The sequence below is a fragment of the Sander lucioperca genome, chromosome 2 (genome assembly GCF_008315115.2).
Source record: "Sander lucioperca isolate FBNREF2018 chromosome 2, SLUC_FBN_1.2, whole genome shotgun sequence".
Lineage (NCBI taxonomy): Eukaryota > Metazoa > Chordata > Actinopteri > Perciformes > Percidae > Sander > Sander lucioperca.
Genome location: NC_050174.1, coordinates 44234893 through 44306981, shown reverse-complemented (window position 1 = coordinate 44306981; position 72089 = coordinate 44234893). Strand labels below are relative to the sequence as shown.

At 41.0% G+C, this 72089-nt stretch overlaps 1 protein-coding gene and 1 long non-coding RNA gene across 2 annotated transcripts in view; both read left to right on the top strand.

Moving 5' to 3' along the window:
- The window catches only part of LOC116050402, a 12302-nt gene extending 8508 nt beyond the window's left edge, over positions 1-3794 (top strand). Inside the window, exon 3 of the long non-coding RNA XR_004105088.2 lies at positions 3688-3794. This is a non-coding gene — a long non-coding RNA (uncharacterized LOC116050402). The remainder of the gene's footprint in view (positions 1-3687) is intronic.
- Positions 3795-24577: 20783 nt separating this feature from the next.
- LOC116050636 (protein crumbs homolog 1-like) lies at positions 24578-68042 on the top strand. Its single transcript, XM_031300857.2, has 13 exons — positions 24578-24842; positions 38829-39524; positions 40428-40623; positions 43548-43687; positions 45001-45186; positions 45299-45412; positions 51485-52438; positions 53374-53915; positions 56900-57065; positions 59254-60115; positions 61526-61642; positions 61859-61985; positions 65776-68042. Exons 1-13 carry the CDS (start codon positions 24773-24775, stop codon positions 65995-65997), a joined length of 4392 nt encoding a protein of 1463 aa, XP_031156717.1. The 5' UTR covers positions 24578-24772; the 3' UTR covers positions 65998-68042.
- The last annotated feature ends 4047 nt before the right edge of the window (positions 68043-72089 follow it).

The following is a 72089-nucleotide window of genomic DNA, read 5'->3' as shown; positions in this document are numbered from 1 at the left end:
AATGTCCTCACCATGTTGATACACTGGCAAAATCCTGATAATTGTAAAGACCTGAGCACACAGCCAGGGATCTCAAAGGTGACAAATTTAAAGTATAACCATCAGATGGCTCTACAAAATATATAGGAGAGAAATGGAGAAGGAAAAAAAACAAGAAAACCACAACACAATTAAATATGACTAAATGTTAATTTACAGGATTCTTTAGTATAAAGCTATAATAGATGCAAGTAACACATCCATGTGTTAATAGCAAAGTTCTTGTGGTTTATTTTCAGGCTGGAGGCAATTCCATGTTGACATAATCACAATGAGTGACAAGTTTTCCAATAAGACACCGAGAAGGAAGTAATTCCAAAAACACTTTTGATTGTAAAGTTGAAGCTCAAATTGGACATGTTAGAGGCCATTTCCCCTGCAGGGAGATCAAGTGTTGCTCCTCCAAGAGGCCTCAGGCAAAACTGTAACTACAAGTCTGCACACACTGTAAAATGCCAACACACTGCTGGCAAAACTGTTAACCACACAGAATGGATTTCAGTCTGGTGCATATCAAACACTGCTTGTTATTGCAATTTTAGCTGAAAGCCTAAGCAAGTTTCTTGTTTTAGACTTGTTAGTGAACGCATACTCAGTCAGAAAGCCTTTTTTGTTTTAGTAAATAAAGAAAACCCAGAATATGTAAATATGTTTGTTCGAACAAAACAGTGTAGAGGTAAAGGAGCTACGATGCCAATGTGTCCAGGTACAATGTCTGAGGTTACATACACAGCTATAGAATAAATGTGAAAACACTGTGAAACTGCACACTTACTGTTTTCAGAAAGTAATGGAGATGAAAGCAATGGAAACGCAACATTCATTTGTATTTAGAGATGATGCAGACATCCAATGTGGTGAAGAAAACCTGTTGCATGATGCTGTAGAGAGGCAGGATTAGTCACACTATTTCTTTGCTTCTGTTATGTACCTTTAGTTTTTCCAGTGATGCTATAAATGACTAGATACCAAATAAAAACCTATATTGAAGCAAACTGCTGATTGTCATCCCTTCTTGTTTACCTAAAACACTATTATAATGATAATAACTATTATAAATATTATTATAAAATCCATATCCTTCTTTTCAGCGAGAATTGATTAATGTGAAGTCATTCAAAATGTCCGTATTGGTGTTTCATGCTAGTGTTTTTTTTTTTTTTTTTTTACTCTCAGTGTGTTCTGAGTGACAGTGTGTGTTGTCTCAGTGAGGATTGTTCATAGTGTTTTGCTGCACTGAGCCTGTTTCGGGATGCGTGTGAAGAGTTGGTGGTTAGAGTTTTGCACATGTAGCTTCGCTGTCATTTAGCAATCGAAAACAACTGTAACTCCCTCACTTCCCTTGTGTATTACCATGCTCTAACTGCCTTTAACATCAGAGACTCAAGCTCAGGGCAGACACCATGCTTTCCTAATGTTTCAGTGGATCTTTATGGTGTGTGCATGCTGTCATCCAAGCGAAGAGACTACGGTCTCACACATTCCGGGCAGTAGGCCCGTGTACAGCTCCCGCAGATGTATCTCTTGCAGCCACAGCACACGGTGTGTTTGCAGTCATTAATCTTTGGACAGAGCTGACACCTCTTCCTCTTGCCGGGCACTCTCGGCGCGGCCGGTTCCACATCCTCGTCGTCCTCTTTAGCAGTGGTACCGCTACTAGTGCTAGCAGTAGCAGCGGCGGACCTCATCATAGTGGAAGTGGATGCTTCCGTGCAAGGGAGACGCTCCCTTCTTTCGATGAGCGGAGTCACGAGCACCCTTCCCACCTGCTTGAGGAAAGCCCTCCTCCTGTTCAGCTTGCTGCGCATCCACTCGGGTCTGAGCTCTCTCCAAATCACAAAGGCGTTGTAGGCGGACATATCAAGGATATTGTGGAAGACGGCGAGGGGCCAGCACGCGGTTTTCCTCCTGCAGCTGTACGTGCCAATGACTTTGTCTAGGTTGTCCACGCCTCCCTTGGTGTGGTTGTAGGGGAGGATGATTTCTGGTTTTGCATCCCTGCTATCGCTGACTCGCGTGTCCTTGGTGTGCAGCGTGCTCAGCAGCAGCAGGTTCTTGTTTCTCTTCGGGATGTAGGACACCAGAGCGGTGATGGGCGTGAAGGCGAACTTGGACGAGAAGACCTCCCTCCACTTGGTCCCGAGCAACGCGGTCGGCAGCTCAGGCTTGTTTTTTTGCATCGTGCTGACCACGGTGAGGTCCCTCTCGAGGAGAAACCGCTGGGCCAGTTCGTAGGAGGTGAAGAAGTTGTCGCACATCACGTTGCGGCCCCTCAGCCCCTTGGTCAGGTCTAGCACCACCCAGGCGCCCTGATTTCTCTTGGGGGCCCCTATGACGGGCTTCCTCGTGTAGACCTGTATCCTCCACGCATAGCTGGACTCGGCGTTGCAGGCCACCCACGACTTGATGTCATACTTCGCAGGCTTGCTGGGCATGTACTGCCGGAAGGGGCATCGACCTTGTTTTTTTTTTTTAATAGGAATAATAAGGATAAGAATAAGAATAAACCCAAATGCATTGGGGGGAATTTAGTAAAAATAGAAGAAAAAAAAACAATAACATAATAAAACAATAAAAGACAGCAAGTCCATCGCTTTCCACTCGTCGCCGTATTTCTTTCGGGCTTCGAGGTTTGTCATGGCCAGTATGATGTCTTCTATTTGCCATGTGACAAACAGGCAGAATGCGGAGACTACACAGACGCGGCAGGATACTCTGTGGGTCCCGGACTCTGTGGAGTAGCACGTTGGTCTTCTTTTTAGGGGTCCAAGCCCGAGGCTGGAAGAACGGGCGGTAGCGAAGCTATGCCGTTCGCACAGCAGGGCTGTGGAACCCTATTGCTTTTCTAAGGTTTCTTATTATTCTTCCGCCGATAAAACAGATGCTACAGCCTGAACCGTACATGGTGGGGGGGTGCCGTTTTCAGGACTGGTCCAGATCCCTGCAGGGACCACGGACAAAAAAATTCTGCCATTTAGACCACTAGGTGGTGCTATAGCAGAAAAAACACGTTTGGCCTTATAACTCCCACACCGTACACCCGACATTCAAAAACCATACATCTACGCATTCCCTGGATCTTTTGGCAAATAAGTCAATGCATTTAAATGGGATACTATGCAGTTTCCGTTTTTGTCAAACAGCTACCCCTAGAGTCGCTGTGGAGTACTTGTATTTAACGTTACTGTTGTAAATACCACTCACGCAGAGCCGTCTCTGCACTCACAGCCTGATCCCCTCCCCCCCTGTAGGACTGGTCTTATTATCAACAATGGATGAATCAACAACTTCGTAAAAACTGACATACAACAAGCAAGCGCAACAACATAGAACGCAAGCAAGTTTACTTGACATGTTGATAAAATGTTGGGAGTACAGTCTTCAAGTTGGCCTTATTAAAGTCTCCTGCGATTATGTGAACACTGTTGGGGTGGGCCCGCTGCTGTTCGTTTATGGTGTTCAGCAGGAGAGAGAGCGCCGTGTTTACATTGGCGTCGGGTGGAATATACACAGCCATGACAATCACTACTGTTAGCTCTCTCGGTAGAAAAAAAGGCCGGCATCTTACAGACATGTACTCGAAGTCAGGGGAACAGTGTTTATCTATAATTGTCCCATTATTACACCAGTTCTCATGCACGTACAGAGAGTTGTAATTCCAAGTCCTTTTATGCACCAGGGATCTGGCATTGGAGAGATACAGGCTCGGTAGAGGTGGCTTGTGTGCTATGCTAGCCTTAGCATAACACAGGACCTGCGGCTTCCTCTCCCTCTTCCGTCTGCGCCACCTCCTAGACCCGACAACAATCCACGGAGAGCCTGGTGGTATCGCTATGTCGTCTGGGATTGTTTGTATAATGAAAGACACTCAAAATAGATATCTGGTGCTGGTCACCAATGTCCAAAAGGTTCTGGCAGGTGTAGCGGATGTTCTCAGAACCGATAGTAGTAAAGCAATTTGTGATTCTCGCTAGGTTTAGCGGGGCGCCACCTCCCAAACTTGCATTGCTGGTTTTGCCAGCGGCGTCCGTCCCCTGCTTTGCTACTGGGATGATTCGCCTTACTACGAGTTCGTTTACCATCTAAATGACTTTGAAGCTGTTATATTAAGGTACAAATCTTGCATAGTGTGCCTTTAAACTCCGGGTGGATTTGTGAGGACTATGGTTAAAGGGTAACTACCGTTTTTTTTCAACCTGGACCCTATTTTCTTATGTTTTTGTGTCTAAGTGACTTATGGGAACAACAATCTTTGACATTGGTCCAGTATTAAGCAAAGTATTACGCAAACAGGCTACAATGTAAGTTATAGGGCAATTGTCCAGCTTGTATTTACCTTCACAAAAGGCTCAGATTAATATGCTATGTGTCTGACAACATTATGGAAAGGATCCCTTCAGAGATAGACCTTTAAAACCTCTTTGAGACTGTTAAAGAAAGCGTTGGGAATCTGAACAAAAAAGTTGATAACACGATGGCTTGAGTTGCAAAACGTGAAGGTGCTTTCTTTACAAAAATGTGGTTAAATAACACAGGATGTTCACAGCAAAAACATAAGAACCAAAAAAAAAAACATCTTTTTACACACTTTTTCACTAGCAAAGTTTCTCAAAGTTTCATCACCTGTCTGGATTGTAGCCACCCTCAGACTGAACCCCATGCTGTTTCTTCGTCTTCTTCTCTTCTTTAATGGCGGATTGCAAACAACTTTTAGGTGTATACCGCCATCTACTGTACAGGAGTGAGTAACATCATGTCATTTTATAATTATCTTAAATTCTACTCATCAACCCTGTGTCTTTTAAAGGGGCGATAGAATGATTATATAGGGTATTTCACACTGTTCCTTAAGGTCTCCTAATAGGGTATGTAACATTGGTTGGGCTGAAAATTGCCCGAATGCTATTTTATTAGGCCCTTAACTACCCTGTGAATATGGCTCTATTTGGAACAAGAGCTTTTCTTCCAAATATGGTATGCTCATGAATATTTAGATGAGCTGCGTGCTGATTGGTTTGAGCGAACCCCATAGAAACACATTGGAGACGAGACAGCAGGTCTCATATTTCAGACACTGCAAAGTTATATGCTGTTTGTCGGGCTATTTCGTTATTAAATTCACTTCTGATACATTTTTATGTGAGAAATCAACAAAAATCTATGTCACCCCGATGTAATCTTAGCAAACTGTGATAAAGTTCTATAAGTAGGTCTTCCCTGACAGATGCCATTGACTGTATGCTTTTTATGACAGCAAGAGTCTGTGCATAATACCACCCTATCAGGTCTGACCTCTTCAACCCACTGTAGTGCAATGATGGCTGCCACTATTTCTGCTGTATATACTGATAACTGGTCAGATAATCTTTTGGAGAGATTTACTTTAAATTCTGGGATATGTATACCAACTCCCACACATTCCTGTTTGTTCTTGGATCCGTCTGTGTAAATCTTTAGGTAATTATTAATAACTGTTTTTCAGGTAAATGCTTGTTTTAACTCCCACTTCCTCCATCCTCCATTCTCTTTTCTTTTCCAGGATATTAATATCTGCCTTTACTTCTGGAAAAAGCCATGGTGGAATGTTACTAACTGGGTTGGCCGTGGTGAAATCCAAGGCTTCCATTTCATATTCCCCCACATCCAAACCCAAGCCCATGAAACTTGGAATACTCCCAACATTCCTGTATTGTCTCTTTAGTAGGGTTTTCTTTCCCACTTCCTTTTAATCGGATCCAATATGCCAGCGAAAGTTTCTCTCTTCTTAACTCCAGTGGTGTCTCTCCCGCTTCTATGAGTATTGCGTTAATTGGGGTTGACTTAATAGCTCCAATGCATACACATAATTCTCTATACTGTAATCTATACATTTTTTCCAATGTTGTTTTTGCCGCTGCTCCATAAACTACACAACCATAATCTATTGATGACCTCATGCATGCCCTATAGATGTCAATTAATGACTATTTATCTGCACCCCAGTCACATCCAGCAACAGCAGTCAGAAGGTTTATAACTTTTTTGCATTAGGGTTTCCAAGTGTGTTTTCCATGTATTTAGACACCATAGTACACCATAGACCCAGGTACTTAAATTCATTTACTTTCTCCATTGGCTGCTCATGTTAACTTTTTAGCATGGCACTTGCGCTTCAACCCCATGCTTAGGTGGCCAGAAGCTTATGTTAAGACCCTCCCACTAGACCAAACAACTCTTAATTGCTTCAAATATCTCTCAATTATGTTACCATTTAGACATTTATAATTCCACTGCTAGTTTCTACCATAAACAAATAACAGACTCTTGAACAAACCATTTTCCACTCATCTAACTTTAGAAAACACAAAAACTTACAAACATTTTCAACTAGAAAATCTACCGTCACCTATGACCCAGATATATGGTATCTCCCACCATCAGCACACCTGAGTGTGACTGCTGTAGGCCCTATATGAAGCAGCATTTTGCCTCAGCTCTGGTTCAGACCCAGGGACTGGAGAGGAGAGAGAGTTCAAAATAATGGTTAAGTAACATAGTTTGTTGTAAAATAGAAATTACTTAAATGAATAACTGAATTGACAAAACTAATGTAATGTGGTGTTTTCTTCAACAGTGTTTTACTGTGTGGAAAAATGACCCAAAACGGCTTTTCATGAAGTGTATTTTATGATGCTGACGGATGTTGTTATGTTTAACCGAAATGTCGACCTCCTTAAGGTAGTTACACACCAACCAGACGGCTAACCGTCGGCAGAAAAGGCAGTCGGACTGATCAGTCGGGTCCCCAAGGTCCAAAAACTGCCTCAGAACACACCCAAGAGACGCCGACTTGAGCATGCGCTCTGCGTGTGCGCAAAACGTAATACGTCTCCATAGCAGCAGGCGGCGCTGCTCTGTATTGTTTCCATTAACAGTCTGATTATTTCCCAGAAAATGAAAACCGGCAGCTGATTGGACGAACGCGTCACGTGGTTCTTTTTTCTCCGGAAATTCACAGCCAGACTGTCATGACAACAACCCCGTCATTGTAACCAAAATATGTCTGAGTTTATTTGCAAAGCTTATGTCAGTGAACTAGCATGTTGCTACTCCCCACAGTAGGCTGCTTGAAACACCGACTATCAACACACAGGACGAGTTGACCAATCACAGTCCTTGCAGTTTGTGTTGCCTCAACGCAAAGTTCCAAATTTTTGGAGGTGAACGTCGAGCTACGGCAGAGGGCTCGGAGGGGGTTTTGTGGCGACGCAGAGGGGTCTGCAGAGGTACGCCGTCGATCCGATGCAGAAACATCTGTCCAATCTGAGTTTTCTGTTGCATGACTAAAACAACTTTTCAACGTACACGTTCCACCAAAACAAGTTCCTTCCCGAGGTTATTTTGCAGCGCCGCCGTGGCTCTGTTGGGTTCACCCACGAATTCAACTACTTACATGTCCCTGTTCTGCAGGTATTCCACGAAAAGTTGGAGGTGCACCCTCATTTAGAAGAAGTCTCCTGGCTAAACCTGCCTTGTACAGGCCGAAGTTGGAGAAACAGCTAGCTAGCAATTGTGAGCTTACCTAGCTGCTGCGCATGTGCAACTGCCAATAAAGATGTAACAGAAGTTAAGAGGTCTCACTCTGTAGCTAAAACAGAGACCTGACACAGGGTGAAAAGAGGATCTGCAGTAATGGGCAATACAACAAAATATGGTGTTTTTTGAAAATTAAACCATGTAAACCTATTCTGATACAATCTCAAATTACAATTATGAACCTGAAAATCATCATAATATGGTCACTTTAACTAGAAGTATGTAGATGCTTCACTTAAGTAAAATGCAAAAAGCAATACTGCAATGTAAAAATACTTCATTGCAAGTAAAAGTCCTGTTCCTAATAGGGAAATGTCAGCAAAATGTAATTAAAATATCAAAAGTAAAAGTACTCATTATGCAACAGACTCATTAGGCTCCTGTCAGTGTTTTACAATTTTACTCTGAAATGTAATTAGTTACAATAGCTGTCAGATAAATGTAAATGATAATAAAGTACTATTTCCTTTTGAGATGTGGTGAAGTAGAAGTATAAAGTCAGGGGTGTCGGACTGGGGGTGGAAAGGGGACTGAGTACCTAGGGCCGTCATGTGAGGAGGTCCCAAAAAGATGCTAGAAACAATAGCTGTGGATGCCTGGAGGGGCCCATAGAGGAAACTTTTCTACAGGGCCCAGAATGTTGTGCTACACCCCTCTATAAAGTAACATAAAATGGAAATTCTAGGACGGTTAAGTACCAGGGAAGACAACATTAAAAGGAATGTTAGGCTTTGCTGACGGCTTCCTAACTCATTTTAAAAAAGACAGAGGAAAAAGAGAAAGAGATGCGATCGAGCTGAGAGCACGGCAGAGGCCGAAAACACTGATAACAATGGGCTGAACGAACCTTTTAGTTTCTTAAAAAGTTGTTCCAGGGACTTAAAAAAAGGAACTACAATGTGCAAAGATGAGCTGTGATGGTGTGGCATCAGCATGTCTGATGAATGAGTGTTGAAAATAGTATTTAAACAGAAAGTTCCACATTAGCTGCAACCACATTTTGAGCATTTACCCTTTTTATTAGGGGATTTTATCAGAATACTGCATAGAAAATCTGCTTAGAAATAAAGGAAATATTGGATAGGATAGAACAACACAATGTAATTTTGCTAAATAAAACACATCACTTCACTTGTTTTGATTTTCAACAAACTGTGTATTCAAATACAATACACATTTTCTATGGGCTCTTAAGGCAAAAATGTGGATATTCATCATGGAAACATTAATTGGTCATGTGACAAGGGCTAGGAAGATTATTTCACAGAACCGTGTAAGAAAAAACTGCAATACACTTATAATTAACTTGCCTCAAACTTCAAAAAAGAAAACCTTGCTGTATACAGTTTCAGATAATAGGAAACAGAACAGGGGGGGCTCTAGACCTGCCCCTGCTGCAATTGGGGAAAACTTACGATCTGAAATGTTGTACAATACCTTAACATGTCCCACTTATGTTAAATCACATTTAAAGCAGATCACTGCAGGAATTTAGAAAACACTTGACTAAAAGCTCATGGAAATGTGTCCATAGATTTTTTCTCTTAACCTAATTTGAAATTGTATACAGTCTCACTAAAATGAAAGCCTTTCTGCAGTTCTCCGCAGCTCACCGCAGCATCAGTTTGCATGTGCATGTTGGCTCGCTGCAGAGAAAAACAGAGCAGCCGGCAGAGCCTGAATGTAACAGAAACAATAATTCACCACCATTGCCATCTGGTGAGCAGCTCTGAGAGTCACAGCCTGGCGTTCTCCTGCATCATTAGTGCCCTCTAGTGGATCAGCCAGAGAAAGGAGCAGGAGTCGGCCTCTACTGGATCCTTCAGCTCCACCAGGATCCCTCCTCCCTCCCCCTTACCTCTGTGATAGGCTGACAGAGGCAAGTCTCTGTGCTGGTGATTGGTAGCCTGTACCTGGTGGGAGGAGTGCTGAAACATCTAAAACAGAGATCTTAGGGGGTCCTCATAGTCACTGCAGGGGGGCTGCTAAACTGTTGTTTTATACTTTTTTGAAAAAAAAATTCCACTCTAAAATTAAAAGAGGTCTAAATAATATCAGTCCCTCCAGAAAAACGTAATTATGCAATCGAATAATTCAATGCATAATCCGCCAAAGTCCGCATATTTATGCGGGGGCCGCATTTTTTCAAATACGCCGCACTTTCGCCGCATAAATTGCTGATTTCCGCGCAAAATATGCGGGGCTTGCATGATTTCATAATCCCCGCATTTTCGTTGCAAAAAAGTCACATATATCTTAGCAGAAAGTTGAAAAATGTTGCGTTTACTTCACACAAGGGCAGCCATTTTCCCCTGTTGCCAAGGAGTGTCTGTGTTGCAAGGAGTGGGACCTGTTGCGTCGCGACACACAAGAGACGCAGTGTTTTGTACAATCTGAAGATTTCACCTCTCTGATAAACAGGGCTGTACTTGAAACCTTTTTCCATGTCCCGAAAATAAATTGGAGACGGTGACCCAGACCGGAGGGACCAGATGGACAGTTATCCACTGAGTAAGTACACTAGACAAGTTATGTTTTACATCGGTGTGATTATTTCAGATATATTGAGCAAATTGCTTTTGATTTTAGTTTGCATCGCCAGCTGTAAGTCATGACTGGTTTTCAAGACGGCGGTCGCATGTAAACATGAACGTGAGTGTCTTTATAATGTATCTTTTCAATAAACTGTACACTTACAAAGTTCTCAATGCTTTGGTTAACATTTAGGGACGCTCATTATGCTACCGTTTAAGTTTGGTGATATTTTGATCCTTTTTATTTGTACAAAATAGCAATTTGTTTTTACTTTCCCTGTGCCCCAAATACTAGCGTTGTAAGCTAATCAGCTGTCCGCGCTAGCTTGTTTCAAGCTACAAACACATTCGATTAGCATGAAAACATGTCCCAGAGAGCGATCGAGTGGGTACACATCTGTTATTAACCCCTAGGTTCATTTTGCGCCGGAATTGTCCTTTAAGCTTAGGGATTCACTGTGTTTGACAATAAAACATGAGGATATATGAATATGTAAAGAATATGTTATTTTAATACCTCAGTATTGTCGGGCAACATAAAAAAGTATGTATAAAGGGTTTTAGGCCCCCCGATATGTTAAAGCAACACTATGTAACTTTTCCCACTTCGATCCCCCTACAGGTTGGAAGCAGAATTATCCATTACATTACATTGTCCAGCTCATTCGAACTACAGAGCCGAGGCGACCCGATCTGGCAAACTTGCACAATGTAATGTAATGGACAATTCTGCTTCCAACCTTTAGGGGGACCGAAGCGGGAAAAGTTACATAGTGTTGCTTTAATGTAGGCCCAGTTTATCATGCATCTTATTTTTATCTTTATTTTTTTCCAACCTAAGATGGCGGAGTATACACAAGCAGCGGCTCCTCTCTCTCCTGGCAGATCTGTGTTTTTATGTTTTTTGTGTTGTGTTTTTTGTGTCTGTTCGTCATCGTCGCGCCCATTAAACCCAAGGCGCAAATACTCCCGTGAGTTTCTGCTCGCCATCAGCAGAACCACATTCATGGACATAAATCCAGCGGACGCGGAAGAGCTTACGCGAATGCGGTCTGCTCCAGAGGCCTGCTCAACCACCGACCCCCACTACTGCAACCAGCCCACAGTGGAAGCGCCACAGGTGGTGTATGAGGAAGCAGAAGAGGGGAAAGCGCGGAGGTATGCAGGCTAGGCTAGCGGCTAGCCCTCACCGGCTGGCTATCCCTACCATCACACTGGCCAACGTACACTTGCTGGAAAATAAACTGGACTATATCCGCCTACTTCGTACAACTTCTAAGACTGTGAGTAAGTGTTGTGTCCTTGTGTTCATGGAAACATGGCTTAATGACAGCGTCCCGGACTGTGCCATTCAGCTAGCCCGGCTAACATGCTATCGGGCGGACAGAGCGCTCGTCAAGGGGGGTAAGACTCACGGCGAGGGACTCTGTGTCTACATCAGTGATGCAACGCTGTTGTGGTCTGCAAACACTGCTCATTACTGGTGGAGTTTATGGTAATTAAATACCGGCCATTCTACCTGCCGAGGAAATTTAGTGCCATATTGCTGGTTGCAATATACGTACATCCCCCCTGGCTCCAACAACAACAGGAGCGAGGCACTGTATGAACTCCATCAGCACATCAGTGACCAGCAGACAGCCCACCCAGATGCCTTCCTCATCCTGGCTGGGGATTTCAACCACGCAAACCCCAAGAGCGTGTTTCCACAACTCCACGGACACATCAACTTTCCAACACGAGGAAACAATATCCTGATTGTTTATTTTTATATCATGTTAAATTATTGATTGTTCATTTTTATGTCATGTTAAATTGCTGATTGTTTATTCTATGTCTTTTCTATTTATAGAAAACTTACTTTTTTATTGCATTTTGCACCGTGGGTCCGGACTGAAATTTCATTTATGCCGTATGTCATGCATGTATTGCACATCTGACAATAAAGCTGATTTGACTTGACTTATACAATATATGTAGTAGGGGGTCCCTGCTAGTCTCTCTTTCAGGTTAGGGGTCCTTGGCCTAAAAAACTTTGAAGACCCCTGATTTCGGGGGACTGTGGCTCCGTCTGGCGCGTAGCGCCGCCCAAGACGATTGTGATTGGTTTAAAGAATTGCCAATAAACCAGTGCATGTTTTTTCTTCCATCCCGAAATGTTGTGTGGACTAGCCAGACCTGCGAGACTATTCCAGGATTAGCAACAGTGCACAAGGAGTAACGTGCACGAGGAGTAACATGCACTCACCACGCCGCCGCCATAATAATAATAATAATAATTATTAATAATTTTAATAATTGTATTATTTATTTAAGTAAACTGATCTTTACTGTATCTGTAAAATCATCTGAGTGCTCCTAAGTTAAGTTTTAGAAACCTTATTGATCATTTATGTTCTGTTGCATGTTAAACATAGCATTTTCTTATGACAGGAATAGCCTACAACAACTGCCACAAGCCTATAATACAGTAAAACTGCTGCACCTGAACAACAAAAACATGTCTGTCTGGTCTGTCCTTAGTCCCCTGCTGTGTATTAATGTCAGAGTTAAGCTGACAGGCAGACACAATTTAAAAGCCAAATGGAATGCAATGTTTTACTATTATATTTGCCTTTGAAATATTACTGGAGGATGTTTGCTTTGATCCTACCTAGCTTTGTTCAGATCCCTTTCATTACTTGAGCATTTGAGCGTGCATACTTCAGACCAGGTTTGGGTGATGAAGGGTTAACGGCGGATGTTTTCCAAGGTCGAGGGACCCACTGGGGGGCCATAGCTGGGATCTGCTGTCTTTCTGGCTTATTAGCCCCTCATCAAGATTACTGCCGACAGGAGGCCAGGGGACAGGACAACAGATTGAGGTCTGACAATCTCTTTATACCATACAGAGAAAATATCATTAGAGAAGAGGTCAGCTGTTTTTTCTGAGCCGCAAACATTCTCATATTGAACTTGGAGATTTAACAATACATCCACCTAGTTTATTGAAAACAAAGTAGATAGTAGGCTACCGTATGTTGCAGACTCCAGTCGAGCATGGATGACATCTTATTAAGGGCCAGAAGAAAACATAGACCCTCACAGAGACAGGCAGTGAGAACGGCCCCAGTTGGCGTGTAAATCATGTTATCGTGCTAATCAGGTATTAGAGACAGCCGGAGCAATTAGTGAAGTCACAACAGAGATTTGTTTTGGCGAGCAACAACATTTCTCCCTCAACGAGAAACCTCAGGGATTTGGTCATGTATCTGTTCCGTTGCTCTTTAAGATGCTTGAACAGGCCAGAATCCTCTTACTGGGACTCCCACTATCCACGCTAATTCCTAGCGGACAAGGTGGACTGCTGTGCTGGAGTTATCACAGTCTCTTATCATGGCTTCAGCTGTCACACTGCTTTAGTGAAACTCGTTTTCATTTTTAACCTGTACTTGCAAAGAGAGGCCTTTGGTGAAGTCACGGCTACTTACAGTCACAGCTGTGGACTACCCAGTACATTTAGAAGGAAAAAAGTAAAAAAGAAACCCCATGTATTCAGTTCACTCACCTTTGTATTTGAAGAAACAAATTAGGAAACTTTAATATACTTAAAGGTCCCATATTATGCTCATTTTCAGGTTCATAGTGTACTTTTACAAACACTTTTGTACAGTTTCTGAAGACGGGCTGTGGGCATTTTGTTTTGACATTGTGTGGATTTACGGTGGGGACACAGTGGATATTCAAACCCCCCATCCCCCCAGACTACTTTCTTTGCACCACAGAATCTTCTGGGGTCAGAAAAACCTTTTCATTGAAAAAATAAAAACACGTTCATGAAAGGAGGGCACTGGGATTTATCATGCTTGCATTTACTAGAACATCTCTGGTGTTTCACTTTTCCCACTTCAATTTATTTTTGGGCTTGGACATTCTACAAGGCAACGTTTTTTAAAACATCAAAATAAGATCACATTTAGTTTAATACAGAGCTGAGCTGTTGTTGACATGTGAACGTGGATGTGAGTAATGGTGGATTGGTTGTTAAATGGAATTTGAATGCCTCCCCATCTGAGCTCCAACAGCATTCTTTGTTGGCAGAGTTTAGAAGAGGGGGAGTGCGGGGGTGAAGTTAAGGGTCACAAGGCAATTGGAGCTCTTTTGAGATGCCATTGTTGTGGAGGGGTCAGACAGGAATGGATTTTAAGATGTGCAGGGGAGGGAAATATTTGTGTGTGTGTGTGTGTGTGTGTGTGTGTGTTTGTGTGCACTGGGGAAAGAGAGAGAGAAAGAGAGAGAGAGAGAGAGAGAGAGAGAGAGAGGATGAGCTAGAGTACCCACAACAAATTTTTGTCTGGAACTTTATAAGGAACCCCATGAATTATAAACACCCTTGTCATTCCACTCTCAAGGGAAGTTGGGAAATGTTAGCTGGGATTTTTCCTAGAGACAACACAGAATGAGAGGCATCACACTGTCGCACACTCTCTTTAGAAAAAACTACCTTTTGAACTATTAACCTTTCATTCCAGGTGATGTCTGACATTGCTTAAAGGGTAACTTCCTGTTTTTGTGTCTAAGTGACTGGTGCGAACAACAATCTTTGACATTGGTCCAGTATTAAGCAAGACCGCTGCTGTCAGCAGTCAGGGAAACCAGCTACAATGTAAGTTAATAGGGAAAGTGTCCAGCTTGTATTTACCTTCACAAAAGTGCTTGTTTTGCCCATGACAGGCTCAGATTAATATTCTAAGTGTCTGACAACATTATGGAAAGGATTTCTAAGGAGGTCGCCCTTTTTGTTAAAGAGTAAGATCATTTTTTTAAACATAAAAACATCTGCGAAATTGCGTTCACTCAAGCTACCAGACTCCATGTAAATAAACAGTAATTTTAGCATCGTAAAATACACTTCATTCACAGTCGACAGAAACAAAATAAAACTATGAAAATCCGTTTTGGGTCGTCTTCCCACATTTCCAACTATCGCAACTCTAGGTTTGGTTGAAATAAACACATAGTTTACCGATGTACATGTGAAAGTATGTTAGCTCTATACACGCAAGTGCACACAGGTATTGTTTTTTAAATGGAGTCTGGTGGGTGTAGTGCTAGTGACCTCAGAGCTGTTTCTGGTTAAACAGAAAGGACTTAAAGAGGTTTTAAAGGTCTATCTCTGTAGGGATTCTTTCTATAATGTTATCAGACACCTAGAATATTAATCTGAGCCTGTCAGTGGCAAAACAACACTTTTAGTGGACCAAATCTATGATGCACATTTTCCCCATAGGGTTACATTGCAGCCCAGTTTGTGGCAGCCGTTACAGGGTTCACGCTTAATACTGGACCAATTTCAAAGATTGTTGTTCCTATCAGTCACTTCCACACAACAAATAGGGAAATAGGGTCCAGGTTGAAAACCCCCCCCAAAATTACCCTTTAAAAAGTTTGTTAGATTGTTATTTGGAATTTAGCATACCGTTGTGGTTACTAAATTTAATGAGCAGTGGGCAATGATTGACTGTTATAAACCTCTATAACCATTCAATAGAATAATTAGCATTGGCTGCCCATTAGCAGACAGCTGCTGCTCTTCCCACTGCTTGTAAAATACCACCAACAGTGTTTCCTCTTTATCTGCTTTGTACCAGTGGGAACTTGAACAGACAGAGATAAAGACACAAGAGCATGTGCATTGTTTATCCCAGAGATTATACGCACTTTAACAGATTGTGAAAATGTTCATTGTAATTCAACACACACACGTGGTCCGTTCTTTATTTAGACTTAATTGTGTTGAATTATGATTGTATATGTCTTACAAAAAACACACATTCAAGCACTATGCCTTATTTGAGGTTATAGATTCCAAAAAATAAAAATAAAAGATGAGGCTGGTATTCTATATTTTTTCTTATTTTAACAGTCAATCTCTCACTACTTTCTGACTTCGCTACCCTGTCTGTAGCACTGTTTTTTTTGTTTGTTTTTTTACTGAAAATTTATAGTAAATCTTGAAAAAGGCTCAGTAATTTCCTACAACAGCTGGTCACTTTGTTTGTTTTCATCAAACACTACACAGACAGAAGGAAATAGTGTTCGGGACTATTTTAAACAAGCAGATTCATCCACATGTAAGGACGGTGTATGTGGGATTGAGTCAAGAAAGTGGTTTACTGTGTCAGTCCCCCGACTTTGTTGACCCCAGCTACAGTACCACTCACTCCCGACCTCCTCCCTCAGGTGTTTTGTGATGGTGTGTTGCCCGAGTGCTTGTGCTCATACATTTGGATATCTGGTGTGCCTACTAACCCACAAACTGTGAAATAGCACAATCCAGTCCAACCCCTTTTTTTGTGGTCTGCCTAGATCAGAAAACATGGGATTTAACAAGACATTCAGATTTGGCTCCCTATGCAGGCTTATTTGAACATACTGCCCCCATAATCTGAGACAACAGGTTGGAGCTGGGAAGATGATGCGACCAAGCCAGTGTTGTTGCTGCGCTAAGCTAGACGCTAAAGAGGGAATGATGCCAAACTTCTGAAGCCAGTCATCCAGTGGAGATTTACCTGTAGGTAAATATCTTACTATTTATCTATTTGTACATGTACGGTAGAAAAGAAACTCGGGAAACTTTCATTTAGTTACCAGATAGTGATAGATAGCTAGCTTGGTTGGCAGAACGCTGAATAAGGCATTTAAAAGGTGACCCAAATGTTCCAATTAACTTTAATGAAGTGTATGCCCAAACACAGAGTGAGAGGGTCAAAGTTTAAGATGAAATCATGGACAATACCCCAAAACAAGATTACACTATTTTAATGTGCACAGTGCCATGGTTGGAATTGCTGAGCCTCTGTCCTGATTGACAGGTCGGAGTGTAGCCACGCCTCTAAAGCATCCCCTGCTTAATCGTCTGTTTAAAAAAAAAGGGACCATAATTACAAAAATGAACATAATGCTTTGTTGAAGATGATTAAAACTATTGATTGAGGCCATGAACTCATTATGAAAATGTTTGTTGAGGTAATAAATCAAGTGAAATGTAGGACTTGTTTTTGTAACCAGTAGAGTCTACCCCTGCTGGAAATTATATAGAATGCAGGTTTAAGGCTCTCAGGTTTAAGGTTTAAAGCATTGGCTTCACTTTTCAGGCCCGGAAGCTTCGTCCATTATTTTTTTACAGGCTATGGAACTACCTGCATAGGTGCGCCTTATTTTTCTCAAAAGCCAAACAGAGCAGACTGAGCTTTTCGTGAGGCGGGGCTTAAAGAGACAGACACTTAAATGGTTTCAGACAGAGGGTGAATACAGGTAGATACAGACAGACAGTATGAACATTAAACCATGTAAATGTTCTAGTAATCAAATGAACCTGAAAAAGAGCATATGCCTCCTTGTAGTAAAGGATCTGAATGCTTCCTCCACCACTGCCGCCATGTGGTGACAGTTGAAAGTTTAATATCAAGCAAATTACATCAAAGATTGTGATTAGTTACCTTTGAACAAAACAACAGATTGTGCAGTAAATAAGAACAAACTATTATTATTAGTTTTTTTGTCAAGGCAACAGTTCATATTCCCATTCTTGAACACAGTTTTAGATAGTTGTGATGTTGTTAATCTGTGAACTAAACTCTCGGTGTCTCTCTGTATTACCATACAGTGCAGGTGTAAAGGAGGAGGGAGTGTTGGCATCCTGTTAGTAGCTGTAATTTTCCTGGTGTGAAGTCTATAATTGCTGTGACTGTATTGTGTATTGTAAGCATGTTTGTTTATCCACAGACCACTGCTCCGTATGGCACCATGGGTAAGATGCAAACACTGACTGTTACCACCTTTGACTCTTTTCCTGCTTCCAACGTTAGCTAGATGATTGCTGGATATAAGCCAGACACTATATAGTATTAAGTTGCTGTGAGCTGTAGCCTACATTCACCACTTCTAAACAGAGGCAGAACATAACGTAATCTCGGAGATTATTCCTTCACAGCGCTGTGCAATGCGAAAAACTCTTAGAGCTGAACCGGGCAGACACAGCACTTTTCATCAGACTCACCCTGGGTCGGGTTAATTAAGTCTACTGCTAACTTACAACACTAATAACATTACCGTCGCCAAAATACTTTAATGTTACTGTTACACACACACACACACACACACACACACACACACACACACACACAAACAAATAGTCTGGTTCTGGTGGTTGATGAACGCAGATACGTGCTGATTAGCTCTCATAAAGAGCCAATTGGGTAGCGCACTGCCATGAGTCCATGAGGCTAATGTCTGATTACTCCACATTTTCATTGTGATATTTTGTGATTATATTATGAATCTGCAGTGTTCTCTGTCAGGTAAATATAGTAGTATAATGTCTTCCTCTGCTGTTGAAGTAGCCTACACTGTAAGTCAGTAGTAGGCTATACAGTGCAGTTGCATATTAAGTGGTTTGGGGTCCTTCTGTAAGTAATTTTGGGGTACAATTTGGTTTTGAAGAATTCTACAAGCAGCAATACCACAGGCCACGCAAAACCACAGAACAAGCAATCGGCCCTTTCCAAACAGGCACATTTTCAATGGGCACTGTACTAGTTTAGATAATTACAGGTGATACTTTAATACAGTATCACTTGTAGACACTTGTGTTTATTTATTTGCCTATCCTTGCTTTTTCTATTTTCATTGTGAAATACTTTTGTGTCTTGTATTTTTAGTTGTTTGTTTATTCTTTAGTATATTGTTCGAAATAAACTATTCATAATCATAATCTAGTCTAGACACAATAAATCAGTGTGCTGGTACATTTGGTTACACAAAAGTGTTGAAAATAAAATGAATTTCAATATGAAGTGAAGTCACCCTGGAAGATTTTATTACTTTTATCACACAAAAAAACAACTAATATGACTCAGTATTGGATTCACTGACATCAGAAAGAGAAACCATGCCAGATTGACCCATTTGATACCATAATTTAGAATTATACGTTAAATACAGAATACTCAATTCTCATAACTATGAGAGAGAGAGAGAGAGTCTCAAAACGATGTTCTCATAGAACATTATCATTATGTTGTTGTATCTTATAATTGTCATTCATCTTACAATTATAATAAACATTGTAATTATGAGATATGTTAATATGAGTAATCATAGTGTCTCATCATTATGAATGAATTATAATATATATAACTTTAATCATAATAATTATTAAGTGTTTATCATAGTGTCTCATAACTATCAAGCAGTATCATGCCATTCTGTCTCATAAGTATGATATAGCATTATGATACTTATAATTAAGTACAATTATGAGATAGCATTGTATGCAGCCCTGTCTACTAAAAATTATTACGTTCCCATACAAAAAAACTGCATACTGAATTGCCATTGCCAGGCCCTCGTCCACAGTGCCACAGCGGAAGGTCTGGCTAGTCCACCCAGCATTCCGGGATGGGAGAAAAACGTGCTATGGTTTATTGGCATTTCTTTAAACCAATCACAATCGTCTTGGGCGGTGCTGAGGACCGTGCGCAGAAACAGTGCCTCTGCAAAAGTTTCAGGAAGGAACTTGTTTTGGTGGAACGTGTACGTTCAAAGGTTGTTTTAGTTGTGCAACATCAAACTCAGATTGGACAGATAGTCTAGCTAGCTGTCTGGATTTACCCTGGAGAGATCTGAGGATCAGTTGACCATAGTCCTCATAAATCCAGAGTTTAGAACGCCAACACAAAGAAAGAGGAAGGTAACGGACATCCGGCCGAAATGAGGGACACCCGGCGGCACCTGAACAATCCCGGAAGTGAAACGTCTTCGATATAGACTAGTCTTTGACATATCACAAATATGCTTCTAATTAAAATCTGCAGATGTCCATTTTCAATAAAACATGATTCATATATATTATTTTGCCTATATACTTTTACCTAAATTATTTCAATTATAAAAAGTCCTTAAAGCAGCAATATTATGCTCATTTTCAGGTTCATAATTGTATTTTAAGGTTGTACCAGAATAGGTTTACATGGTTTAATTTTCAAAAAACACCATATTTTTGTTGTATTGCACCGCTCTCTCTCACTGCTGCAGATCCTCTTTTCAGCTGGTCTCTGTTTTAGCTACAGAGTGAGACCTCTTTTCTTCTTCTTCTTCTATACTATCTTTGATTGCACTTGCACATGTGCAGTAGCTCAGATGTAGATCATGTCAGCTAGCTAGCTCCATAGACAGTAAAAGAAAGGCTGTTTCTACAACTTCGGTCAGTTACAAGGCAGGATTAGCTGGGAGACTTCTAAATGAGGGCGCACATGTAAGTAGCTCTTTTGTAGATTATGGTGAACTTGTGTGTGTTGTAGCAGTGCTTTGCTATTGAGAACGAGGTAGCATGCTAGCGTTAGCATTACCATTAGCTACGAGCTAATGGTTGCGGTTAGCCTGCTCGTTTCGGCTTGTGACGTCACAAGCCGTGCCGATTTTGAACAGCTCACCCAGAGACTGAAGGCAGGACACATTCAGAAACCGTATCTCACTCTAAACAGCATGGATGGATTTTTTTCAAAGTTTGTATGTGTGTGGAAGCACCAGAGACACAACATAACACCACAAATCCCAGAAAAAGTGATTTTTTCATAATATGGGCACTTTAAACAGTGAGACCAGTAAGGTCAGAGTGTCTAGAAACACTGGAAATTGTATTGTTAAATTGTATACAGAGTCTGTAACTTTTTCATTTTATTGTGAATTTTATGGCATTTTGGTCATAGGTCTATTGTGATATGTATGTTAAATATTATTCTTGTATTTAATTTCCCTACTTTTTGTTTAATCTGTTATGTAAGTGGTGCATATGTTATGTTAATAAAGAGGTTAGTAAAGCATTTTCAAATCATTGGAAACCATTTTAATCAATGATTCAATGAAATGCCTCCTGTGTTCCACTTAGGGAACCCTAATTTACCATATCATTTTCCTGACTGAAATAACTGTTAATTTAGCTTTAACAGTATCAGTAGCATCAATAGTGTTCCATGAAAACTTAAAGTATTATCCTCTTGTGAGAGATATTTAAGTTCTAGGCTACATGTGATTTCAAATGCTGAAATATGTGGCAGGGACTAGCATTTTCACATGGGCATTTTCTAGGTAAATGCCCATGTTTCTGTACAGTGCTGTGTTGTCTGTGTGTGGTTCCCCAGAATAAATCACCTCTGCCCACACAGAAAGCTTGGCTAGTTTTCACCTCCATTAACTGTGCGATAATGTTGGTCTGTTGGGCCAGGCAAGGAGCAGGGCTGTAGTCAAGTCCACCTTTGTCGATTCCAAGACAAGTCCAAGACCAAGACTAGTCGAGACCATGTCACGACCGAGTCCAAAGTGGTTCGAGTCCAAATCAAGACTGAGTCCAAATGAGAGACAGTCAATACGAGACAGAAAAAAATAATCCTCTTCAAGACCACTCACTTACCTGTTCATGATTTGTGTGATGAGAGGGACAGTATATCTATCTACTTAAGATGATAATTTTGCTTCAATATTTGTAATAATCCAAAAACAAGTGCAGAGTAACACACTATAGGATCAAATTAAGCCATATTATTTAATTAAAATTAGGGCTGTCAAACGATTAATTTTTTCTTAGTCGCAATTAATTGCTGAATTTTTATAGTTAATTGCGATTAATCGCATGTTTTATCACATGATTAAAATTCTATTATTTTGCATTTCAGAACTGTTTAAGTACATATTAACAATGGGAAGCAATTCTTACCAGTGTATCATGATTGGGAATCACATGAATGCAAAGAAAGTTACTTTATGAAGTTGACTTTAACATTTGTATTTGTTTATTATTTATTTATTTATTTACTGTAAACTACAGTACGAGTACTACTGTAGCTAAAAACACGTGTGCACGCAATTCGCTTTTGGCTCAAAACTCGTAGTGATGTAAATGTAGCCTGAGTTTGAGTTTGAGTTGTGTTACAGTCCACTTTAACCCCTGGTTGTACATAACCAAGATATATTGCTCTTTAGAGGCACAACAATAATAATAAACTGTGCTGAATTCAAATCTAGAGATCTCAAGCTGCGAGCCCAGCTACAAGACAGGTACCCATGCAGAAACTCTCTCAAAGGGACATAAATGTGTTTCTAGTGACGGTCATTGCTCCACCAGACTCCCTGTCCATTCAGCGGAGAAAGAGAGTTTTCACATGGCTGGTAAGCTCTGACTCCCAAGCAGTGTGTTGATGTCCACGCTACACTGAGTGGTGGTCCCCTGACCGCCTGCGTCACACACTACCTAGCCACAGTTGTTGCTCCCTCTCTCCACTGTTGCATTTTTTAAACATAGTACCCTTTGATCTGACGCCTAGAAAAACACTTCCGAAAACTCTATTCAGATTGTCTGCCGGGAGAAATATCAGCTCATGAACAGGATAAAGATCAATGGCGGTAGAAAAAAAAAAACTTAATTGTCAAATATCAATTTGTGCTATAACATATCTATTGTCACATAAAGAATTGCAGTAAACAACATTGTCAAACTCACAGCCAGTAGTTAACATGCTAGTAGATTAGCTTGCTTGCAGCAGTGTTACCCTTATTTTCCACCGGGTGCGTCTACGCTGCTTTCTGGAATCTCGGCTCCACTCCGCTAAAGATACGCGCCATGTCTATTTTCACGCGAGCCGTGGGCTGTTCAGACATCGGGGCAGCAAGTTAAACAGTGAGAGCATCCAGTCAATTTACCAAAATTTACCCCCCACAATATCGTATGCGTCTCCTCTCCAACATCCCGGAGATTCATCTTGGATGTGAAAAAACATTATGGACACCACAAATCATTTTTAGAAAGACAACGCCAGAAAAGAGAAGGCATGGAGTTCGCCTGCAGATGTGCTAATGTGGAAGGTAGATACTAGCTTAATAAACACGCAATTGTTCTTGCAGGTACTTGTAGAGACAATAAAATATGTGAGTCGGGCAGGCAAGACGCTCCGCTTCTGAGACGCTCCCGGTGTGGTACTGCGCGTGTCGGAGCACGGAACCAAACCGTGGCGCAGCCAGAACGCAGCACAGATGCGGCCAGTGGAAAATCAGGGTTAGCTCGGCTACTCCCATTATTCATCCCCCAAGAGTCTCCCCAAAAAATCGGAGATGTGGGTGTAAATTAAGAGGTCTGGAACCTGGCCACTAGTCCACTGTTTACAATGGAGATGTTATCTATATGTTGTATCATGTAAGTATGATGTATAGTGGGATCATCAGATAAAGTAATTAGACTTTAAAATTCAGGGAAAATATTACATCACAGTAAGAAATGTGTACCTCACTTTTCCTTGACAGAAAGACAGACCTACAGACAGACAGAGAGACTGTCAGCATCCTCAGCCTGGCTGAGACTCCATGTCAGCCTGCTGTCTATTTCTCTATTGTGTTTCTGCTTTAATGAAAGCGGCAGCCAGTCACTGAGGAATGTGAAGCTGTGGAGCTGCTGTGACTCACTACTTTACACATTTGCATGTTGCTTGTTGAAGGCCACCCGCACCCCCTCCCCCTCCCCCACCCCCTCGCAGTGCGAGTGTTTAATTAAACTTTTTTGGTTGTTGTGAACGCAGCAGGTCTAAGCCTGACGCTGGGATCAGCGCCTGGGGATGGGGTTGGGGGTGGGAGTGTATGTGGGAGTGGGAGTGGGGGTGAGTCATTCGTTATACCAAAGAGGTCTCCACCAACCGGATAGATATAAACTCCCTCTATACCCCTGCTCCCAAAGGTGGGGTGGAAGTTGAGGGGACTGGGGAGCAACAATCCACTGATCCACAACCTACACTTGTGCAAATACTTTATTAGAAAGTTGTCTTGGTTAAACACTGAAAAAGTCAACGGTTGACACAATGTTGACTCAATATCAAGAACGTAACACTTCCTCAACTGAAAAAAACAAAACACAACATTGCCAGTGAACATAATTACATAGCTCCATAAATGATTCCAGGCAAACGATAGTAATATACAAACGTTTTGAATATTTCTGACATTTTACAGACCAAGCAATTAACCTATTGATCACGAAAATGGTCAGCCGCTTAAGCGATCATGAAAAGTTGTTAGTTGGAGTTAACTGCAGCCATAAAAATGTCCATGTGTGGGATGTTGAATCCCAGCATCACTATAATTGATTGGAGTGCATGTTCGATTTGTAATGAAGAAATTCCTTAAAACAACATGTAAATGTAAAAAACATAACCGTAAACATGGAAATAATGACAGTGAACAGCGAGTCCAGTTCTTAACTGGTTTAGAGAGAGACGGAGAGAGACCAATCCAGTACTCCATCTCATGTTTTCCTCCCCTCACCCTCTGCTGGGGTGATTACTCTGCTTTACTCCAGCCCAGATTGGTCTCCAGAGAGACGCACACACACTCCAAAACCCACATTCACACACACACACACACACACACACACATACACTCAGACCCAGAGTCCCAGTGGTCGGGCATGCATGTGTTAGAGCTCACTCTCAGCAGCTAACTTGGAGCAGCCTGGATGGAGCACTGCCGTGTGCTGGATGGAGAACCTGTGGATTGACAGCATCGTTCTGCACTGACTGGAAACCTCAGCAGCCTGTTTTACCATGGAGTTTGGAAGAGTTTGGTCCAGATATCAGAGGACAGTGGTGATTACCATGATGATGTTCAAACTGGGTAAGGCTTCAACATGTGCAGTTTACCACAACTGCAGAAATGTAAACACATCACCTTAATATATGTGTTCGTTCCATACATCAGAGTGGAACACTTTAGGCAGTTTTTAAGTTTTTAAAAACAAACAATTCCATCCAGAATTATAGCTTTATCCGTTGCTTGTGTGTGAAGTGTACAGTATGTGTACAACCCTGCTTGTTTTCAGTACGTGCACATGCATGGCCATGTATTGCTATGTGTGTTTAGAGCCACTACAGGACCATCCTGTAGAAGTATGATAGTTTGGTAACCCTTTATTTTATGGGTCTGTACTTTTATCATTTCAACATTAAGATAATGTTCAATCAATAAGTACACTTTCAAATAATATTTTCTAAATATTTGCCAGCATTAGCTGGTCGGTCTCTTAGTCAGTCTTTTAGTGCACAGCAGGTCAGCTGAACATACACACATGGAAATCTGTCAACCATACAGTTAGTACACATATGGTGATGAATACATGAAAATAAATAAGGTGCCCAATCATAAATGAACAGAAAAATACATATCGTACCTGTACTTAGTGCCAAATAACGTTATTTCAAGGAAACTTCCTAGGAAATCATTGGGAAATGATGTAGCTATAAGATAAAGTTTCCTTATTTATTAAATACCAGCATCAAATGTTACTGTTAATTGCAAAGAGAGAAATGCATCTTTTTAGCATTTTTTTTTTAACATCATTTGTTTTGTATACAAAATAAAACATTTATTTATGTAGTGATTTCTAAAGGTATCTGTGTGTGTATGTGTGGGTTAGTTCTCGAGACAGTCCTCTACATTACAACTCCCTGATTCATAACATATCAACTCATTTAACAAGATCTAAGTAGTTTCCTCATGACTCCCTAATATTGGATGAATCTGCAGCTGGTCCTGGGGTGTGTGTGTGTGTGTGTGTGTGTGTGGGTGGGGGGGGGGGCCTACCACCTAATGAAGCCCTGTTGACCTATTTTTCCCGCGACCTTCATTTGTGTGAGGAGTCTGAAGCTCGTTTAAACGGTGGCGCACCAGCAGCAGGGATTGGCTGAGGGTGGCATTGTTGCAGAGGTCACCATGGTAACGAGCTGAGCGTCCGGCTGCACTGCTACGCAGCTTTTTTGTCTTAGCTTTGAATGGAAGGAGTTATGGCTCTTAAGGACCATGGCAAGAGACCTGGCACTCTGAGCTCTTTAGGATTTAAAGAAAAAAAGACAGCCGCCGAAAACACAAACGCAAAGCAGAGAACATACATGTTATGATAAAGATGAGGGTAACAGCTATTGTAAGATACAGGGTTTGCCTAGTAAGACTGCCATATTCAAGACTTTCTTTTAAAAAAAAGTCCACAAAAGAACATTCATAGTGTTTACCAACTAATCTACTGTGGAAACAGCTTCAAAAGTTAACCTAAGAAAAGTTTTTCCTCAGGTCAAATTTGACCCATTTTCAAAAAGTTTCTATATCAGAAATTTGGGTTTCTTTCAAACTAATTGTCAAAAAAAATAACGTGGATGGTTCTGTACAACGTTCTTCTTTTATTCAATTGTATGGCATTTGAAGAAAAAAATTGATAAAAGAAGGTTGAAAAAAGTGACAAAAATGTCAGAAAAAACAACAACAAAAAAACTAAAAGTTGCGTGGTCGACGGGAAGACAACACAAGGGTTAAAAAGGATAGGGATTTGATTGGAAAAGGTCCCAAAACATGCAGGACTGTTAGCTTTAATGAAACTAAGCCTGAACAACAGCAGTTTTAGGAAAGACAAAAAATACACCAAAAGAACCGTCCTCTATGGGCCTCTTAAGCCATCTCTGGATGATACACAGAGGAGGCAACTGCATTCTTGGCTGTTCATTTAGAACTGTGACTAAGTCGAGGAGGATTTGCTCTGATAGAGAGGAACTGCTGACTCCAAAAAAATGGAAAATATGGGTGTACAAGCATCTACAGTATATTTATTTTAAAGGAGAAGCCAGCTGATAATGTACTAACTCCTTAGTAATTCCTCATTCCTCTTAATACTAGAAAAAACGCATTGATTTTTTATTTATTGTGACTGTAATGACTCGTCCGATGACTCTAATTTGTCAAATTGAAGTTGAAAGCACATATTTTGCCCCCCAAACTAGACAATAACATTGAATCAGAAATGAAGCAGTCTTTGCAGCAGCTCACACAGGAGACGATGTGCGTCTCTGACTCAGTGTGTAACTGTGATTTGTGCATTTCTTTGTACAAAGCAAAGCAGCCACCTGCTGGGAAGCCTTTGGAGCACAAAGATGAACTCCGGCAGAGCTGCTAGTCACTTGTTGGTATTCAATAAAATTCCTTTGAGCCCAACTTGTGCATTAGGCAGGGGCTTCCCTGTTCTCTGTGATTCATAGCGTTGCTGCTTCCTCTGCCCTGCAGCGTTGCTGTTTTTTAGTGACTCAGGGCAAACACTTTCTCTCATTTTACCCCTGCCTTTTGCACCTGCCAAGAACACAAGTCCTATCTCATTTAAGGGTGTCTTTATCTCATTAGACTTGGTATTTTGAGACATACAGAGGCCCTTAAAACAATAAAAAGTATAAATTGTTTTAGCAACATATATACTTTCAGCATAACATATTCTCACTGCCCTTAACTTTTATTTCCTACACAAAGAATCTTGCAAAAAACACAAATCTCTGTACATGGGCTTTGGGAAGTCATTTTAGATTAAGGTTTTGCTCTGGGTGTTCCTAATTTTAAAAAGTTGGTTCCCCCAAATTCTAAAAAGACCTTTCAATATGTTTCAAACGTAAGTCTGGAGTTGTTCTATATTTTTCTTATTGTGAACAAATCTCACTGAAAGACAAAAAACAACCAGTGCGTTTACATGCAGTTTAAAAAAAACACGATTATATTTGGGTAAAGGCCATACCCCGATGTCTCAAACGTCATGTAAACATCTTACCCCGGTTATAATCGGAGTTCTCCTAACCCGGTTAACAGAGGTAGAGAACTCATTTAGTAACCGGAGTATCCCTGCATGTATACACCTTAACCGGGCTATGATCGGTTTAAGCATCTGCGCATGCTTCAACTGCCCTCCCAACTCCGAGGGAGTTGATTTTTAACCGGACATACTCCGTCAGCGCGCTGTGAGCAGCATGGATGTATTAAGAGAACGTAGTCGTTGCTATGACACCACACAACAAAACTGGCAGTTTATTTCATAAGATTATAGTGTAAAACAGATGCTGACAGCGTAGACGTCAAGTGTGAACATAGCCTTAGGGCCCTGACACACCAACCAGACGGGCCGAATGTCGGCAGAAAAGCCAGTCGGACTGATCAGTCGGGTCCCGAGGTCCAAAAAATGCCTCAGAACACACTGAGGCGACGCCGACTTGAGCATACGCTCTGCGCGTGCGCGAAACGTAATACGTCTCCATAGCAGCAGGCGGCGCAGCTCTGTATTGTTTCCATTAACAGTCTGATTATTTCCCAGAAAATGAAAACCGGCAGCTGATTGGACGAACGCGTCACGTGGTTCTTTTTTCTCCGGAAATTCACAGCCAGACTGTCATGGCGGCTTGTTCAGAATACGATCTCATATTGTACTAAAATAGTTCACCGAAACGTGTTTCTGAAAACATTTTAAGCGAGAAATAGACCATGCAGTTGCTGAATCTGTCTTCATTTCAGATTGACAAAGGTCAGTTTAATCCTTAATATACATCCGCTCCCCATTTCCGGGTGAGTCCCGACTGCCCTGTCTCCAGACTGAACATGCCGGGTCGGCCCAAATGAAGGCCGACAGTTCGGGACACACCGAACAGACTCGAGTCACGGACCGCGCCAGACGGTCCGACGCCCGATTATCGGGCTGGTGTGTCTTCTCTCTTACATGTGAATCTACTCCCGGCTTCGCATCAGAGGGAGTAGTGATCTTTGTTAAACCAAACCCCCTCTGAACAGACTCTGGAAGAGCAGTTTAATCCTGACATCATTCTACCTGCTAACAGACAGTGTCTCTGCTCAGTGTTATTGTTGAACTGAGATGCTGGTACCAGTCAGTGCCAGGGATCAACCCTGTCTGGCCATAACCATGATCTATGAAGTGCTCCGTAACGGGGGAGGGGCTGGGAGGAGCTGTTATCAGCTCCCTGGAATGTGTGAAGGGTTGATTGGGTTTGGATGGAGGGGTGAAGAGTGAAGAGACTATCAGCCCTTCTCCTACAGTTTTCATGAGATTACAGGTGGCACAGGTTAAAGTGCATGGTTCTGACTGAGATCAGCTTTACATTCTGTAGTCCAGGTAAAAGATCTTGGCTCTCTTTGACAAGTGAGGCGAAAGAGAACATTAATGAGAAAGAGTCAACAATGATCTCAGTACAAGTGAGAGCCAACACAGGGAGGTAAAATAGGGAGGTGATACAGAGGACATGGCGTATTCTGTAGCATTTGTATTATATGCATATACGGTATTATCATCCTTTACAGAAAAAAAAATCTTCCTATTGCTGTGTAAACTTTAATGGTTCTTAGAAAAACCACAGTATACCATGTTATTGTCAAATGCATGTTCACACTTCCTTAGACATTCATGTTGAAATTTCATGACCGCTCTCTATGATGCAGCGGTGTCACATGCTTTACAGTTGCGTGTACAAAAAGCACTTGAATTTGTGGGCGACAGTGATAGATAGATAGATAGCTAGATAGATGAGTGATAGATAATTGACAACAGTTAGCCAATTTTGTATGGATTGCATTTATTTTTAAATGGTGCTAGCTGCTCCTGCATAGCAAAAGGCATACATTGGAGAGGATTGCTCCAACAGAATTTCGTTGTATCGCATACAATGACAATAAAGATCTATCTATACGGGTGTACAGCAGACCAGTCACTGCTCCTGTTGCTGCACCTTATTTTGGTTTTAAATGGTAACTACCGTTTTTTTCAACCTACTTTCCTATGTTTTTGTGTCTAAGTGACTGATGGGAACAACAATCTTTGACATTGGTCCAGTATTAAGCGGCGAAACAAGCTACAATGTAAGTTAATAGGGCAATTGTCCAGCTTGTATTTACCTTCACAAAAGTGCCGTTTTGCCACTGACAGGCTCAGATTAATGTTCTAAGCGTCTGACAAAATTATGGAAATGATCCCTTCAGAGATAGACAATAAAAACCTCTTTGAGACCTTTCTGTTTAACCAGAAACAGCTCTAAAGTAGCTAGCGCTAAACCCACCAGACTCCATTTAAAAAAACAAAACTTTTAGTGTGTATAGAGCCAACATATTTTCACATGTTAATTGGTAAACTATGTGTTTATTTCAACCAAAAAAAATAAAGAGTTGTGATGGTTGGAAAAGTGGAAAGACGACCCAAAACGGCATTTTATAGTTTTGTAATTTTGTTTCTGTCAACTTTGAATGAAGTTTATTTTATGATGCTAAAATGACGCAAACGCAATTTCGCTTTCCCTTTAAAAAAAGGATCTTACTCTTTAACAGAAAGGTCGACCTCTTTAGAAATCCTTTCCATAATGTTGTCAGACACTTGCAAAATGAACACTTCTGTGAAGGTAAATACAAACTGGACAATTGCCCTATTAACTTACATTGTAGCTTGTTTTGCAGCTGCTGACTGCAGAAACGTTAGTTATCCTTTAAGGATGCCAATATCAGTCAGTCAGTCGGTCCTCCACTTTGGCCCAGACTGAAAGTTTTGTACACTTAATGCCTCGTGCATGATAAATTACAATAACAAATACATTTTGAACATGTTCAATACTTTGCTCATGACCAAATATGTGCAAAATTAGTAACATAATAACGATAACTAACCCTTAAAAGCATTTTGAGATTTTTCCTATTAATTCAGCATTTAAAGACAGAATAAAGAATCATGGGCGCCTGAGGCTATGTTATGTCGTTCTCACTTTTTATTTCACGTTTAGACGAGCGTTGTGGGGGGGGGGAAATCTGCATATGGTGACGCAAAAGTGTGTGAAATTCGATGTAGTATGCACAACAAAAGCTGACAATTTTGTCTGAACAGACGAGGAGGTGGAGTTATTGCTCAAAACAATGCACACACATGGCACACACACAGACACACATGCGGTGCACACACACACACACACACACACACACACACACACACACACACACATGCGGCGCGCACAAACGCACACACTAACCTTAACCCTTACCCTCACCCTAACCATAACCTAATTCTATCCCTAATCCTACAACCAAGTCTTAACCCTCAAACAGCCCTCTACACTTGTGGGGTCCAGCATTTTGGCCCCACAAAGCTGTCGGGACCCCACAAGTATACTGGACTCCCGGTTTTTGGACCCCACGAATATAGTTAAACAAGCCCACACACACACACACACACACACACACATACACACACACTGTTGTGTGTTTTTACCCTTTAGACGGGAACGCGATGGTGGAGCGTTTATAAAATTTCCACTCTGGAGGGTGGCAAAAACGCCGTCGCCGTCTAAATGAAAGGCACATCTGATAAAATATTTTGTCGTTTTCACCCGCGTATTCGTGTAAACAGGGCCTGTGTATCTTACCTGGTAGAGCGCACGCCCATATATAGAGGTTTACTCCTTTGCTGTATGTCATTCCCCCTCTCTCTCCCCTTTCATGTCTTCAGCTGTCCTATAAAAATAAAAGCCTAAAATGGCCAAAAAAGAATCTTAAAAGAAAGAATAAGGAATCATCATGCTTTGAATGCAACTTCCAATGCAAATGGTATTGATTAATTCCTTAGCTAACTTTTGTTAAATGTATTATTTTTTTATTTGATTTGGATTGAACTGAAAAAGTCTATGATCATTCCAGCGGCCCACATTATACTCTATAGGCGTATACTATTTGGAGTTAGACTTTCTACTAAGTACTACTTTACACAACAAAGCCATCAAACGAGCAGAAAACATTTCTAGTCATTATAAATTCACTGACTAAGGTCTGATTGCACTTCACTGCACCTCATTCTAACAGTGTAAACATCAGCTTAGGTTATAAACACTATGCTGGGGACTTCAATTTAAACAGAAAGCAGAAACAACACAGCACTTCTCTGGATTTATCAGGTATGGAAAGTGTCAAGATGGTGGGAGGAGAAGTGAGAGACTGATATGAGGAGGAAGAATTGGTGTTAGAGCAGATGAAGGAAGTTCTAGCAGATGCATGTGAGAGGAACTGGGGGTGTTTAAGTGGATGCAGTGGTAAATGAGAATAGTAGGTGTTGCAGATAAGATATAAAGACATTGTTACTGGGTTGTTTTTGTCGATAACTTGCTAGCAGAAGAACACATTGTTGATGATTTATCCAAAGCAGCCAACAGGATACCATGCATTTCTGAGTATGGGTGCTTGTGTGGAAATCAAGCACATTATTAGAAGACACAGTGGGAAAAAAAGGTATCAGAATTGGTGTGGTTCTTCTACCTGATTGAATAGTTGTGATAAGAATGGCAAGATTGTTGGGTAGTGTTGACGAACTGACCGAAGAGCTGGTTAATTAACCCGACTCGTGTCACTGAACCGGGAGAATCGAGTGCCAATTGTCAATGAACCGACTCACTCCTGTTTTCTTAATACATCCATACATTCGTGCCGTTGTGTGTTAGCTGGTATTCTTCTGCTAGACTGCTACTGTGTGTGTAGTAATCTAGCTCATTAGCGCCTCCACTGGAGTGGTGGTAGAATCAATCAGGAAATGGCCTAGACTGGCACCAGGCTACTGAATGAGACCGAATGTAACCGCGCAACCGGCCGCTCGAGTTTAATGTAATCAAGTGGTGTCTTGGTTCTCAGCAAGTTTGAGTTATTAACCAAGCCTTGTCTCTGGTCCATCTTAGATGATTGTGTTCATGGCAATTCACACATTATTGATGGGGAAGTAGGCTACATCACATAAAAATACACGTCATGTTATCTTGGTAGTTATGTTAAGTTAAATGTTTGTTACATGGTAGGTAGGCTGTCACAAAGAGACCGCACACCAGGCTACTGAACGAGACTGTAACCGTGCCTAATGCATGAGTCTATGTACTCAAATGGGTGTCTAGGTTAGGGTGACCAGACGTCCCCGGTTTCCGCGGACAGTCCCCGGTTTCGGTGACCTGTCCCCGGCTGGAGCTGTCCCCGGAAATGTCCCCGGTTTTCACTGTGACTGACAGACCCGAAATTGGAATAAAAGAAAGAAAACATTGACCAAATGTATAGTCGCGCACCTACACGCGCAGGCTCAAGACAGCCAGAGCAAGCGCTGCTCAGTGCTTAACTTCGGTAAAGTTAGAAAGATATTCACAGATTCGAACTTCCGGGATCAATTACTCTGCAGCGAAATGTTATTAAATCACAAACGATGCATCTTTCCTACCGTAGTAAGGTAAACAACGAGCTACAAAATCATTTTCATCAAAACGAGCTGTCCTCCAACCTGGAGACATAACACTGGTCTCTACGAGCAGCCGGCGGTGAGACAGTAGTAAGACGAGTGCTTAGGGACGGTCTACAAACTACAACACCGAAAAGAGATACAACAAAAATATTCATAATTTTGGGGAATATTATTTTGCCAAAAACATTTACTATTTTAATAATTAAATAGAGTTGTGTCTCTAAACTTACCTCACATATAATTAGTCTTCTGCTGGTTATACTACATCACTTACTTTTCATAAATAGGCATATGCATAATTTGGGGGAGTATTTTTTGCCATACATTTTTTTTTATATATGTCATAATGACAAAGAGGCATGTCTCCAAAACTACTCCACACATAGAACCCCTCCTGCTTGTTGTCTGAATTTCTTTTCAAAGTGCCCCAGTGTAGCTCTAGGTCTAGTGACGCCCCTGGGGCAGTGTCCCCGTTTTAAGTTTACAAAGATAAAAACATTACCTGTTTAGGAGGTATATATGCTTCTGAGTTGAAAATGTCCCCGGATTTTGTCTCAGAAATCTGGTCACCTTAGTCTAGGTTCTCGGCAAGTTTGAGTTATCAAGCGATCCCAGAAGCCTTTATGTCTCGTGCATTTTAGAATTGTGTTCATGGAAATTCATAGGCTACATTACCAAGGGGAAAGTATTATATCACATACAAATACACGTAATGTTATCTTGGTAGTTATGTTAAGTTAAATGTTAGAAGTGAATGTTGCTACTTGGTAGTTAGACTGTCATGAGCAGACCGCGCACCAGGCTAACGAATGTAACCGTGGCCAATGCGTGAGTCTAGTGTCGGTCAGTATGAGTGTGTAAATAGTATGTTGAGACTGAATTGTTGTAACCGCAACCGTTCGAGTCTAATGTAATCAAGCGGTTTCTGGCGGGGGAAGTAAACACGCAATCACCCCATTTTTTGGGGGGCAAAATAGACTGTAAAAACAGTAGAGATAGCATCACTGATGTCGCCCATTGGTTTGTGGAAAGCCATTTTGAAGCCTCGAGTTTGCCAATACGGGCATCACCAGCTTTTTTTTGAAACCGGATGTGACAGGTTTTGACAAGAGAATGAGCTGGGGAGGATGATGTGGCCAAGTGTCGTTTATGGTTGCAATGGCGCTGTTCTAAGCTAAACTCTAAGAGGGCTAAGTTGCTAAATTTTCAACCCTTCTGAAGTGAGTCATCCAGTGGAGAGTTACCAGCAGGTAAAGACGGACCTCCAGCTACTGCCGCCATTCACCTGCATGTACGACAGTACAAACTTTCCCTTAAGTTACCAGCTAACGATAGCGCTAGCTTGTGTTGTAAAACAACCCGATCAGGATTGTTTTGTGGTTCGAATCCGATCATCTACTGGCTTGAACCCTGTGAGTTGATTCTGAAAGAAGTGGCGAGATCTCGGAGAACAAAGTGACACAAAGCAGGGTTCAGTTCACAATGTTCTAAAGGTTTAATGAGACACACAAGGATATACATATTTTCTAACAATCGCTACATTCATTTAGATGACGTGTAGTAAGATACAAAAGAGTCAGGATGGGCAAAAGGATTGTCTCAAGGTTTGCTCACACAGATAGGAAATAATGTTGCAATTTAGGATACAAACAAAACGGAGAACGACTTTCTTCAGAGTTCTCACAGAATGGAATGTGGAATGTAACATTATTCACAGCTTGGTTGGGTTTTAGCTTTTAGGTGACCAAATGTTCCAGTTAACTTTGATGAAAAGTATTAAAGTTTAAGATGGAAACATGGACAACACCCAAAAAAATGGATGTATTATATTGACTGGCGCATATGCCAAAAAGGTTTCTAGGATTCCTGGTTTACTTCCGTGATAAGCGACCCACTGAATATGCACAGGAATGTTTCTCCTGCAGGCACTGCCCGCGAATTCCCACTTGGCCCACAGACTTTACATTGTGATGACGTCACACGCTTGTCCATGAATAACAAATTCTGAATAGAAGTAGTCATAACCAACCTTGTTTGCAGTTTGAGGTGTCATTGCAGCAGTTTTATAGGCGTCTCTTTTACAATGGTGGCCTATGTGGAAAATCCTTTGTGGGCCGCAGGGGGATTTCTTTTAGCAATATCGCTAGTGGCCACAAGAAAACAATGGCAGAAAGGTTAAGTGCTGTTCCTGGGGTGGCTGATTTTTATTTTATTTTAATGTACACAGTGCCATGGTTAGTATTGTTAAGCCTCTATCCTGATTGACAGGTCAGCGTGTAGCCACGTCCCTAAAGCATCCCCAGCTTTTTGGTCAATTTTAAAATAAATGGGACCATAATTTACAAAACAAACATGCTGTATTGAAGAAAACTTGAATGTAGCAATTGAGGCTGAGGCCAAGTGGGAAGTAGAGTAATTTTCCCAAAGACTTCTATAGAAGTAGACTTCGTTTTGCTGGAAATTAGATAGAATGCAGGTTTAAGGCACTTCCGCATTCACTTCACTTTTCAGGCCTAGTAGATTCGTCCATTATTTTTATAGTCTATGTTTGGCAATTAGGCATAGCTGTTGAGCCATCTTGCTCTGAACCAATGTGTTGGACTGTGGGACAGAGTGGTGGTCAGACTGAATGGGTTCATGTTTAGCATGAGTGTGATAGATAATCATTGCATTTTTTCTTGTTAGTTGTATTACCATTGTTCTACACATCACAGTCTTAAGTTCCAAACTGTTCATACGGTAATGAGTGAAACTTTCATTGGCCACACTGACAGCTGCTAGCTTGGCCATGTAATAAGTTTACTTTTAACACCATCTGCTGTTTCCTTAAGTCCATAGGAAAGAGGGGCTTGTCCCATATAGCACCGCTAAAGATCATAATTCTATGTAGACCATTGTAAAAGCCGGAGGGTAATGCAGCTTAAGCCTACTGTATGAGGGGAGAGCAGTGTACTCTGTTAGTCAACAGGTATTTAGTTCCTTTAAAGCTAATTGAAGTGCCAATTCTCAGTTGTATACCTTCATGTCAAGCCTTTTTTTATTATTTAGTATGTCCCCTTAGTCATATTCTTGGGAACATATTGGATCACGGAATGTAAAGGGGTAATCTGTGAGTTTATCTGTATTTTTGGAGATTAGCGCTTACACTTCTTTAGTGTAGTTTACGGAGGTCACTTTTTAATCAAAATGTTTACTGTAATGTGTTTCCTTGGAATTTCTATTAATAAAGTTTCTTTTGATGGCACTCTTCAGCCATTGTTGCTAACTTCCATGATGTAGCTAAATCCACATTCTAGAGTTTTGCCACTAATAAATAACCAAGAAGGAGATAAAAGCTTTTAACAAAATGTACATATATATGTAATTTAAAAAAGGTCTTTACTTAAACCTGCATTATATGAGTTTTTTGACCACTTGGGGCAACAAATTGTAAACACAACACTGACAATCAACTGACATTCAAAAGCCCATATATGTTACTGAAAAGTAGAACACTTATTAAAAATCTAATAAAAAAATTAGGAAAACAAAATAGCCACTCTCTCTGACATAACCTCACCTTCTGTTGTGTAAACTGGATGCAGCGTTTTTCTGTTGCATTTGTTTTCGGGGTTTGTGTGCTTCTCATTTTGCATCGTTTCTGTATTTGCAGTGCGTTTATGTATTTGGTTTTGTGGTGCGTATTTGCAGCTAGTTTGCTAAATGCTGCGCATGTGTTGTCAAATTAACAAAGATGTTTTCTTAATTTGATTGTGTCTTGACTATTTGCATTTTGTTGTCTTAAGTCAGCCACTGTAATGTATGGACTTGGTATATGCAAAATTTACTTTCCCTTTAATTCACTTTTGGTCTCCACCAAATACAAATATATGTTCACCAGATAGTCTCTCCATTTGTCTGTCAGTCACCCCAACCATGGACTGTTTCATCTGCTGCTGTTTGGCAAGCGGTAACACAGCCTTAAGGTCTGGCCCAGCAGGGTCTAGGACAGTTCTTTTCATCAGGCAACCAGGCTTATGAACAATGGACATTAATGACCTGTTGCCTGCCTGTCTGTAGCTCACAGAAACACACATAAACATAAAAATGTCACAATCATACTAACATTTTTTATTGTATTGTATTGCATTGTTTTTGGTTACCTTTTTTGTACCTTTTCAATGCTTTTCTATTGTTGGTTTTTATTTGTATTGTTACTATTGTTGCAATGTCGAGGAGCATAAAAGCTAATCATTTTACTCTCTTATACGTGTAAAACAAAAAACAGCTGAAAAAAGTAAAAAATCTCCATAGAGTTGGGGGAACTGCAGACCTGGTCGTAGTTTTCTGTCACATTACACATTCAATTTCAATTCAATTCAATTTTATTTATAGTATCAAATCATAACAAGAGTTATCTCAAGACACTTTACAGATAGAGTAGGTCTAGACCACACTCTATAATTTACAAAGACCCAACAATTCCAGTAATTCCCCCAAGAGCAAGCATTTAGTGCGACAGTGGAGAGGAAAAACTCCCTTATAGGGAGAAACCTCGGGTGGTGAGGAAAACTTCCTTTTAGGGAGAAACCTCGGACTGTTGCTGTCCATCTACAAACACGACCACCTACCTCTTGGTAGGTGGTGTCTGACGGTGCCGGTTGGGGGTGTGATGAAAAGTGGCAATAATAGTCACAATAACGATAATGGAACTATGACTAGAAATAGTAGTTGTAGTAGTTCCTGGCGTAGCAGGGCACTGCAGGGCGTAACAGGGTGGAGCAGGGCGTAGCAGGGCACTTCAGGGAATAGCAGGGAACTGCAGGACATAGCAGGGCACTGCAGGACGTAGCAGGGCACTGCAGGGCGTAGCAGTATGTAGCAGGGCGTAGTGGGGCACTGCAGAGCATAGCAGGGTGTAGCAGGGCATAGCAGGGCGTAACAGGGTGTAGAAGGGGCTAGCAGGGCATTGCAGGGTGTAGCGGGGCATAGCAGGGCGTAGCAGGCCACTGCAGGGCATAGCAGGATGTAGCAGGGCATAGCAGGGCGTATGCACATAGTAATTTTATCCATTGTTATATCAAAATATTAATTGGAGCAGCTTTAAAGCTTAAATCAGCTGTAGATGGACAGCAACCGTCAGAAATGGTCGACCTTGAATGAACTCAACCTTTTTGTGGCAGTGGGGAGTCAAGGTGCTATGCATCACAGAATGGGGGTTTAAACGTAACACAGACGACAATTTCAATATTAGACTTCTTGAGCGTATAAATAAAAGCACACAAAATGATTAAACAAGGCAGTAATACTTAAGCAAAGGGAATAAAATGACAAACATGCATAATATACACATACTATGTTATATAATGGTGGTATGGTATGATGCAAAACATTTGTAATTGTCTAAATGTACCTTACACAAGAATTTGGGATGGACCAAGACGAATATGCAATGTTTCGGCAACTGGATACCACCTCTCTCCATCCCTGTTTGGGATTTAGTCTGTTAAGAAAGATAATTTTTTATAGAAAGATGTCTATTGCATCTTAAATTCCAATTTTGTCTTCCATTCCAGGCTTACTGTGCACAGTAGCAGCAGACTCGTGTTTGTCATCTCCCTGCAACAATAATGCCACGTGTCTTGACCACCTGGGTGACTATGTGTGCGTGTGCCTCAAAGGACCGGTGTGGTACATGGGGAAAAACTGTGATGAGCTGTATGACGCATGTATTATGGCACCCTGCACCAACTGTACCAGCAAGCCTGGGTCTGACGAGTTCACCTGCCATTGCCCGGATGGCTTTACAGGGCTAAACTGCACCCAGGATGTAGATGAATGTCAGAGCAACCCCTGCAAAGGTAACCAGTCCTACTGTGTCAACGGAGTCAATGGCTATTCCTGCCACTGTCCCCTGGGAATGGGAGGCCAGGACTGCCAGGAGAATGTGACTACTTGTTCAGAGAAAACATGCCAGAATGGTGGCACTTGTATGGACATCCCTGACATTGGGCACATGTGCCAGTGTGCGGCTGGGTACCAGGGGAGTAACTGTGAGGAAAACATTGATGAATGCCTGTCTGAGCCCTGTCAGAATGGAGCCATCTGTAAAGACGGGGTTAATGCCTACCAGTGTTTCTGTGTGCCTGGATTTCAAGGCTACCACTGTGACTTAGACATCAACGAGTGTGCATCTCGACCCTGTCAAAACAATGGCACATGTCTGGATGAGGTGGATCACTACAGGTGTGACTGCGCTCCGGGTTTCAAAGGTAAGCCAATGTGTATAGTAAGCCAGGGTTGCATCTGGTTGGCTTTTTGAAAGGAGAAATGCATTTATTTATTTATCCTTTATTTAGCCAGGAAGTACCCATTGAGATACACAATCTCTTATTCAAGTATGTTTTGGATCAAAGCTTCTTCGCTAATGATCTGACATTTTTTTTTTGATTACCTAGAGGGTAAGCCCTAGAGCTCCAGACCCTTGGTGGGTTAGGGTTAAAATGCCAATTCCATGTGTGGCAATACATTTGTGGTAATTTTGTTGATTTGATTAAAAACCTATATTTGGTGTGTATTCCTTAATCAGGAAGGGTTCTGGTTGGATCATACTGGATGATTCAGCATGGAAATTAATGTTTAGTGAAAAAAATATTGCACAGTAGTAGCACAGTTTCAGACTTAGAAAACCTCTGCTCTAGAGAGAGGTTTTATTGCTCTTTTTAGTGAGATAGAGTAAAATTTGAATAACATAGTCATGGCATTACTTTTATGCTGACTGTGCTTATGTTATCCAGTATTTGGTGACAGCATTCAGTGACTTTAAATTTGCACATTTTCATGAGTATTATTCAAACAAATCTCTAGATCTTTGAATGAATTATAATGCATTTTAGGGCGTAGATTAAGAGAGATTAGTACATTCAGTACAGATAGTATGCTTTATTTTTACCTTTGCATAGAGCGTAAGGGGGGTTGAGTTTTTATACCACTGACTACTCTATGAAAAGAGGTTGCATGGCTCTGTTTAAGTAGCATTAGTCTGTGTTGCAGTGCAGCTGAGTTCTTGGCAGTTCCAGTGTTATTGTGTTGTATCTGTACGTGTGCTAAGATAATTAGGTGTGTTGCCAATCCCACTCCTTGGCCCACTGCCATCCTTGCTCTGTTTCCTGCAGGGATTAATTGCGAGGTGGAGATTGATGAGTGCGAGGTGCATCCCTGCCAGAACGGCGCCACCTGCCGAGACCACATCGCCACGTACACGTGTGAGTGCATGGCCGGCTTCCAGGGCCAAGACTGCGAGGTCAACATAGATGAATGTGCCAGCATCCCCTGTTTGAATGAGGGCAAGTGCATAGACGGGGTCAACAGGTAGGATTACACACAGATATGCTTTGAAATGCAATACAACATCACATCACGGATTTAAACAGTAACACTGATACATACAAATGGACTGTAGTACATGTGAGGCAGAATGCAGTTGACTGACAAACGGACCACTGATGTTTGAGTTTTTTAACTAACAAAATGTAGACATATACAGTCAGCTGCTGTGATGTTGATTACCTGAAACTAAATAATACTAAAATTAAGGAGGTATTGGCCTTTGAAAAAATTAAAAAGGTGCGATCGCCAATTTTCATCGTAAATCTGCAGGCTGAAATTAAATTGTTTCCTCTTTGAAACACCTGAGGGTTCATATTGATATGTAACTGAACTTGTCAGAAAATGTTGATGCTGTAACATGTTTTCTATCCTTTGATTGTAAATCAGAATTTTGTTTCCAGTGCCATGTTTATGTAACAACATCCATGCCAGTTACAGAAAAAGGCTTAACAAGGGTAATTCTATAGTTGGTTTGACTCAAGATTCTCAAGAGAAAGGTATTAAAGGAAAAAAAGAGGAGAGTTCAGACCTTACTTCAGACCCTTCTTCAGTTTGAAGGTTGCCCTTTGTAAGGTTTAGCAGTCCAAAAAGTTATGTTGGTTGACCAGTCACCCGCTTCAAATGTTATCAGCCGATTGAATGGCCGTTACCAGTTAACAATACCATAGAAATGATGCGGTAGGGCCCAACTCTACCAACCAGTTGGCTCAGTTGGTTCCCGTCCTGTGTAAAACCAAATGTGACAATTACTTTTTTGAAGTTACATAGTACATAGTAAGTTAACTTTTAACTCTCTTACGTCATGTTCCTTATGTAAAGTTCTTTAGTAACAACACAAACATTAGTATTTCAACCCAAACCCCAATCTTTTACTCAACCTATCCAAGTAGTTTTTGATGAGATGTCAGAATATGAATAATGTGAGCTTTGGTGGAATTTGATCAAATGCCCAATTACATCAAGATTATACTCATATAATGAGGAAGATGGGGGGCTGTAAGTGATCACCGTCTTATCATAATTAGTGCAAATTTCTATATGACTTTCTACACTCTGTCTGTGTTATATTTCCTTCTCATGTTGAGCCTGGTAAGGCCGATGTGTCATCCAGCAGTGTGTTGTGTCAGCCTGAGGCTGCATGGCAGACATTAAAGTTGACCAGCAGGGATAAGAATTAATCCACTTACTGTCAGCCATTGTGATGAGTCATTAGATGGCTGGAGGTGCTGAGAATACCTGGTAGAACAGCAGGGAGTGAGGAGGAGGGGTAGGATACAAGACAACTGATCTAAATTGGTCCAGAAAACAGTATATCAGTGCAGGTTTCAACAAGAAGATGAAGTTGTTAGACGCCACTCAGCTGATCACCCTGAGCGGCAACTACACACCCATTCATGTAACTGAGTTATCGTTTTCAGTGCACCTTCAAAAGGTCAATACAATGATGAGGAAATAAGTGCAGTTTTTTTTTTTCTTTTATTGTATGAATCAGCTGAAATAATGCTGTTTTATTAATTGTGGCCTATGCACAAGGTTTTCAGATTTGGTCTGGTATGACCAGTAACGTATGGTTGCTAATGTCAGCAAAGTTTAGGTAGATATTGTTGGGTACAGTTACTGAAATAACATTCTAACTCTTTTATAGACCGATCACTGTGATGTCTCACTAACAAAAATCCCTTCTGGGTAGACAACTGCCCGTTGATTTAAATTCCAGAGATATGTGAAATCGACAAACTTGTTTATTTCTGATGTCATTTGCAACTGCGACATTTTGGTCAGACCTATCTGTGGTCTCTGCTGTGCTTATTTTCTGTACTGTGCTTTGCTAGCGCTTTTGATAAACCAAATCTAACATTACGAACAGCAACATGTCACCACCGGTCGGACAGACTGCTACTGTAGTTTGGGTGGTGTCATTTTCTTTACTCTGTGGCCCAACAGGCAAATTAGGTGTGTTAGTGTTGACATAATATGAAAGGTATCAAACATGCATTTTAGATGAATGAGAGTAGTAAACAGTTGTTCCTTGTCCCAGTTTTACTTGGTTTCTGTTGTATTATCAACATGTTTGAATGGAATGAGTTAAAACAAGTGGTAACCCACCGCACCTCACCAAGAGACATATTTGTTGTTCTTATGTTTTTGTGTCTAAGTGACTGATAGGAACAACAATCTTTGAAATTGGTCCAGTATTAAGTGTGAACGCTGTAACCCTATGAGGGAAATGTGCATCGTCAATTTGGTCCACTGAAAGTGCTTTATCTTGCCACTGAAAGGCTCAGATTGATATTCTAAATGTCTGACAACATTATGGAAAGGATTCCTACAGACCTTTTTACAACCTATTTAAGAACTTTTTGTTTACCAGAAACATCTCTGAGGTCGCTAATGCTAAACCCACCAGACTCTATTTATAAAATATATATATTTAAATATATATATAAAATACTTTTAGCGTGTATAGAGCCAACATATTTTCACATGTAAATCGGTAAACTATGTGTTTATTTTAACCACAACTAGAGTGTGATGGTTGGAAAAGTGGGAAGACGACCCAAAACGGCTTTTAATAGTTTTTTTTTTGTTTTTGTCAACTTTGAATGAAGTGTATTTTACGATGATAAAATTACTGTTTATTTACATGGAGTCTGGTGGCTTAGTTTTTATGCAATTTTGCAACTGTTTTTATGTTTAAAAAAAAACAATGGACCAATGTCAAAGATTGTTGTTCCCATCAGTCACTTAGACACAAAGACATAGGAAAATAGGTTCCAGGTTGAAAAAAAAAATGTAGTTAACCTTTAACTTCCACGTGTGACCACAGTGACTGATGTTAAGCAAAATGATATAACCTTGCAATTTTTATTCACTATTCCTTTTGTCTTTATTTTTCCTTCCCCCAGCTATGAGTGTGACTGTGAGGGGACGGGCTTTGTAGGCGACCACTGTGAAGAGGATATTCCTGAATGTGCTTCTGACCCCTGCCAGCATGGAGCCACTTGTTTGGAGGCGACCAACCAGTACAAGTGCCTCTGCTGGCCAGGTACACCATTACTCCGGACCAACTCTACACCTGTTATAAAACAACTCTCACACAGCAGCAGTCACCCATAAACTCACTGCTCAGTATAGGTTATCATACTTTATATAGCAATTACATTCAACATAACATAATTACAGCGTGAACAATTTGTTAATATTCAGTAGATTGCAACAGCCACACATGGCTCTGCTTGAACACTAAACTAAAAGAATAAAAGACAGGAAAGGAAGTTTCCCATACATAAATCTAACCGAACAAAAGAGTTGGTTGATCTGACCCTGGAATTTAGAGGACAAGAGGGGACAAAAGAGCAGGGCTGTGCTTTGCAATATGCAGCATGTATGGTAGAGCAACACAAAACAGAAGATCTAAGTCCTTCAGGGCTGTGATGACTTAAGAAAAGGGATGCATGAGCACACTGCGACAGAAAAAGGTGCAGACGTTGTATTTTGTACATTGTATTTTTGTGTGTTTGTGTGTGTGTCCATGTGTGTATGTGTGTGTGTGTGCGTGTGTGTGTGTGTGTGTGTGTGTGTGTGTGTGTGTGCGCATGTTGTGTACATGTCCTAAAAATACCTTGTGCAGATTTCACATATGGATTGAAAGATTTAAATAATAGGTTCAGTATAGTATAGTATAGTAGAGTATAGTAGTTATAGTATTTGTATTAGTCACTGTAAGACTGTCCATAATAACTATAAGCAATTCAGTGTTTCCCACAGGTTGAGAATTTACTTGTGGTGGTGGGTGGCATAGGATGTGACAGCGTGGTGCGTGATGGCTGGGTTCAGTAAAAACTAGTCAAACAAAGGTTTATGAACTATTTATTGAAAACAATGACTAGGCTACATAACATAACAGATACTTTCAAAATAAATAACTATTTACATATTAAACATATCAGACTAAAAGATGATACAGATGTAGATGAAGTGTAGCCATGATGTGCTTTGTCAATTAAATCTGGTTGGTTTGTCAAATGCTATGGTTCAGCAGAAAAAATACCTGATTACACGGAGCCCAAATAGGCTATTATATGTAACTTAACCTTAATACAATGATCCATACAGACAGGGTGGAGGGTTACGTTACCTTGCGTAAGCATGGACGCCTGGCCAATAGTAGTGTGTGAATGCTATTGAAGGGCGGGTCTTGCCTAGAAGTTGCGTGAGTTCCATAATAACACATCAGTTACATCAAAAGCTTTTCTATTATTTTTTAAAAGAAATGATTAGAGTGAATATAATGTATTACTGTACTGTATTAAGACAGACTTATCCTTTAAACATGTAATTGTGTCTATGTGTGTCCAGGTTACGAAGGAGAGAACTGCCAGCTGGATAGAGATGAGTGTGAGCAGCATCCCTGTAAGAATGGTGGCGAGTGTTTCCAGCGCTCAGATATCCTGAACTACGGAACGCTGCCTGAATTCAGCAAAGCCACTTTCAGCTACGAAGAGGCAGCTGGTTTCATCTGCCGCTGTTTGCCAGGATTCACTGGTAAGCCAGTTCACAACAAAAACATTTCAGTTTCTTGGTATATTGCCTCATTAACTCACAATGAAGTGGTGAGGACAGAGATATGAATGTCATGAATATGTTTTGTTGGCAGGAGACAACTGCTCAGTCAATGTGGACGAGTGTGAGTCTGCTCCGTGTCAGCATGGAGGAACCTGTCAGGATCTGGTTAACTCTTATCAATGTGTGTGTCCAGATGGCTTCACAGGTAGGAAAAAAAAACGCTTATCTACTATTTTCTTATCTCCTAACAAACAAAACTGAGCTGTTCTTCCTCCAGAGGCACCCCGCAGAGTTGTGTCCTGTCCCTGTTTACTGTTCACCCTCACTGACTGCAGAAGGACAGACACTAACCGAAATCACCATGACAGTTGCTGCATATGCTTGGTCAATGAGCTTGTACAGCTGTGATGCTAACGCTACGTGTCCACGGTGGCGTTTTTTGACGGGAGGGATCGCCCTGCTTCCTGATGGGCTTGCCACTAGCTAGGTCTCAATTTCTCTTCAATGTCCAATGACATGCAAAGAAAATAGGCTACACCCTTCCACAACCTCGATGGCTGCACCCGATTGGAAGAACACTTTACTTGTAAGCGCCGGACGGAGCCAAGGTGCCACTGCAAAATAGCCTCGGGAAGGAACTTGTTTTGGTGGAAGATGTGTACGTTCAAAAGTTGTTTTAGTCGTGCAACAGAAACCTCAGATTGGACAGATAGTCTAGCTAGCTGTCTGGATTTACCCTGCAGAGATCTGAGGAGCAGTTAACCATAGTCCTTATGAATCGACCGGAGGTTAGAATGCCAACACAATGAAAGAGAAAGGTAATGGACATCCGGGTGAAAGGAGCGTGTTCCGGCAGCAGCAATCCCGGAAGTGGAACGTCGTGGATATAGACTACTACAACTCTAGCCTTAGCTGTTCAGACATCTTCATAAACATCACTTTACTAGACTGATGTTAAAAGGGAAACAGTGGAAATCTTACTGTGGTATATTGATGAAACCGAGCTTTGACTTGAATACTGAGGCAATATGTAAGAAAGGTGAACAAATGGTAACTGTCCCGACACCATACTACGTACTAATGCTAAGCAGGTTTAAAGTCTGTTGTTGTGGTTCACAGTGGAAAAGTGACAAAATAAAGTACATGCAAAAAAGTCGGTAAGCATACTAAAAAGAGTGGACTTTTGAGTGTGCTATGTCTGTGGATGTACTATTCTTTCCTAATGTAACGCACAAATGAAATGAAAGAGCTTCTCATAGCTACAAATTTAAATAAATCGCTAGTTTGACAGTTACAAAGGTCTATGACAAGAAATATAAGTATAAAGCTGGCTGGTAAAATTAGTGGTAGTAAGCTGCAACCATACTTAAAATATCCATTTTGGCGACCCAGCCCTCTTTAAGATACACTTATACCCTCTCTTCTGGTCAAGGCATTCTCATGAATGGGTCCGTATGATATCGTACAGAAATGTATGCACACCAGATGATAGCCTACGAAATCAGGAGAAATCTGCAGAGCTTCGCGACCTACTACGGACCTCTGTCACAGCTCGGTCGTATCAGCGGCAGTTGGTAGATGTGTTTAGCCGAAAATTAGTGACTTTGAGCCAGGTACAGAGCACCGCGAGCTGCCGCTTGTTTCGGGGAAGATTACGGTTAAATTTAGTCCACAAAATATGAGCATTTTGCCCTGACGAAAGTTAAGATTAGGCACCAAAACAACTAGTTAAGATTAGGAAACACTCCCAAGGAACACACATTTCCTAGGTGAAACTCTTTAGTTTTCCCCGGGAAGCAAACTCTGTTCCGTGAATTGAAAGTCCTCTATGTTAACGCCCACCCATCCACCTTGACCACCTCCCTACATGCATTTTATTCCTTGTTTGGAAGACATTTTAAAGACTAAACCATCGATCAGTACATCAGCTAAATCAATAATTAACATAATGGTTAGTTGCAGCTCTAAATTCCATGCACAATAAACACTCTAATTTCAAATACCAGTATATTAGAAACTTCCTCACACAGACATCTTACATACTGTATATATCAGACTAGATAGAATTGATTAGAAATCCTCTGAAATGTGTAACAAGCCAACTCTCTTTTGCAATAACTTATTATTTAATAGTAATCATTGTTTTTGTGCTGGTTTGGCTCACTGCAAAAAGAACATCCCTGTGGAGGACAAGAAAGATCTTAAGTGAAGTGAACAGAGCGTGCAGTAGAACCCAGTCTTGACAGATAACCTTCATGCCTTCAGGTCTCAGAATCTCCTTGGCCAAACAATAAAGGGTTAATCTTCCTCCTGCTTATCATTCCTCATGGCCAGCCAAGGTATTAATTCCTCATTAAAGGAGATTTGTCACTGCATCACTCAAAACAGGAGGAACCGCACCAAAAACTGACCATGAAACTCAGAAGTGAGGAATTCTGCCAGACGCTTTCATCAACAAAATGAGAGGCTAATTTAATTTGCTAACAGAATTTTGGCCATGCAATGTGGAGGCAACAACAGAGCAGAGGATTGGAGGGGGATGAGCGTGCATATGGTATGGAGGAGCATAGCAGAAAACAACAAAGCCAATTAAAGTGCCATATGTCAGGCGTCCTCCTTGGGTATTTAAACGGGGGTTCTACTATGAAATTTGTCAGGGGGAGGGGAGATTACAGCAAAGCTACTTAGCAGCCTCATTAAAACCTGAAGAAAAATAAAAGACGATACAAAACATTTTGAGCAAAACAAGGGCATTTTTCCAAATGCTCTGTATTTAACTTTTCTGGTGTGCTATGCTGTAAACATTTCACTATTGTGCAACAGTGAGGAAAGATAGAGGAAAACCCCATGTGGCTAAAAAAAAATATGATCCTATTAACGTTGTATGGCACGTGTGCAAGAGGTTAATTTTCCACGTGTGTGAGGTGGTCGTCACTATAACCGGTTGTTAAGCCTGTAGAGATGAACCCTGCTTGTGCTCTCTACATTGTACTTGGGCCATGCTTATAGAGAAAGGAGTAAGGAGCTAAGATTTTAAAGGCTGATGCAGGATCTGTTTGGGTTAAGGCAGTGGTGTCAGACATACGGCCCGTGGTCCAGAACTGACCCGCCAAAGGGTCCAATCAGGCCTACTAGATGATATTGCAAAGTGTGAAAATTGTAGAGAAGTAATTAATGCCAATTCCAAATTTACCACTTTAATGTCAGAGAATATCCAAGTTATTTTTCCGTAAATTTACGACTTTAATCTTCGAAATTCAGAGTTTTTTCTCAGACTATTACCCCTCTCTCCCGGGTCCGTAAAATTATTGTTTTTTTTCCTACAATGGCCTTAGAATGCTGTCGTAGCAGAAGCAACTTGCGTTTGCCAACATCACGCTGAGAAGAAACCCTGTGGCAGAAAAAGTTTCTGATCTTTCTGGAGTGGTTTACTGGTCTGGCCCACTTGAGATCAAATTAGGTGTATGTGTGGCCCATGAACTCAATGAGTTTGACACCACTGGGTTAGGGTTATTAGTGTGGTGATATATTATGAATAACGCGTTTCACATTGTGCCTTCCCCCGGTTTTGCTCATCACATCATCAGCAACAGGTGGATGCTTTTATAATTATTATTATGCTAGCTATTTTGAGGCTAGCATAAAAGTGCCCCTAGCACTCCCATTCAAAAGGCCATTTCACCGAAAAACGAGAATACGGTAAATCTTAAAAGTGACGCTTCCATCCTAAATATGCTTTTAAACGAAAGTTTGACTCGGGTACATTCACAAAAAGACCCTAGGTTGCATTTTGGCAGGAGTTACGCTTTAAGTAAACACAGAAAGAAAAATCTGCATTATTCATACCCTGTATCTCCAGATTTCCAGCTAGTATCAACCCCATCAATGCTGATGCATGAGCTGCTTCTATCAGAGTTCCATTTGTAAATGTTTTTTCAGAGGCTTAGGAAAACCTTGTTGAAAAAAATATTTATATCACCGAATACTGTGAGCATTGCCAATATGGAAGAAGATGATCTCTGAGATGAATTACGTGAATAAAGGCAGAATTCAAGTATACATGTTAGAATATAGTTTGACTAAGGTAAAATCTGAGATTTGTTTTCTGAACAACTGTTTAACAACTGAATTTCAAATAGGAGAGACTTTATTTGAGAGTGAAATAAATGTATTGACATCATGCACAATCAGGTTCAGAGATGTGAAGAGTGGTTGGACCCCATCGCAATGTCATACATGTTTTAGGGGGTAGAGAGGCCATGGGTAGTACAGGAATATCCCCCAGATGGAGTCTAGTGGTGGTGTAGGGCAACAGCAATGATATGATTGGCTCACAGAGACCTTGGCAGAATCTGGTTGGTTTAACTGCAAGAGTGAACGCCCATAGTCAGCAGATTAAGATGTAAGAGAGTGAGAATGAATGAGGTTTCCTTCCCTCGTTTCATTTCCTCTTCCTATCTTCTGCTAAGCCTCATTTAAGGGAACATATAATTCAAACATAACATTTCAATTAACTTTTATCCCGCACACCCCCTTTCCTACCTAACCCTGGCGACCATATAACAAAACACAGAATTTTGACAATCAAATGGGACATAAAGGTCAGAATAAAGTCAGAGAATGTAAGACTTAAATGTCACCACAGTTTAGACAGTCTGGCTTTTGTAATTCAGAATTTTGAGAAAAAGTTAGGATTGTGAGGTTAATTGTTAATTGTTGTTAATTGATTGTGAGACTTTAATCTCGTAATTGACTGACTATTCATAATTTATTTCAAACATTATAACCATTAAAATCTATAAATCTGAATGTTAGTTTTTTCCCCCATAATTTCAAAATAATTTTGAACTCCAAATTTCATTTTTTACTAGTGTAATACTAGTGTTGAATCTACTTAAATTGTCTTAGAATCCGTTCAGAAACAAGTCTTCCCACAGGCAATACACACACAATGTGATATAATCAGCCACAATGATGGATGAGACTGACTAGCTGCTATGCTAAAAGTTAATAAAAGTCCCAAGTCAGGCCTGAAACCTAGAACCTGCAGCACTTCCTGCAGGTTCATTCTCATAGCTCCAGCCACTAGTGGGCATCCACAGGACAGCACATGGAGCAGGGAGGGGATGCAGCACTGCATTCCTCTTGTCAAACACTGACAGGAGCCAGCTGGAGGCTGGAAGCTTACTGCTCTGCCAGGGCTGGGCTGCAGACAGGAGAGGAGCAGGGGGTGTGAGGGAGGGATTTGGGGAGGGACGGAGGAGGGAGAAAGAGAGTTAGGAAAAGAAGAGGTGGGCAGGGCTGCCTTGTAATCACTTCTGCCTGTCTGGCTGGTACAGAGTGGAGGAGTGGAGGCACTTCTGCTTTGTAAGCTAAAGCGAGAGAGAGAGAGAGAGAGAGAGAGAGAGAGAGAGAGCAAGCCTGGTTGTGTCACTTCTGTCAGCCAGCAGTGTGAGGAGTGTGTTGGCTGTTGACTCAGTGGATCATGGGGGGAAGCAGGTTGATGCTGTTGCTGCTGTGCTGCTGCTGTGGGCTCTGGTGGCTGACAGGTACAGTATGGTACAGCACTTTAATGCTACATTAGCAAAGAAGAAAGTTGCGTGCTTGTGAATGAGGGTGGAGTCTTGGCACACAGAGAGGATGAACAGCTTTAGGGTTCCTTGGGTGTAGAGTATTTTAAAGGACTATGTTAATGCGAGTTGACTGATGCTGCCAGGGCTTAATGTTGAATGCTGTTTGATTAGATGGCTGTGACTACTAAAACCAGATACATTCAGTAGACTGTAATTCTGGCACAGGGTGTGTGTGTGTGTGTGTGTGTGTGTGTGTGTGTGTGTGCACAAGTTTGTCTGACAAGCATATAGTGCATTATTTCAGTGTGTAGCTGATACAGTCAGTATGACAGACACTGGTTTAATTGTGTTGAGGGATTCTGTGCAGATCTAATTATTCTCTAATTGTGCAATTAATGGCCATTTCCTCCAGTCATTTCCTCATCTGCAAATGACTGATTAAAAAATGTATGCCTTGCCTGAACCAAATCTGCCTGTTCATCTGTATGTGCTAAGTTCTGTGTCTAATTAAGCCATATACTGTAGTTTGAAGCAGGCTCCCAGTGCAACCTCCTTGATTGATTAAGTAGATTTATGAGATAGCTAAATTATTATAAAACATGACTTCCTTTGTAATCCATGTGAAGGCGGTGTTTTGGCTGAAGAGTTGAATGAGCGTTGTTAAAGTAAGTTGTAGTACTAAACGTGAGTGTCTCTCCATGCAGGTGTACACTGTGAGGAGGACATCAACGAGTGCGAGAGTGATCCCTGCCAGAATGGCGCCACGTGTGAAGACGCTGCCAACTCCTATAGGTGTCACTGCCCCGTGCCAGAGCCTGGCCAGGAGCCTTGGGGCGGGCGAGACTGTGACGTCCTTCTGATCGGCTGCCAACAGCACCAGTGTCAACATGGAGCAGGTTGCGTCCCTGTACTGACCAATGATGGAGAACACAGCTACACCTGCCTGTGTCCGCCTGGCTGGACCGGAGAACGCTGTAACACCTCCACCACCTTCTCCTTCAACTCTGAGGGCTACATCCACATGCAGCTGCCTATTTCAAAAAACAGGACAAAACGAGAGACTAAAGACCACAATGACAGGCTCCACATGGAGCTCCAATTCAGGAGCACTCTGCCCGACATGGTGCTGTACTACAGGGGCACTATGGAGCGCTTTGTCTCCTTGGAGCTTGTTGGAGGCTCCCTTCAGGCCAGGGTGAAGTCAGGGAAGGTACTGCAGGTCATTTACCCTGGCCCAGTCAATGACGGGGAATGGCACCAGGCCACTGTGACCATGGATGAGAGGCTGGTTCTGGTCGTAAAAGGACCCGGCTGTGAGGAAGAGTGCCTGGTGAAAAATGAGGGCTACAATCATCTTATCTTCCTACAGCCTAGCTCCTTTCAACATCTGTATGTTGGAGGGGCACCGCAGGAATATTTGGCCCAAACGTCCAGCGGAAGGGGGTTCATTGGCTGCATGCAAGACCTTCAAGTTGACCACAAGCTGCTTCTACCTCAGGATCTCATTAAAGAGGAGAACGAGGCCTTGGAAATAGGATGCAGCAAAAACGATTGGTGTCAAGATGACCCATGCATGCAACGTGGGCAGTGTGTGGACATGTGGGTTCGTCCCAGCTGTCGGTGTCATCGGCCCTACTATGGCGAAAGCTGTGGGAAAGGTGAGAATACCTATAGTATACTTATAGGTTTGCAGCAAAACCACAACTTATAGACCACTGGATAGATTACTTTGTGGCTAGCGATCAGAGTGGTGGTCTCCAAGACTATGTGTAGGAGGAACTGTTGGAATGCCTGTGTATGTGGGATTCTTACCCTGCGACCAATACTTGAGACAAACACAGATTGGTATGCCAATTTGATCTCTTGGTATCTCGCTCAAAGTGAGGATCCTATTTTTTAGTGAGGGTATGACAAATCAAAAAGTATGAATGAAAAGCAAAGTCCCTCCTAATGAGCACTTAACAAACACTTTGTCTGGACAAAGCTGACAAAGTCTAAGCTTCTTTACCTCCCATTATGAAATGGAGTTAGCTCTTACTGCGGTTTGGGGCTGCTATCATGCCAAATCACAGAGTTTGGTGCAAAAAAAAACATGTTAATGGAATTTTGTCAGTCTCATAGATACAAAGAGATACAAATAAAGCCACCGAAAATTCTATATGATGTCTTAGAGAATTACTCCAGCAATCTAGTATTGCACTGCCATAAAGTTTGGGCAGAAAAAGAGAATAGCACCTCTTAATGGCAAAGCCATTCAAAATGCTTTACATTAGATATAAAAAAGTAATAACGCAGCAGAGGCCCAATCCTGACATGTGTTCCATACAGTATGGGTCAAAAAGCACTGGATCCTGCACTTACCATGATGCAACTCAACCATTTACCTTCCTGGTAAATGCACTTCTTTCAAAATTTCTGTTAAAAAGTACGGTTCAAGCCAGAGCTGAGAAAATGCTCCTCAATAGCCTCACAAGACATTATAAAACCGTTTCAGTAGTACCTCCCCAAAATAAAGTATTGCTGATGTAGGTGTAACATGTGCCAGTGTGTTGGTTAATATACTGACAAATGTGTGCTTCCCATCCCCCCTCAGAGTATCCATCCTGGACCTTCGGACATGAGAACACCACCAGCTACGCCAGCTTCAACATCTCGGAAACTCATGGAGACAACTTCACTATCTCCTTTTTAATGCGTTCCCTCAAACACAACGGTCTGCTCCTGCAACTCCGTCGAGAAGGAAAGCCCTACCTGACACTCTATCTGAAGGAGGGCACTGTAGCTATTTACAGCCCTCACACCACTCTGCTGTCAGAGGCCATGTTCGTCACTGACGGCACCAACAATTTAGTGACTGTAAAGGTACAGTATGGCCATGTGGTCTACCTCAAAGCAGGGAATCATCGGGCATTAGGCAATGTGAGTATAGAGGCAGGGGACGTGGTATATGTGGGAGGGCTCCCTGCAGGCAAGAGCATGAATGCCTGGGGTGGAAATTTCAAGGGCTGCCTGCAGGACATTCAGCTGGACCACAAGCATCTGACCACTGAGGATCATGCAGAGGGGGTCGAAGTTTACCAGGCAGGCACAGAGGAGAACGTGCTGCCAGGATGCCAAAGTGATGACACATGCAAGGTAAAAGAGAAATGTATAACCAGCTGCATTATTATCGCCTTAACTACAGAATTGACATAAATTTGACAAAATGTATACTTCTCTCAAAATCATGAAATGTAGAGAAAAGCTGAAGTGATATTCCGTTTGGTAATGTTACTAATATTTTTGAACTAGAGTACAATTATGAATATTTACACCTGACTATTTTTGCACCCTAACAAAATTCTATTTAATTTCAAGGCTCCCATGGTAATCCCAAACAACATTTGGGTCAGGGGTCTTTTGAACCTAGACTACTGCTCAGCTGTCACTAAGACTACCTCTGCAACACATTCTCATGAATGGGTTTGTATGATATCATACAAAAACGTATGCACATCAATTTGTATGATAGCCTACAAAATTACACAACGGCCGGCTGGTTGAAGTGACAACCAGTCACATGACAGTTAAGTTTAGCGGTCTTTACAGTTAAATTTAGCCGAGAAGTCATTTCAGAGGCTGTTGCAGTTGAGTTTAGTCAACAAAAGGAGACTGTGAGCCGGGTAGAGGGCACTGCGAGGTCATGGTCCTTTCAGGGGCCTTTGCAGTTGAGTTTAGCCGACAAAAGATGACCGCCATGCACCGACGACCAAAATGACGAGTTAAGATTTGGATTTATATGCCGGTCCCCTTAAGTAGTACTCCCGGGACACAAACACATGTTTCCTGGGTGAAAATCTTGTGCTTTCCCCGAGACACGAACTCCCCACCCCCCTGCTTGGTCTTATACAGCATCGTGGTCAGTGGTGGAAGAAGTATTCAGATCCTTTACTTAAATAAAAGTACTAATACCACACTGTAAAAATCCTCGGTTACAAGTAAAAGTCCATTGGTAATCTTAGTTAAGTAAAAGGATGTAAGTATCATCTGGAAAATGTACTTAGTAATTAAGTAAAGTAAAAGTAAAGTAAAAGTACTCAATTGAGAAAAATCCTCATGTTTTAGAAACTGAAAACGATCCAAACAGTTCTGTCCATCAACTATGTGTTTAATCGTCTAATCATTTCAGCTGGACTTCTTGGCCATTATATTGTTATAATACAACATCGTATTTTATAAACTACATGTGTTTTGTGTGCTAAAATCTTAATTTGTAAAGTAACTAACTAAAGCTGTCAGATTAGTGTAGTGGAGTAAAAAGTACAATATTTCTCTCTGAAATGTAGCGGAGCAGAAGTAGAAAGTGGCATTAAAGGTCCCATTGCATGAAAATTTCACTTTATGAGGTTTTTTAACATTAATATGTGTTCCCCCAGCCTGCCTATGGTCCCCAATTGGCTTGAAATGGTGATAGGTGTAAACCGAGTCCTGGGTATCCTGTTCTGCCTTTGAGAAAAAGTAAGCTCAGATGAGCCGTTCTGGAATCTTGCTTGTTATGAGGTCATAAAAAGCAAGGTTACCTCCCCTTTCTCTGCTTTGTCCGCCCAGAGAATTTGGCCCACCCATGAGAGAGAGACATCATGGCTTTCAAACGAGTAAAGTGGCAGTTGGTCAAGGCCACACCCCCACCCTCCACCTTGCCTCCCCCTCTCTCCTCCTCAATAGCTACAGACACAGAAATGGCACATCCTAAGGAAAGCTCATTGTGGGACTGGCTCTAGTGGCTGTAATTCTGCACCAAGGCTGAATTTTGGAAAGAGACTTCAGATACAGTATTAGGGGACCACTAAAGCCTATATAAAAGCATCCAAAGAGCACCATGTCATGGGACCTTTAAAAGAAAAGACTCAAGTAAAATACAAGTACCTCCAATTTGTACTTAAGTAGAGTACTTGAGTAAATGTACTTAGTTATATTACACCACTTATCGTGGTGCCTATCGTGCACATCGTGGAATACATACGAATTAAAGTGCATTACTTTTCGTAGCGATATGTACGAATGGTTCATAAGAACAGCCTGATCTCTGTTACTTATACTATTTCTACTATGATTCTCTAAAGCACATTTTTCTACAACTCCTGCTTCTGCTACCGCTACTACAGCTACTATTAATGCTACTGTCAAACTAACAAAGAGAAAATGAATGCACAATAATATGGAATCTGCTTTATGTGTTGCATCATAAATTATTTTTTGTATTAGGCTTGGTCGAGCTTTGTTGTAGTGATACATTGTTCAATAGAGTTGTTCAATGTCTTGAGCTACCCTACCTCCAACAGTGAGGCTGTAATGCACAGTGTTAGATTGACCCCGTTAAATTTGTACCACTATTGTGGGAAATGGCGTACAGTAAGGTTTGGTTTGACAGGCCATGGTGTTTAAAGCTGTATGTCTCCAGCTTTAGCTGGACACCATCTCAGTTGTTCTTCTCATTTGAGGACGACAGATTATTAGACAATGAAAATAGTCGTTAGTTTCTTTGGCACATTAAAGTCAGCAGGTAAATACACAACTACTGGATGTTTACATCCTATGTTAGCATTCCTGTTAAAGTGTAGCTAAGGCTAATGGGGAATGTAACTTCCAGATCACCAAAGTCATTTGAATTCATTCTCTGAGGTCTGTAGCCTACCACATTTAATTCCAGCCCATCCAATAGATTTTTTGTGTGAAATTTCAGTTTGGACCAAGGTGGTGGACCAACACACTGACCAACCAACATTGACATCTCTAGAGCCACTTTAACATGGCTATATTATGTAATTAAGCAAAAAGAGTGCATGGCATCCAACATATCAGAGATTGACAAAAGTGTGTGGCTAACATACAGTTTTAATAAAAAGCCCCAGATAAACCCTATTATGTTTTGCCAGTGTGTAGCTCTAACCTAACCTTGCGGTGCTGTCTGATAGCTGGTAGATAGTGCTGTACTGTTTTGCCTCAACCCTATTAACATTGATCTGGTTGTGAATCCCTTTGATCTGTAAGTTACCGCTCAATCCTCTCTGCCATTGCATCAGGTGGGAGATTTTACAAGTGATCATCTAATCCATCCATCTGTGTTTGTCTTGTCACAGGATCATCCCTGTTTTAATGGGGGACAGTGTCAGGTTACCTGGAATGACTTCAAGTGCAACTGTTCCATTAACTTCTCGGGCCGGCTGTGCGAGACACGTTTGTGGTGCGTCGACAACCCTTGTTCTGACACAGTACGCTGTGTGGACCTACAGGACGGATATGAGTGTGAGTAAACTTTTGACAGTGATTATCACTCTCTTATCAAGGTAGGGCGAGTCAAGTCAAGTCAGGTGAGGTCAAGTTTATTTGTTTAGCTCTTAATTTCTTAATTAGACTTACCGTCTTGAAACGTTTCTGAAGCTCCATTTAAGGACAACCTGCCTTGACATCAACCCTGACATCAAAGGAAAAACAAGAGAGAGGGAAGAAACTCCATGACCCCAAGAGTTTGACTGCAAAGGGCGCTAAGAAGAGAAATTATCCGACCTACTGAAATACACAAACAACAAATAAATAGTTTATGGTTGATGCTTTTTCCAAGTAGCAGAAATAAAATGGGAACAGGAAGCCTCAGAGACACACCGGAAATACGACACTGACAACAGATCTAATGAACAAAAATCTGTTTACTTATGGCTTATTCCAGTGATCTTGATTACCCATCATGTGTGACTGCAGTGGGATTTGAAATCCTGACTGTGTTGATTTTTGACTCATCAGTAGATTAAGAGATATGTTATATATATGAGCTTTTTCCCTTAGTTTGTGGAAGAGTTAGGTGCACATATATGGCAGGGGGTTTGGAGATCCTCCCCCAAGAAAATGTTAAGTGCAATTTCACATCATTTTGGACCATTATTATTACCATATCTGTGTACAAAAAGTTGGAAAAGCTAGAGCAGATAAAAAATAAACAACACCCATATACAGCATAAAGACACAACCTGCTAAATAAGTCCACTGGGGACCAACTAGAACCACTGGACAGTGTTGTAGTCAAGACCACCTAAACCAAGACCAAGTCATCACCAAGACCAGAGTGTATGGAGACCCAGACAAGACCAAGACTTTAAGGGGTTGAGCCCAAGGCAAGACCAACGCAGGGCGAGACGGAGTCAAGACCAAGACCAGACCAGTGCGAGTCCCACACTGCTGAAGAGTTTTGGTACAGAGGCAGATTGATAACGTTAGCTAGCTAGCTTCGCTAGCGTCACTTACACTTAGCTTACCTTTCTTTATGCTTCCTTTCTAAGTGCCGATAAAAATTTGAGGTGGTCCTAGCTGTCTAAATCAGTGTTACATTGCAGAATTTACACATTACTGTGTGTTTTCTTTTAGATGTTGTTTTTGCAAATAAACTAGGTAGGTAGCTAAATTGTATTACCGATGATTTGGCTGACGTCTCCCAGACAGCCAGAGCTTTTTCTCCTGTCTCCCTTTTCATTCACTTTCTTGGGAGTGTGTGTTAAGGGGGCAGGGAGAGGGGGTTAACAGTAACACATTTCAAATTAGAAATGAGTCAAGTTATTGGTTGCATTTGAGGCAGGAAGTTTTACATCCAATCACAGTAATGATGTTATCACATACTGTAAATCAGACAATACACAGGCAATTTAATGATATCCCTGCATTTGTGGTCTTGACTGGTCTTGAAATAAAATCCAGAGTCCTCTTTATCTGAGACCGAGACAAGGCCATGTAAAAAAGTGGTCTATTCCTAGATGAGACCTTCAAAAAGTGGTCTTAAGACCAAGATCAATCTCGAGTACTACACCACTTCCTTTAGATCTGGGAAATGTAGTTTAGTTAGTTTCGAAGCAGTCCACTTTGACTCTACATTCATTTGGCTTAGGTGGTGTGGCCCAAAACGGCTTGGGTGCTGTGCCTAAGCCTTATAATGGAAGGGAAAACCCTGTTCATAAAATTTTAAAACATTACTATTCAAGTGATACTTGAGCGATTTACTATTGAACTCCCTTAAAGTTAGTGGAAACATTAAAAGAAGAATGGGTGAAACCAGTGCGGGAGATGTAGAACTGTCCTGACATTTTCTCTTTAGTATAGACCAAGCTCCCAAAACAATCACTACACTACATTCCCCATAATGCAATGTGATACTTTCATTAGACCTTTGCCTGGTTAATGCTCATGTCTTTCAAGTTCCACGCCCCCAGTATGTACTGATGGCTTTCATTAAAAATGTTTAGTCCCATAGCTTAAACTGAGAAATGATGACATAATCAGGGTAATTGTCCCAGGCTACATCCACATTACTACGTTTTCATTTTTAAACAGCGTTTTGAAAGAAAAATGATCTCTGTCCGCACAAGTTTTGAGTCAGCATGTAACTTGTACACAATTCTTGGTGTCAGTAACATTTCAAAACTGCTCACATGATATTTTCCTCCCACAGGTTTAACTGAAGCCATTTTTCAGGACAACGCTCTTCAGTATGTTTCCAACGGTTCCCTGCTGAGCCCTGTTACCAACATCACCATGGATGTACGGACGCGGGACGAGAACGGGATCTTGTTGCGAGCCGGCAGCAGAGCCGAAGTCTTCTGCATTGGTCTGCTAAACTCCTCTCTGCTGGTCAAACTGAACAGCGGGGCGAGTGCAGAGCTGCTGGCCTTTACAAGTGACAGAGCCATCGCAGACGGAGCATGGCATCACATCCAGCTGACCATGGTCGATCCCACACAGTTAGCATCCCGCTGGCGCCTTACCATCGATGGGCAGAGAGTTGGTGGTAGCTTCGGCATTGGCGGCAACCTTAACTTCCTGAATAACACCAAAATCTGGCTGGCGGAGAAATACACTGGATGTTTAGGGGAGGTGAGAGTGGGTGGAGTCTACCTGCCGCTCATAAATGTACCAGACGCTCCGCAGATGAGCCGGTTCTCCAGATTGGGTGGGCACGAGCCAATCATAGGATGCCAAGGTGAACCGATTTGCGATTCCCAGCCCTGCCTCAACCAGGGTGTATGCCAGGACCAGTTTAATGAGTTTAACTGCAGCTGCAGCGCAGGATGGGAGGGGGAACTGTGCGAGCTGGAGGTTAATGAGTGTTCTTCAGGTCCCTGTGTCTACGGTACATGTAGAGACCTTCTGGCAGACTACCAGTGTGACTGTGAGCCTGGATACATAGGGACAAACTGTGAAGAAGAGGTGGATAACTGTGTGGAGTTCAGTTGTGTGAATGGAGGAACCTGTGTGGACAGGTTGGGAGCTCACACCTGTTCATGTCCTCCTGGCTACGTCGGCAAACGCTGCCAGTGAGTACAACGCTTTCTACACAGCACAGTTTAGGCTTTTTACCTTTTGCACATATTTATGAGAATTACCATGACTCATCAGTGACCTGATTATGCTGCAGTGTAAAGACATTATTGTAGGCTGAATAAGCATCCTTTCTAGTTGGCTGTTTGTGTAGACATGCTGGTAATTAGCTGTGGGCTGGGACAATATGCTTTTGTCCCAATTTGACTATTTCACGATACATGGGTGCCGGTTCGATTTGTATTGCGAATTTCATTTATTGGGATTCAATAGTATTTTCCTTCTTTAACAAAAACAAAAGTTGAATAATACACTTCTAGAGACAATATATCATGAGATATTTCTAAAATCTTAATTGTTTTCTAAGAAGAATGCACATCACGTCAGTCAGTCAGTCTATTTATTTCATTTGTCATAAAGTACATAACATGGATTTTCTGCATTTTTCTGCTTTCAGTCTGTTTTGCTGTAAACAGATATGATGTAGTCGCCATCGGTGGTACCATATAAACAGAAAATATTTAAGTCAATCACTGCAACAAAAAAAAAAGAATGACTAAAAAAATATTGATTCTAGGGAAAAGAATCGATTTAAGAAATCTAAGCGAAAAAAATCACAATACGTACGTTTTTCGATTTTCTTTCCCACCCCTGCTAGCAGAGATCTGTGCATGATACGAACACTGTATATTGAATGGTGCATGACCTTCCACCCCCTGCAGTGATCACGCACCTGGTTTTGCTTAACATTAAATGTTTTCTTTTGGCCACTCAGGGAAAGCAGAGGCAGTTGTCAATAAAAAAGTTGGCATATTATTTTTCTTATAAAGTTGATTGGCGATTGTGTAAACAGACATTTGAGAACTGCAGAGTTGGGGATAATTCTCTTTGGCTTTATTACTACAAGCAACATTTTTTGAAAATTAAAGTCATTTGACAAATTGTTATTATTAAAAAATATTGATTAGTTTTGTTTCATTGCTACACATAACTGGCTTCATGTTCACGGCATTCTTATAAAAAGATTTTCTTCAGATAATTCTTTACTACTTAAAATATAATAAAAGTAGATTAAATAATAACAACAGCAACAATGCAAGTGTATACCCAGAAGTTAACCATTTATTAATATTAGTAAGTTGCCTGTGCAATAAAAAGGTTGTAATCGGTCAGAAAGTAGAATGCTTCATTTGATGTGACACAAGCCACTATCAATGCAAAGTGTCAAATCACACTCACTCTTGTTCAAATTAAGGTGGACACCAAAATCATTAATGTATGATTGTTGGATTCATTGTGAAGATCTTAGTTTCACCTGCACAGACTTTGGGTCATTATTAAAGGTCATCTAAATGTATAACTACAAAATCATACCTTAGAGTGTAATGAGTGTGTGTGTCCAATAGGTGGCGGTTCCCTCCAGTGGCGTGCGATGCACACACAGAGTGTCGTAACGGAGGGGTTTGTATAGGAGGTGACTCTGGAGGCAACTGCACCTGCAAGTCGGGATTCACGGGTGCCAGGTGAGAGCCGCACACTGCACATTCCTCACCACACACACACACACCTGCTGCTCAGGAGAAAGTTTGTCTGAACCACATCCAAGTGTAAAGGAGGAGTGTCAGGAGTGTGTGCGTGTGCGTGTGCGTGTGCGTGTGTGTGTGTGTGTGTGTGTGTATGTGTGTGTGTGTCTGCTCTGTCAGTCAGGGTTGTGTTAAAACCCTTCTGATGTGTTTCAGGTGTCAGACAGAAATAGACGAGTGTGAGTCCAGCCCTTGTCTCAACGGTGCCACCTGTCTGGACAGACTCAACCACTTCCAGTGTGTGTGTGTGCCGGGTTACAGCGGCACAGTGTGCGAGAGCAACGTAAGTGACAGACAGCTTTTTTCACTTACACTGGCTTTGAGTTAATTCACTTTCACAGCACATGTGCAAAATTAGAACCTGAATCTGAGTGATGGGTTTAATATCCATGGCTTAGATGCAAGTAGCCTAACCTTTAGCTGCTACAGTGTTTTCTATAGGAAAACTTATTTTTGCGTGGTTTGCATTTGTATTGTTTTACTACTTATACAATTATTTTAAGTATATATTATTTACAATACACAGCGTGACTGAAACCTATGAATATAATAGGCCAGGTGTTCGCCAATCAGAGAGCTTGTTTCCATGCTAATTTGCATTGTCTAGCACCAGGCCCTAAAGGCTCAGGGAAAGCCTAAATGAAAGGGGATATTATTATCAAATTCGATTTGGAATTGGATAAGGAAAAGCAGGAAAATGGGGAAAGGAATTGCCTTTTTAAATGCCTTTTTAAAAGCTGTATTCTTAGTTCAATTAGTGAATTCAGCTATTAATTCCTGTTTTTACAATTACATTTTCGAATTCATTTTTTCAAATGCTCTTTTTTAGTTAATAATTCATTAATGTATTTTTAAATTATGTATTTATTTACTATTTTAAAGTTTAACTTTGAAACTCTTCTCATAGTTCCTCTATTTAATAATGGATTAAATGATGAATTTGAAAACCAATTTGATAATTCCTGTTTTAATGTACAATTAAATATTAAATAAAATGTCCAATTTCCAAGATCCTGGAGGTGCTTCATACTACAGAAGCCATGATCTGTTAATAGGAAACAACAGACATAAAGTACATGAAAAGTATGTTTAAAACACAAGGGACAGCAAAATAGCATTACTATATCTTAATCCCATAATGTATTGACCCAGTCCAGTATTAACCACTTCAAATGCGTAACATTTCAGGATTTCTGAAATAGCACTAAAGGTTGCAGAATGTTCCGTACACATAAGGGAACATGTAAACTTTTACATTACAATTGATTCCTGAAAATCACTCAAATTAAGGTATAGTATTGTATAACTAAAGGTGAGTAGGTTAGAAAAGTTACAAAAAGTGTTATTATAACAGCAAATAGCGCTGGGCAATACGACGATATAAATCGTCAAAATGACATAAAAATGTCTGTCGTATATATACTTTTTATCTTTATTTTTATCGTTTCTATTGTGTTGTCAAAAAAACAAGTGTCCGGACTGCATTACAGCCATATATACGCCATTTGGACGGCGCTTTACGTTCTGATCCTTGAGTGTTATGTTCATTTTACATTGAAGTCCTTAACCCTCTGAGGTCTAAGGGCATTTTTAGATATCTTCTTGAATTCTCCTTTTAAGGGTTTTTAAATATAACCTTATCTCCATGTGTTTCATATCAAAATGTTCAGATCAAACTCAGCTTTCTGTATAGTGACGCCCAAAATTTTTCAGAGCAATGCATAAAGAGATAAATTGGCCCTAAAGCAGAAATATTTCTCAAATCTCTTGTGAAAAACATACCTACACTCAATTGTTTTGGTGCTCTAAATGAGTTTACAAAAGTCTCGGGTTCACAAAAGTAGTGTAATATATGAATAAAATAGTAAATAAATGTCTGAAATTAAATTTTGTAATATCGCTTTTTGAGTAGGAGTGTCGTCAAACATCGCCGGTGCGTCTTTTGTATTTAATTCCCACAGGAGATTACAAACATTTTGTGTTTTTTTATGTAGACTTTTTATTTATTGAATTACCAGAAAACATGCTATATCATGATATATATCGTCATCGAGATATTAAATTACCTATATCGGGGCAGAAGATTTTGGCCATATCGCCTAGCCGGAACGGAAATACTAATAAAACACTATAAAGAAAATGTATATAAACAACAGGAGTGTGTTACACATAAGTTAAGTAGTGTATAGGATGCTAGAAAGTGAACCTTATAAGTGCAAAAAATTATAATAAAAAAGTATCTTTATGTCATACCATGGAGGTAATCAGTAAGCCCTTTTGGGTTTCTGGCCTCACTAATGCTCTTGTTGCTGAATGAGAGTAAACATTTCACATTTTCACATACTCAGTGTTCTCTATCGTATGTGGACTATCTCTCCACAGAGTTACATATTCCATATGTACAGGGGACTGACCCACTGGGGCAGTTGACGTTTATAACACTTTAAGACACACCTCTACGTGGCCCATGCTTGGACATAAAAGGCCCAGGTGTGCATGGGTTCACTGATTTATATTAATTGGAACGGTATCCAAGCGGCCGTGCCCTGTAGAGATAGTCTCTTCACTCAGAGAATCAAGGTTACTTTGTAACCAAACGTTATTTTTCCAGCAAAGTTTATCATGAGGACCACTCCAATGATTTCACGGTTTGACCACTGACATTTTTTAAAAGTGCTGCAGAGCATCTGGACTAAAATCAATTTAACATTCAACAACATATTACCATGTATAACTGCAGTCATAATGGCTTATTAGTTCACGGAGTTAAGTTAGTAATAAATAGTTTTTTGTCCAGATTCTCTGCAGACAAGGCAACCGTCATGCAAGGGGAGAAAAAAATAAAGAACAAATCATCTATTAACCATTAATAAACCCATTAGTTACAACTTCTAATCTACTCGGTGCCATATTTACCCCTTGTGCTCTCTTCCCGTCGACTGAACTTGTTGTCATTCCGTGTCAAAATTGAAAATTAACTTTTTTTTTGTGATTTTGGCTGTTTTTTAAATGTTTTTGTCAATTTCCTTAACACTTTTTTATTCATGGTCAATACACCTAATTTATATGACATTATACCTCAGTTTTGGAGTTAAAAGCTGAGTTATGAATCATTTTGACTAATAGTTAAGATCAGAGGATGTTGAGTGAATCACAGACGGGCATCTGTCAAAGTTTAGTCAGGATACTGTTTTGAATCATTACATTTTTTTTTTCAAATGCTATAAAATTGAATTAAACCCAAAGATTCAATGAAAGCAATCATTCATTTTATGTCCGAAGAACGTTGTGGTTCCAAACAACGTAGATCCATGCATCCATGTTATTTTTGGGCAACTTTGTTGAGTCAAATTACACACACAAACACGGGGTTAACAAGGGTTAAAATAGTACCAAAAAAGGTATGGTACATAGCCAGGGTTTTAAATTGACATCTGGCAACTGGCCAAATGCGGGTAAAAATGTCCTTCGGCGGGTAACATTGTTAAGTTACTAGCCACTTTGGATGAAAGAAGCAAATGAAACTGCGTCTGTTTGAAACTGCCGGCTGCAAAGAACGAAGTGAGTGTTGCCAGATTGGTCCGCTAAGAAATTTGGGTGGTTTTGTGTGTGTTTGGCTTGGAAACGTTATCTTTATCTGGCAACACTGCTTGTAGTAGCCTACTAATCCTACATTTCCCAGGAAAACTTTATTGTGAAGTGTCTTGCAACTGTTGGCTATGAGACCTAACTTGTGTTGTATTGGTTACGAACTATGATGAAACAGAGAAGACGAGCGGAACGGCGCCAAACAAACCAAAGGAGCTGAAATTAAAGAAAAGTTAGTGAGATAAAAAACAAACAAAGTTAACAAAGATATTTTTCGGGATTTAAGAAACCAGAAGAGCAAAGTAAGAAGGCTGCAGACAGAGGTGACAATGAAGATGAAAGAGGAGGGGGAAAGAAGTGAAATTTGGCTAGTGGAAAATCTCATTGGCTGGTCATTTTTAAAATCTGCTAGCCACTTTGGCAGGTGATAAAAAAAAAGTTTATTTAAAGCCCTATACATAACGATCTGTTCTGTGCTCTTGCAGAAAGCGGAGCATATGGAGCGAATCCCCTGGCTGGTGGTGACCATTCCCCTGATCACCCTGTGTGTGTTACTGGCCATCCTGGTGGTGTTTTGCCTCATCATGACAGCGCGGAAGAAGCGGCAGTCAGAGGGCACGTACAGCCCCAGCTCACAGGAGGTAGCCGGAGCCAGGCTCGAGATGGGCAGTGTCCTCAAAGTGCCCCCAGAGGAGAGGCTGATCTGAGGCCTGCAGCCTTGCCTCACAGCCTCACATCCAGTAGATGGATCTATGTAAAGGGGCAGAGAGAACATAAGCTCTGCAGTGTCACACTGGCGGGCCCTCCTGCCCTCTGAAGAAGTGATGGAGGATTACTCAGTCAGTGCGTTTACATGCACAGCAGTAACCGGGGTATGGTCTTACCCTTGTTAAGTGAATAACCTGGTTATGCCAGTTCTCCCTGCATACATAACGGGGAAGAATGCGAAGAATAACAAGAGTAACAACAGCTTGGAAAACGGGGAGAACATGGACGAATTTTCAGCGCTGTACATTTAATACATTCTTCATGCCTTACTTCTCGTACTGGCGTGGGTTTAAAGGTTTAAAGCTTGTATTGTTGCTGTTGCCGTTTGGCGCTGTTGTTTCCAACTGCTCTCTTATATTTCCGTGCAGCAGAGAGGGCAGGGGCTGTTATAACCTACGGAGGATGCGCAGACGCATAACCCAAGCTTAGCCCGGTTAAGACGTATACATGCCCGAATACCCCGGTTACTAAAGGAGTTCTGTAGGTCTGTTAACCAGGGTATGAGTACTTTGATTTTAGCTGGGGTTAGGTGATTACATGGCGTTTGAGTAAACAGGGCATTGCCTTAACCCGAATATAATCACTCAGGTTCTTAAACTGCATGTAAACGCACTGAATAATGACTGATCCTCCACCTGGAAAAACTACTGATGTTGAAGACTCGTAGATGTACAGTTAAAGACGAGTGACAGTTAGCCGATTACTCAGGCTGTCCTGCTGGGGCGAGAGTGGTCAAAGGATGCTCTGAAGCTCGACGTCCCCTTTGCAAAGTTGAGTCTTGAGGACAATCTCAAGTTTCACATGGGACCAAACTCATGTGAGGACCACATGTACTAAAGAAAAGCCCAAACGTCTGTAGGTATTAATTAACTGAAACTCTCTGACACCCTCCATAGGGGCAAGTAATTCATCATTTATGGTTTAGTCAAGCAAAACATTAAAAACCTTCCTCTGCAGTTTGTGTTTTGCATGACAGGGGAACGAGGGATGTGTAAAGGGAGAAGAACACATGTGATATCAATTCTGTCAAACAGAGTCTTAATTTGCATGAGTATAAATTGCATAATATTATCAGGGCGGCACTTTCTTCTTCACCAACATACTCCTTGTAGTATTACATTGCATTTACAAGGGGCGTCTGTTTAAAGAGAGATTTTTTTTTACAGACAAACTCTAATTTAATGCTTATCCTGCATGACTTCAACTCTTCTGCCATAATGTGAGATAATTTCTGCTTTTTTCTCTCTCCTTCCACGGTAAATTTGTGTTTTTTGTGTCTATGAATTTGGAAGAAGCAGTTGCAGGAATGTATTTTTGATTCAAAACTCATGTCATCTTTTGCTGAATAAGACATTTAAATTTTTTACAATATTGCCTTGAGCACCGTTGATTTCAGGTGCTTAACATAGGCTATATAGAGTCATTCTTGTCCGACGGGGAAAACATTCTTAAGTTGAAGGCGGTACTCTTCTATCATGTGGATGCAGGTTTTCATTCACTCAGTTACTGAGTAACTTCTCTTTATTCAAGCTGCTGCAGTCTGTGAATGAAAAAAAATCCCCCCCCTCCCATAGAATGAAATATAACTCCAGAACCCCCAACTTAACATGCAGAGCGACATCACTGCAGCCTCTGCAGGGGTCAAAAACTCCTGTGTTAATATTTGCTGTATTATATTGTCAATGTGCACTGTACAGGCTAACCACTCTGCCCATTCTTTGTCACTGTGTAAATATGCTGTGAGTGTTTTATCCATGTCTTTGTGTTGTGTATAATGTGCTGCAAAAGTTCAAGTCACTGTATTTCCCTTTTTGTAATATTTTCAAGAAGAACGGTATGTAATTGTAGGAATGTTATTGCTGTGGTCTAAACGTGTCACGTCAGTATTTGTGGACATAAATAACTTTCTTCAAGTGTCAGAAAAAAGAGAATTCAGCGAAGAATGTCTTCTTGAATTGTAGCTAATTTAAAGGAAGAATTCTACTTATTCACTTTCTTTCCAAGAGTTAGGCTATATGTACATTGCTGCATTTTGGTTTAAAATCAAATACCTTTTGCTACGTTTACACATCTCATTCCCCCTGCTCTGGTGTTTCCGAGCCCCTAAACCGGAGTCATTTGGAAACTCTTCTGACCCCATTTTGGTTTGGAATCTGCGGGGTTGTGTTGCAGTCTCAATGGCCGCAAATGGAGACCTTTGACAACACCAGCACTGACGCCAACGTTTCGCCGCCTGATTGGGTCATGACTTCTTGTTCTCTGAGACTAATTAGTGTTGTTCACCATTTAACAGTTCCAGCCCCTAACTCCCCCTAAACCACAAGTTCTCATTTCTCAGTTTCCATTTCTGTTCATTTACGGATTAAATAAACAAGATACAGTGTGTTAATTAGTGAACTTTATGGAGCCAGGCTAGCTGTTTCCCACTGCTTCCAGTCTTTATGCTAAGCTAACTACTGAACACACAGACATGGGACTGACATCAGTGGCAGAAAGAGTGTAAATAAGTGTTTTTCCCCAAATGTTGAACTATTTCTTTAAGTTGTAATATTAATAAAACATTGTCAAGTCACCGTTTTTGATACTATAATCTCATGGAGCTGCTTCAGACAAACCTGCATTCTAGCTTTGGTATAGTGTCACAAATATTCATCAGACTGCCCTCGTCCCTAAAAGTAATGTAAATATTTCTGAAAATTAGTCCTTAAACTTGGATGCCACTGCACTCACATTACTACTCCAGGACGTCCCACTGCTCACCTGCCTTTCACTGTGTTCTCTTTGCTTGATCTCGGAAGGCTTGTATCATGTGGATGTGCCGACATTTTTGTTGTCATTACTTAAAAACTACGCATTATAGCCACATAATGACAATGCCCCAGTGCACATAGCCAACTCCATTAAGATTTTTTTTTCCAGTTTCGTGTGGAAGCACTTGACTAGCCTTCACAGATCCCTGACCTCAACCCTATTCAACACATTTAGGATGAACTGAAACACCGAATCTGAGCCAGAAGTGATCACCAAACATCAGTGTTGGACCTCACTAATGCTCTTAAACGGGAGCAAATCCCTGCAGCCAGGTTCCAAAATCGTCCGGAAAGCCTGAAATCAGAGTGGATGCTGGTAGAGTAGCACATCAATGGCCATCGTTTTAGAATGAAGAATATTCAGCAGTTAGATATGGGTGTAGTCTATATCCATGACGTTCCACTTCCGGGATTGCTCTAGGTCCATTGCAACGGTCCAACTTTGTTCCTGGGTAAGGTCTCTGTTCGTCAGAGCTGAGTGAACCTGTAAAAAAACCTCTTCTCTACATCCACCTCAACTCACCCCCCAGTTAATTTATTATATGGTTATTGTTTGTAATCCATGAAACACATGCTGTGGTCTGTCTTATGCTACTTATTCAGGCAGTGAAAGCCTTTGTGTGGACTGTATTTTAAAGGAGAGGACACTGACAGAAACCTCACTGTGAGAAGCGTGCAGGGACGCAGCTCTGCTCAAATATTCAAATGTTGTTAAAAGCATCATGGTATTGTACAGACATGCAGTGCTGTGAATTTACAACAGAACATACACAGGAAGTATCCCGGCAATGTACAAAATGGTAGTGATTTTACACTGGAGTTGTTTTACTAAAGCTGTACCATGTACAGCACACTGTAGATCAGTACATGAAGAGTTCTATTCCAAAATATGATATATTCATGTTAGGAAATAAACAGGATTCAGTTTGTGAGTGATACTAATGGGTCAACCCAAGACTTGTACTGTAATTCACTCACTAGACACCCCTGTTTTTTCATAGTGAGCATCTCATTTTGATATAAAACTCTTTATTTGTACTCAGAGCATGTGTGTATATGATGAGGATTTGATGGTTTATGGTAATTTTGTGCGTTTAGTTGGAAATGTCGCTAAGTTGGCTGGTATGTGTCTTAAACAGTGTTCAAGGAAAAATAAAACACATAAGAAATAAATGAATAATGAATGGATGGTTTCATTTTGTAAAAACTCTGTTTTTTGTAATATATTTTTTTCAGTTTTCCCATTTCCAACAGTAAAATAAAAGAACATATCAACACTTAAAGGGGTGATAGAATGATTATATAGGGTATTTCACACTGTTCCTTAAGGTCTCCTAATAGGGTATGTAACATTGGTTGGGCTGAAAATGGCCCAAGTGCTATTCTATGGGCCCTTAACTATCCTGTGAATATGGCTCTATTTGGAACAAGAGCTTTTCTTCCAAATATGGTATGCTCATGAATATTTAGATGAGCTGCGCACTGATTGGTTGAGCGAACCACATACACATACATTGGAGACGAGACAGCAGGTCTCATATTTCAGACACTGCAACACTATACATTGTTTCTCTGCTATTTCGTTATTAAATTAACTTCTTAGACTTTTTTATGCAAGAAATCAACTATATAATGCTCAAATATGGGCCGTTTTACGAAAATTTATGGCTAATTGCAAATTTGGTAAGATGTGTTGGACTTCAGGAGCTCCACACAGTCTCACGCGAAAGCGGCAGCCTGCTGGGCTCCATACCCAGGGCAAAGTCACCGTTTCTGGGTTACTGGACTACCTGGGTTCAGGGCTCCGTGGAGCTGGCCGTCTGCCGGCATAACTATAGTATATTTACAGTTTTAATTTCGTCACGCCACTTATATTACAGCAACATCAAGGTCTTACAAAGCTAACACTTGTGTCCGATTTCAATTTAATGCATTTTTCTGAATTTGAGGGGTTTCGTTAGCTGCTAGTGTGCCTTCAATCCTGTGGGTAAAGATCGCGGCTAGCTAGCTACACTTTCGGCATAACTATAGTACATTTACAGTTTGAATTTCATCTGTATATTACAGCTACCCTAAGGTCTTACAAAACTTAGCTAACACTTTTGTCCGATTTCAATTTAAGGCATTTTTGTGAATTTCAGAGTTCTCGTTAGGAGGAGGCAAGCTAGCTCTCATTGATAGAACTCCATCCAGCACACTCGCGGACAAGAGGCGTTTATTTCCCCGATCGTTTGTTTAAATAACTCAACACACATATCTATTATAAGATTAACTGGAAACTGTGGTAAGAGATTGCGGGCGTAACAAGCTCACTGACCGCGCTCTCACACACACCAGCCATTTAGCAGGAAGAAGGGAAGGACAGCGAGCTGCAGGCCCTGGAGCTCTGTCAGGGTAGCGCCGTTTGGTAGTCCAGTAATCCAAAAACGGTGACTTTACGCAGGTATGTAGCACCGCGGGCTGCCGGCCATGACGGAGCTCCCACCTAGCTCACAGTGGGCCTGCAATTAGCCATCAATTTTTGTAAAACGGCCCATATTTGACCTCTACATAGTTGATTTCTCGCATAAAAAACTCTCAGAAGTGAATTTAGTGATATAATAGCAGATGAACAATGTATACAATTTCTGAGATCTGCGCTACCTATTCAGAAAAATACCTGATCTCAGATCAGTGGTGTAGCCTATGTAAATGTTGGGGCGTGACAAAGGTAGAGACTAGAGCCAAATAAGGAGGAAAACTGCCTCTGAAAACGGGCACCGACCAACGGGTGGTTCGTTGAGATTTGCCCGCTTTCAGCAGCAGTTTCAAATTGTGAGATTTGCAGAGGAAAGAGGTGTCAATGGGATTTTGAGGTTCTATGTATGTCCTATTTTCCCACCAAACTGTCGTTATTCAACTATGACAAGGTAAAATCGGTTTTGCATTCTATCACCCTTTAAACAAGTTACCACATTTAAAAAATCTGATATGACAAGTACTTACAGCAGAAATAAAGGCCATGACATGAATGTCTAGAGCGATGGAGTAATAAAAAAAATTATACGAAACAATTGGCTTAATTTACTAAGACACAACACTGTGTCTGACAAATATTGTATTTGGTTCAAACTTTGGGAAAAAGAAGCAAATGTATCATTTATGTAAAGATCTTTGGTGCAACATTCTCTCTATCCATCAAGGATGGATGGAATGAATGATTGTTTAGGGTTCTGCTCAAC

Bases quoted from the DNA above. Each gene is read 5' to 3' on its own strand.
- LOC116050636 (XM_031300857.2), top strand. From the start codon at position 24,773: ATGGAGTTTGGAAGAGTTTGGTCCAGATATCAGAGGACAGTGGTGATT. The intron at 52,439-53,373 runs GTGAGAATACCT...ATCCCCCCTCAG, and splicing joins TGGCGAAAGCTGTGGGAAAG to AGTATCCATCCTGGACCTTC. The intron at 57,066-59,253 runs GTGAGTAAACTT...TTCCTCCCACAG, and splicing joins CCTACAGGACGGATATGAGT to GTTTAACTGAAGCCATTTTT.